General features: G+C 45.8%; 1 protein-coding gene across 1 annotated transcript; it reads right to left on the bottom strand.

The window, feature by feature from the left end:
• Positions 1-12532: 12532 nt before the first annotated feature.
• Positions 12533-62665, bottom strand: CAMKV (CaM kinase like vesicle associated). The gene is made up of 10 exons (XM_040408038.1): positions 62571-62665; positions 61085-61216; positions 60766-60840; positions 51475-51613; positions 35735-35855; positions 35296-35371; positions 35087-35223; positions 34694-34772; positions 33651-33738; positions 12533-12721 (listed from the first exon to the last, which is right to left on the bottom strand). The coding sequence occupies exons 1-10, from the start codon at positions 62663-62665 to the stop codon at positions 12533-12535; spliced, it is 1131 nt and encodes a 376-aa protein (XP_040263972.1).
• Between the last annotated feature and the right edge of the window lie 9424 nt (positions 62666-72089).

The raw sequence follows: 72089 nt of genomic DNA, 5'->3' as shown, positions 1-72089 counted from the left end.
ATAAAAGCCTTTGAAACGTTTCTATTTCACTACATCACAGAAACAACTGGAACAAAGATCTAAAAGCAGTTTAGCAGCAAACTTTGTGAAAACTGATATTTGGGTCATTCTCAAAACTTTTAGCCACGACTGTATGTCACCTGCTGCAGTCAGAGGACCCCTTTAAGCGTTAGCAGTGTTTTCTTTCCTCCTTACATTTCAGTTACATTTTAAATTGGATGCTACAAATGTAGTGTATTCAGAGGTGGAGGTGTGTGTATGGGGAGGGCCCCAGAAAGACTCCTCACACAGGGGCCATGTAACCCTGATCCTACCGGTTATACCTCAGAGATGCTATTAGTGATGACATCATTGCCTTGTTCCCACCCTCCCCAAAATATCAGCTTCTGGTTACTAGTTATACCGGATACTGCCATTTTTCCTTGTTTGCTTTTATTTTCTGATATTAGATTTATTTTGTTTACTGTACATGGAGTCACCATTTCACCTGAGCTGCTGTTAACAGTATTCAGAGATAGGCCTCATGGCAGCCACATGGCCCATAGGAACCTATAGTGTGGAGATGTTACATGACTTCTCTGACAGAGTGTTGTGGGCATGTTCTGTGACCTGTATAGAGGTCACTGTGAAGCAAGGGGAGTAGATAAGCTGTGTGTATCACATATCTGGTAGAGTATTGTAAGCATGCTTTGTGACCTGTATAGCGGTCACTGTGCCTGGAGGGGAGTAGATAAGCTGTGTGTATCACATATCTGGTAGAGTATTGTAAGCATGCTTTGTGACCTGTATAGAGGTCACTGCAGGGAGGGGAGTAGATAAGCTGTGTGTATCACATATCTGGTAGAGTATTGTAAGCATGCTTTGTGACCTGTATAGAGGTCACTGTGCAGGGAGGGGAGTAGATAAGCTGTGTGTATCACATATCTGGTAGAGTATTGTAAGCATGCTTTGTGACCTGTATAGCGGTCACTGTGCCTGGAGGGGAGTAGATAAGCTGTGTGTATCACATATCTGGTAGAGTATTGTAAGCATGCTTTGTGACCTGTATAGAGGTCACTGCAGGGAGGGGAGTAGATAAGCTGTGTGTATCACATATCTGGTAGAGTATTGTAAGCATGCTTTGTGACCTGTATAGAGGTCACTGTGCAGGGAGGGGAGTAGATAAGCTGTGTGTATCACATATCTGGTAGAGTATTGTAAGCATGCTTTGTGACCTGTATAGAGGTCACTGTGCAGGGAGGGGAGTAGATAAGCTGTGTGTATCACATATCTGGTAGAGTATTGTAAGCATACTTTCTGACCTGTATAGAGGTCACTGTGCCTGGAGGGGAGTAGATAAGCTGTGTGTATCACATATCTGGTAGAGTATTGTAAGCATGCTTTGTGACCTGTATAGAGGTCACTGTGCCTGGAGGGGAGTAGATAAGCTGTGACCATCACCTATCTGGTAGAGTATTGTAAGCATGCTTTCTGACCTGTATAGAGGTCACTGTGAAGCAAGGGGAGTAGATAAGCTGTGTGTATCACATATCTGGTAGAGTATTGTAAGCATGCTTTGTGACCTGTATAGCGGTCACTGTGCCTGGAGGGGAGTAGATAAGCTGTGTGTATCACATATCTGGTAGAGTATTGTAAGCATGCTTTGTGACCTGTATAGAGGTCACTGCAGGGAGGGGAGTAGATAAGCTGTGTGTATCACATATCTGGTAGAGTATTGTAAGCATGCTTTGTGACCTGTATAGAGGTCACTGTGCAGGGAGGGGAGTAGATAAGCTGTGTGTATCACATATCTGGTAGAGTATTGTAAGCATACTTTCTGACCTGTATAGAGGTCACTGTGCCTGGAGGGGAGTAGATAAGCTGTGTGTATCACATATCTGGTAGAGTATTGTAAGCATGCTTTGTGACCTGTATAGAGGTCACTGTGCCTGGAGGGGAGTAGATAAGCTGTGTGTATCACATATCTGGTAGAGTATTGTAAGCATGCTTTGTGACCTGTATAGTGGTCACTGTGCCTGGAGGGGAGTAGATAAGCTGTGTGTATCACATATCTGGTAGAGTATTGTAAGCATGCTTTCTGACCTGTATAGAGGTCACTGTGAAGCAAGGGGAGTATATAAGCTGTGTGTATTACATATCTGGTAGAGTATTGTAAGCATGCTTTGTGACCTGTATAGAGGTCACTGTGCATGGAGGGGAGTAGATAAGCTGTGTGTATCACATATCTGGTAGAGTATTGTAAGCATGCTTTGTGACCTGTATAGAGGTCACTGTGCCTGTAGGGGAGTAGATAAGCTGTGACCATCACCTATCTGGTAGAGTATTGTAAGCATGCTTTGTGACCTGTATAGAGGTCACTGTGCCTGGAGGGGAGTAGATAAGCTGTGACCATCACCTATCTGGTAGAGTATTGTAAGCATGCTTTGTGACCTGTATAGAGGTCACTGTGCAGGGAGGGGAGTAGATAAGCTGTGTGTATCACATATCTGGCAGAGTATTGTAAGCATGCTTTGTGACCTGTATAGAGGTCACTGTGCAGGGAGGGGAGTAGATAAGCTGTGTGTATCACATATCTGGTAGAGTATTGTAAGCATGCTTTGTGACCTGTATAGAGGTCACTGTGCCTGGAGGGGAGTAGATAAGCTGTGTGTATCACATATCTGGTAGAGTATTGTAAGCATGCTTTGTGACCTGTATAGAGGTCACTGTGCCTGGAGGGGAGTAGATAAGCTGTGTGTATCACATATCTTGTAGAATATTGTAAGCATGCTTTGTGACCTGTATAGAGGTCACTGTGCAGGGAGGGGAGTAGATAAGCTGTGTGTATCACATATCTGGTAGAGTATTGTAAGCATGCTTTGTGACCTGTATAGAGGTCACTGTGCCTGGAGGGGAGTAGATAAGCTGTGTGTATCACATATCTGGTAGAGTATTGTAAGCATGCTTTGTGACCTGTATAGAGGTCACTGTGCCTGGAGGGGAGTAGATAAGCTGTGTGTATCACATATCTGGTAGAGTATTGTAAGCATGCTTTGTGACCTGTATAGAGGTCACTGTGCCTGGAGGGGAGTAGATAAGCTGTGTGTATCACATATCTGGTAGAGTATTGTAAGCATGCTTTGTGACCTGTATAGAGGTCACTGTGCAGGGAGGGGAGTAGATAAGCTGTGTGTATCACATATCTGGTAGAGTATTGTAAGCATGCTTTGTGACCTGTATAGAGGTCACTGTGCAGGGAGGGGAGTAGATAAGCTGGGTGTATCACATATCTGGTAGAGTATTGTAAGCATGCTTTCTGACCTGTATAGAGGTCACTGTGCCTGGAGGGGAGTAGATAAGCTGTGTGTATCACATATCTGGTAGAGTATTGTAAGCATGCTTTGTGACATGTATAGAGGTCACTGTGCAGGGAGGGGAGTAGATAAGCTGTGTGTATCACATATCTGGTAGAGTATTGTAAGCATGCTTTGTGACCTGTATAGAGGTCACTGTGCAGGGAGGGGAGTAGATAAGCTGTGTGTATCACATATCTGGTAGAGTATTGTATGCATGCTTTGTGACCTGTATAGAGGTCACTGTGCAGGGAGGGGAGTAGATAAGCTGTGTGTATCACATATCTGGTAGAGTATTGTAAGCATGCTTTGTGACCTGTATAGAGGTCACTGTGCAGGGAGGGGAGTAGATAAGCTGTGTGTATCACATATCTGGTAGAGTATTGTAAGCATGCTTTGTGACCTGTATAGAGGTCACTGTGCCTGGAGGGGAGTAGATAAGCTGTGTGTATCACATATCTGGTAGAGTATTGTAAGCATGCTTTGTGACATGTATAGAGGTCACTGTGCAGGGAGGGGAGTAGATAAGCTGTGTGTATCACATATCTGGTAGAGTATTGTAAGCATGCTTTGTGACATGTATAGAGGTCACTGTGCAGGGAGGGGAGTAGATAAGCTGTGTGTATCACATATCTGGTAGAGTATTGTAAGCATGCTTTGTGACCTGTATAGAGGTCACTGTGCAGGGAGGGGAGTAGATAAGCTGTGTGTATCACATATCTGGTAGAGTATTGTAAGCATGCTTTGTGACCTGTATAGAGGTCACTGTGCAGGGAGGGGAGTAGATAAGCTGTGTGTATCACATATCTGGTAGAGTATTGTAAGCATGCTTTGTGACCTGTATAGAGGTCACTGTGCCTGGAGGGGAGTAGATAAGCTGTGACCATCACCTATCTGGTAGAGTATTGTAAGCATGCTTTCTGACCTGTATAGAGGTCACTGTGAAGCAAGGGGAGTAGATAAGCTGTGTGTATCACATATCTGGTAGAGTATTGTAAGCATGCTTTGTGACCTTTATAGAGGTCACTGTGCCTGGAGGGGAGTAGATAAGCTGTGTGTATCACATATCTGGTAGAGTATTGTAAGCATGCTTTGTGACCTGTATAGAGGTCACTGCAGGGAGGGGAGTAGATAAGCTGTGTGTATCACATATCTGGTAGAGTATTGTAAGCATGCTTTGTGACATGTATAGAGGTCACTGTGCAGGGAGGGGAGTAGATAAGCTGTGTGTATCACATATCTGGTAGAGTATTGTAAGCATGCTTTGTGACCTGTATAGAGGTCACTGTGCAGGGAGGGGAGTAGATAAGCTGTGTGTATCACATATCTGGTAGAGTATTGTAAGCATGCTTTGTGACCTGTATAGAGGTCACTGTGCCTGGAGGGGAGTAGATAAGCTGTGTGTATCACATATCTGGTAGAGTATTGTAAGCATGCTTTGTGACATGTATAGAGGTCACTGTGCAAGGAGGGGAGTAGATAAGCTGTGTGTATCACATATCTGGTAGAGTATTGTAAGCATGCTTTGTGACCTGTATAGAGGTCACTGTGCAGGGAGGGGAGTAGATAAGCTGTGTGTATCACATATCTGATAGAGTATTGTAAGCATGCTTTGTGACCTGTATAGAGGTCACTGTGCAGGGAGGGGAGTAGATAAGCTGTGTGTATCACATATCTGATAGAGTATTGTAAGCATGCTTTGTGACCTGTATAGAGGTCACTGTGCAGGAGGGGAGTAGATAAGCTGTGTGTATCACATATCTGGTAGAGTATTGTAAGCATGCTTTGTGACCTGTATAGAGGTCACTGTGCAGGGAGGGGAGTAGATAAGCTGTGTGTATCACATATCTGGTAGACTATTGTAAGCATGCTTTGTGACCTGTATAGAGGTCACTGTGCCTGGAGGGGAGTAGATAAGCTGTGTGTATCACATGTCTGGTAGAGTATTGTAAGCATGCTTTGTGACCTGTATAGTGGTCACTGTGCAGGGAGGGGAGTAGATAAGCTGTGTGTATCACATATCTGGTAGAGTATTGTAAGCATGCTTTGTGACCTGTATAGAGGTCACTGTGCAGGGAGGGGAGTAGATAAGCTGTGTGTATCACATATCTGATAGAGTATTGTAAGCATGCTTTGTGACCTGTATAGAGGTCACTGTGCAGGGAGGGGAGTAGATAAGCTGTGTGTATCACATATCTGGTAGAGTATTGTAAGCATGCTTTGTGACCTGTAAGGGGTCCTCTGACTGCAGCAGGGGACATATATCAGGTAGAGAAAGCTCATAAAAGGCTCTTCCTAATGTACTGTGATTCTCCATGTTGCCTCCTTTGCTGCTTCATTCATTTTTCCATCACATTATACACGGCTCGTTTCCATGGTTACGGCCACCGCTTCAACGCAGGAGCTGCTGTGCATGCGTGCCTATGCGGGCTCCCACAGTCCGGATCTCTGGAGCATTTCCTATAGTGTGGAAGCACAACCACTACTAGTGGCTCACACTGTCATTGTAATCCTGCCTGTAATAATGATGAGGTGACTGCTGAGGTGTCAGCCCATTGTGAGCTCATCGGTCAGGGTGAAAGCTGCAGGGTATCGTATGGATAGTGACATGGAAAACCCTTCAACAGGTCTTTTTATGACACTTCTGAACTGTATTTCCCTGTCTACTTACCTGCTAAATCCGCACCGTTTTGCTGCTTCCTGAGTCCAGCGATGACACGTCGTGCTTAGTGACACCATCGCTGAATTCTTATAAGCCTCTTCTGGATTCACTTTGATGGTGAGGGTGGGTTTAAACGTCAGGGACCAATGACATCTAAAAATCTCAGCAAGGACCTGCTGTAAAGACCGAGGACCGGACCTGCTGTAAAGACCGAGGACCGGACCTGCTGTAAAGACTGAGGACCGGACCTGCTGTAAAGACCGAGGACAGGACCTGCTGTAAAGACCGAGGACCGGACCTGCTGTAAAGACCGAGGACCGGACCTGCTGTAAAGACCGAGGACCGGACCTGCTGTAAAGACTGAGGACCGGACCTGCTGTAAAGACTGAGGACAGGACCTGCTGTAAAGACTGAGGACCGGACCTGCTGTAAAGACTGAGGACAGGACCTGCTGTAATTACTGAGGACCGGACCTGCTGTAAAGACTGAGGACCGGACCTGCTGTAAAGACTGAGGACCGGACCTGCTGTAAAGACTGAGGACCGGACCTGCTGTAAAGACTGAGGACCGGAACTGCTGTAAAGACTGAGGACCGGACCTGCTGTAAAGACTGAGGACAGGACCTGCTGTATAGACCAAGGACAGGACCTGCTGTAAAGACTGAGGACCGGACCTGCTGTATAGACTGAGGACCGGACCTGCTGTATAGACTGAGGACCGGACCTGCTGTAAAGACCGAGGACCGGACCTGCTGTATAGACCGAGGACCGGACCTGCTGTAAAGACCGAGGACCGGACCTGCTGTAAAGACTGAGGACCGGACCTGCTGTAAAGACTGAGGACCGGACCTGCTGTAAAGACTGAGGACCGGACCTGCTGTAAAGACTGAGGACCGGACCTGCTGTAAAGACTGAGGACAGGACCTGCTGTAAAGACTGAGGACCGGACCTGCTGTAAAGACTGAGGACCGGACCTGCTGTAATTACTGAGGACCGGACCTGCCCCTTCTCCGCTGCTCCTACCCGTCTCTTACATCATTTTCTATACCTGTTTTAGGATTAGAAAATGGCCTAATTCTATGCCACAAAGAAAGCTGTAGATTTAGAAAAGTGTAAAGTCCGCTCTCTACACTGCGTGCAGAATTATTAGGCAAATGAGTATTTTGACCACATCATCCTCTTTATGCATGTTGTCTTACTCCAAGCTGTATAGGCTCGAAAGCCTACTACCAATTAAGCATATTAGGTGATGTGCATCTCTGTAATGAGAAGGGGTGTGGTCTAATGACATCAACACCCTATATCAGGTGTGCATAATTATCAGGCAACTTCCTTTCCTTTGGCAAAATGGGTCAAAAGAAGGACTTGACAGGCTCAGAAAAGTAAAAAATAGTGAGATATCTTGCAGAGGGATGCAGCTAGGGTTGTTGCGGGTATCGAAATTTCGATACCCAATCGATACTTTTGACCCGGTATCGATACGATACCGGGATTTCCGTTTTTTCGATACTGGGCTGCGCTTCTGCGCAGTCTAGTATCTCTGAACATGAGCGCGCTGCTATCGGCGCGCTCATGTTCTCTCTCAGCAGCACGGGGAGAAGGAAGCTGTCCTCCCTCCCCCTGTGCTGCTGCCACCAATGAGAAGAGAGGGGCGGAGGAGGGGCGGCAATGAGAAGAGAGGGGCGGAGGAGGGGCGGCAATGAGAAGAGAGGGGGTGGAGGAGGGGCGGCAATGAGAAGAGAGGGGCGGAGGAGGGGCGGGCGCACTGCGCCACCAATGATAGGATTACTATCGGAGCGATGGGAGGAGACATCAGCTTCACTAGTGGGCGTTCCTTTTCCCTGCGCTGCGATTGGACAGCGCTACAGCCAGGGAGAAGGAACGCCCACTAGTGAAGCTGATGTCTCCTCCCATCGCTCCGATAGTAATCAGCAGCATGTGGAGCAGGAGAGGAGACAGTAATGGGGCACTGCAGGCGAACGGAGCGGCGCCCAGGACTAAATGGTGAGTGCTGAGACATCGCTGGGCGCCGCTCTGTGTGGCCTAATAGTGAAAGTCTGGACTCATATACAGTAGTCAGTCTTTAACACATACAGGAGGCGGGTGCCGGCAGCAGAATCGCATTGCCCGCACCCTGCCCCTGACAGGGAGCTGCGATCAGCGGCAGTTAACTGCCGCTGATCTGCTAGTACCCGCCTCCTGTATAAAGGGGTAAAATCATTGGTGGTGCAGTGTGCCCCCCCCCCTCAATCCCCCCATCCCATTAAAATCATTGGTGGCACAGTGCGCCGGCTTCTCTCAACCCTCCAGTATTAAAATCATTGGTGGCAGTGGCCACAGGGACCTCTCCACTCCCCCTCATTGGTGGTGCAGTGGCAGCTTCTGATCGGAGCCCCAGCTGTGTAAGCCTGGGGCTCCGATCGGTTACCATGGCAGCCAGGACGCTACAGAAGCCCTGGTTGCCATGGTAACATCCCTGATGCTGTGTGCACAAAGCACAGAGCAGCAGGGACAGTGTGGAGTCCTATTCACCCTGATAGAGATCTATCAGGGTGAATAGGAAAAGGGATGAAAGATCCCAGGTTCTAGCCCCTAAGGGGGGAAATAGTTATTAAATAAAAAGTGAAAAAAAAAAAAACACTAAAATATGAAGTATAAATCACCCCCCTTTTCCCAATTTCACATATAAAATATATAAATAAACATATTACATCGCCACGTCAGAAAAGTCCAAACTATTAAAATATAAAAAAAAAAATCTAGGTGGTGAATGCCGGAACAGAAAAAATAAAATAAAAACTGCGCGATTCGCCATTTTTAAAAATGAGGAATGCACGTGGCTTTTTTTGTTTATTTTTTTTGCGTGGTATCGAGTATCGCAATACTTTTTCATGGTATCGAAACCGAATCAAAAATTTGGTATCGCAACAACTCTAGATGCAGCACTCTTAAAATTGCAAAGCTTCTGAAGCGTGATCATCGAACAATCAAGCGTTTCATTCAAAATAGTCAACAGGGTCGCAAGAAGCGTGTGGAAAAACCAAGGCGCAAAATAACTGCCCATGAACTGAGAAAAGTCAAGCGTGCAGCTGCCAAGATGCCACTTGCCACCAGTTTGGCCATATTTCAGAGCTGCAACATCACTGGAGTGCCCAAAAGCACAAGGTGTGCAATACTCAGAGACATGGCCAAGGTAAGAAAGGCTGAAAGACGACCACCACTGAACAAGACACACAAGCTGAAACGTCAAGACTGGGCCAAGAAATATCTCAAGACTGATTTTTCTAAGGTTTTATGGACTGATGAAATGAGAGTGAGTCTTGATGGGCCAGATGGATGGGCCCGTGGCTGGATTGGTAAAGGGCAGAGAGCTCCAGTCCGACTCAGACGCCAGCAAGGTGGAGGTGGAGTACTGGTTTGGGCTGGTATCATCAAAGATGAGCTTGTGGGGCCTTTTCGGGTTGAGGATGGAGTCAAGCTCAACTCCCAGTCCTACTGCCAGTTTCTGGAAGACACCTTCTTCAAGCAGTGGTACAGGAAGAAGTCTGCATCCTTCAAGAAAAACATGATTTTCATGCAGGACAATGCTCCATCACACGCGTCCAAGTACTCCACAGCGTGGCTGGCAAGAAAGGGTATAAAAGAAGAAAATCTAATGACATGGCCTCCTTGTTCACCTGATCTGAACCCCATTGAGAACCTGTGGTCCATCATCAAATGTGAGATTTACAAGGAGGGAAAACAGTACACCTCTCTGAACAGTGTCTGGGAGGCTGTGGTTGCTGCTGCACGCAATGTTGATGGTGATCAGATCAAAACACTGACAGAATCCATGGATGGCAGGCTTTTGAGTGTCCTTGCAAAGAAAGGTGGCTATGTTGGTCACTGATTTGTTTTTGTTTTGTTTTTGAATGTCAGAAATGTATATTTGTGAATGTTGAGATGTTATATTGGTTTCACTGGTAAAAATAAATAATTGAAATGGGTATATATTTGTTTTTTGTTAAGTTGCCTAATAATTATGCACAGTAATAGTCACCTGCACACACAGATATCCCCCTAAAATAGCTAAAACTAAAAACAAACTAAAAACTACTTCCAAAAATATTCAGCTTTGATATTAATGAGTTTTTTGGGTTAATTGAGAACATGGTTGTTGTTCAATAATAAAATTAATCCTCAAAAATACAACTTGCCTAATAATTCTGCACTCCCTGTACATAACTTAGGCAGGAGGGACGAAGACCAGCGTCTAAATTGCCACTCTTCGTAAATGTTCTCCTCTGTATTTAGATATTGAGTGGCAGTAGATACCCAGGTTATACCAGCATGCTCCATATCACTATATACAAGAAGATGTATAACTGATACCAGCTGTACATATATAATTATATACAGTAGATACCCAGGTTATACCAGCATGCTCCATATCACTATATACAAGAAGATGTATAACTGATACCAGCTGTACATATATAAGTATATACAGGAGATGCCCAGGTTTTACCAGCTGTACATATATAATTATATACAGGAGATACCCAGGTTTTACCAGCTGTACATATATAATTGTATACAGGAGATGCCCAGGTTATACCAGCTGTACATATATAATTATATACAGGAGATACCCAGGTTATACCAGCTGTACATATATAATTGTATACAGGAGATGCCCAGGTTATACCAGCTGTACATATATAATTGTATACAGGAGATGCCCAGGTTATACCAGCTGTACATATATAATTATATACAGGAGATACCCAGGTTATACCAGCTGTACATATATAACTATATACAGGAGATGCCCAGGTTATACCAGCTGTACATATATCATTATATACAGGAGATACCCAGGTTATACCAGCATGGTCCATATCACTATATACAAGAAGATGTATAACTTATACCAGCTGTACATATATAATTATATGCAGGAGATGCCCAGGTTATACCAGCTGTACATATATAATTATATACAGGAGATACCCAGGTTATACCAGCATGCTCCATATCACTATATACAAGAAGATGTATAACTTATACCGGCTGTACATATATAATTATATATAGGAGATGCCCAGGTTGTTCCAGCTGTACATATATAATTATATATAGGAGATGCCCAGGTTGTTCCAGCATGCTCCATATCACTATGTATAATAAGATGCTCAGGTTGTAGCAGGATGACCTATTTTGCTGTGTCCTCGGAGATTACTGGGTTTTTATGGCCATATTCAGTAGATTATACAGAACATAGATATAATATTATCCTCCGTATACAGTTTACGCCTCCCTCGCCCCCCGCCGGCCGCACTTCTGCCTCCACACGGTGTAACGTCTGTCATCTTCCGTGAGACCTTTCAGCCCCATCTGTCTGACACATCTCTGTGTAGATAGATATGTGATGTAAGAGTATTGAGGGGATCAGGAGGCGGATAATGCTGCGTGCCTCATATATTACAGGAACCAGTCACAGAACGTGTGCTGGAAGACATGGAGGAACGTCTTGAGATTTTCATACATTTCTAACCTTTTCAGATTCCATCCACGTTCAGTGATTACTGCTCTGAAGCATCATTTTCTGGGCAGAGAGGGGTGCGTGCTTTTTCACATGAAACCTTTTAGGAGGTGGTGCTTGGAAATAGTTCAGAAGGGGAGGGATTTTGCTCCCCCTTAGTCTCCGCCCCCGAGGAGTTTCCATGCAGGCTGTGTACATCACACTCACGGTTTGCAGTCAGTCTGGGACCCCTCCCCAATGATGGACACTGTACAACTGGGACAAGCAGCACATTTATTCAAAGAAAGCTTACAAAACACAGGGCAAAGGTCTGTACAAGACGTGTCCCCCAAGTGGGGCACAGAGGGGTTCAGAAACAAGGGGCAGCCTGGAGATAGAAGCTCGCCACCTGGTATAATACAGCCCAGGCTTAAAGTGGACCTGTCAAGCCTGTGACGTCCTGTACCCAAGAGGGGGGTATGGCTCTCATGTTCTAACGCTCCCCCTCCCAGGCACAGGGGCAGAAGCCATATTACATGCTCTTTATAAATACCAAGGTAGTAAGGAAATGCCACAAAGAGGCAGCGAGCTAAAAAGGTACACTTCATCAAAACGCCTCAGTAATAAACTTTTTGTATGTAGATTCACGTTCGTGGCAAGAGGTCCACTGAATGACGGTGCGAGACGCCTTCATTCCTAGCGTCATAGCGAGGAGGGGATGAGGGCAAATAACGTTCCTCTAACAGTGCACAAATCTCTAGCAACTAAGAGGATGCGGAATCAAAATAAAGGCTCTGCTCTAGCAGTGGAGGGGTTAATGGGGCAATGCAATAGGGTTAGTGCTGCGGTTCTGCCTAGCATTCAACGGATCTGACATGGCTCTGCGCTGCAGTCAGGTGCAGTTCTCTCTGACAGCGACAATGTTAATGACATGACTGCAGAGAACCCCTCCTGAGCGGAGGGGAAGGAAGGGTTAATGAGAGTATGCTCTGCGGTGAAGAGGGTTTCGGGTTGGCAGCTCTCCTCTCCAGAACTCTCAGCCGGTTCCATCAGGAGATGGAGTCAGCAGAGTTGGAGTGTCCTCGGCTGGCGTGCTGGCTGGTGACGGGGCCGGGGTTGCCAGGCCTGGTGTCCTCTCGTTCTCCGTGGATGGAGAAGGGGTTTTGGACTCGGTCTGTTCCGGAGCTCTCAACCTTTTCATCATGGTGGTCACTCGTACGGCTTTCTGAAATAGACAAAGGGTTGTAGAAGGGGTGAGCAAGCAGAAGGAAGGAACCCGTATAGCAGAGCTGAGCTTGTCATTTTGTTCTACTGCTTAAATATCAGGCAGCACAGTCTGCCAGCCTAGTCGTAGCACTGATCTCACATCGCCCCCTGCTGGTTCATTGTCTGCGCAGAGCGTATTCTGCTGCGCTCACTACAGCACACGCATTGTATTGCCATGCAGAAGTAGAGCTCAGGCTGTTAGTGGCATGGCCTTCATCACAGAGCTGGTAGATACCTTGGTTCCCAGCAGAATTGTGAATGCAGCTCTTGATTTGACTATGAGACAGGTTAAAACTCAGTACAAATTATTGAAGAACAGAATTCACGAAACTTCTGCATGTAGTGAATATAGAGTATCCCTGAGGGGGACAGATATCCTGTGCCCTGTAAACCACAATATTATTCTGAAAGGAGGGAGTGAGGGCGTGTGATGGGGGTCATCTTATATCATGGCGGTATCTAATTTCAGAGTGCTTTAATTTAATCATCTAACATCAGAGCGCTCTCATCTAACATCAGAGTGCATTCATCTTATATCAGAGTGCATTCATCTTACATCAGAGTGCATTCATCTAACATCAGAGTGCATTCATCTTATATCAGAGTGCATTCATCTAACATCAGAGTGCATTCATCTTATATCAGAGTGCATTCATCTAACATCAGAGTGCCCTCATCTAACATCAGAGTGCCCTCATCTAACATCAGAGTGCATTCATCTTACATCAGAGTGCCCTCATCTAACATCAGAGTGCATTCATCTAACATCAGAGTGCCCTCATCTAACATCAGAGTGCATTCATCTTACATCAGAGTGCATTCATCTAACATCAGAGTGCATTCATCTAACATCAGAGTGCCCTCATCTTACATCAGAGTGCATTCATCTTACATCAGAGTGCTCTCATCTAACATCAGAGCGCTCTCATCTAACATCAGAGTGCATTCATCTTATATCAGAGTGCATTCATCTTACATCAGAGTGCATTCATCTAACATCAGAGTGCCCTCATCTAACATCAGAGTGCATTCATCTTACATCAGAGTGCTCTCATCTAACATCAGAGCGCTCTCATCTAACATCAGAGTGCATTCATCTTACATCAGAGTGCCCTCATCTTACATCAGAGTGCATTCATCTAACATCAGAGTGCATTCATCTAACATCAGAGTGCATTCATCTTACATCAGAGTGCATTCATCTTACATCAGAGAGCATTCATCTAACATCAGAGAGCATTCATCTAACATCAGAGTGCATTCATCTTACATCAGAGTGCATTCATCTTATATCAGAGTGCATTCATCTTACATCAGAGTGCATTCATCTAACATCAGAGTGCCCTCATCTAACATCAGAGTGCATTCATCTTACATCAGAGTGCTCTCATCTAACATCAGAGCGCTCTCATCTAACATCAGAGTGCATTCATCTTACATCAGAGTGCCCTCATCTTACATCAGAGTGCATTCATCTAACATCAGAGTGCATTCATCTAACATCAGAGTGCATTCATCTTACATCAGAGTGCATTCATCTTACATCAGAGAGCATTCATCTTACATCAGAGTGCATTCATCTAACATCAGAGTGCCCTCATCTTATATCAGAGTGCATTCATCTAACATCAGAGTGCATTCATCTAACATCAGAGTGCATTCATCTAACATCAGAGTGCATTCATCTTACATCAGAGAGCATTCATCTAACATCAGAGAGCATTCATCTAACATCAGAGAGCATTCATCTAACATCAGAGTGCATTCATCTTACATCAGAGTGCATTCACCTAATATCAGAGTGCCCTCATCTAACACCAGAGTGCATTCATCTAACATCAGAGAGCATTCATCTAACATCAGAGTGCATTCATCTTACATCAGAGTGCCCTCATCTAACATCAGAGCGCTCTCATCTTACATCAGAGTGCATTCATCTTACATCAGAGTGCATTCACCTAATATCAGAGTGCCCTCATCTAACACCAGAGTGCATTCATCTTACATCAGAGTGCATTCATCTAACATCAGAGTGCCCTCATCTAACATCAGAGTGCATTCATCTTACATCAGAGTGCTCTCATCTAACATCAGAGCGCTCTCATCTAACATCAGAGTGCATTCATCTTACATCAGAGTGCCCTCATCTTACATCAGAGTGCATTCATCTAACATCAGAGTGCATTCATCTAACATCAGAGTGCATTCATCTTACATCAGAGTGCATTCATCTAACATCAGAGTGCATTCATCTAACATCAGAGTGCCCTCATCTAACATCAGAGTGCATTCATCTTACATCAGAGTGCCCTCATCTAACATCAGAGCGCTCTCATCTTACATCAGAGTGCATTCATCTAACATCAGAGTGCATTCATCTAACATCAGAGTGCCCTCATCTAACATCAGAGTGCATTCATCTTACATCAGAGTGCCCTCATCTTACATCAGAGTGCATTCATCTTACATCAGAGTGCATTAATCTAACATCAGAGTGCATTCATCTAACATCAGAGTGCCCTCATCTAACATCAGAGTGCATTCATCTTACATCAGAGTGCCCTCATCTTACATCAGAGTGCATTCATCTAACATCAGAGTGCATTCATCTAACATCAGAGTGCATTCATCTAACATCAGAGTGCATTCATCTAACATCAGAGTGCATTCATCTAACATCAGAGTGCATTCATCTAACATCAGAGTGCATTCATCTAACATCAGAGTGCATTCATCTAACATCAGAGCGCTCTCATCTAACATCAGAGTGCATTCATCTAACATCAGAGAGCTCTCATCTTACATCAGAGTGCATTCATCTAACATCAGAGTGCATTCATCTTACATCAGAGTGCATTCATCTTATATCAGAGTGCATTCATCTAACATCAGAGTGCATTCATCTAACATCAGAGTGCATTCATCTAACATCAGAGCGCTCTCATCTAACATCAGAGTGCATTCATCTTACATCAGAGTGCATTCATCTTACATCAGAGTGCATTCATCTTACATCAGAGTGCATTCATCTAACATCAGAGTGCCCTCATCTTATATCAGAGTGCCCTCATCTTACATCAGAGTGCATTCATCTAACATCAGAGTGCATTCATCTAACATCAGAGTGCATTCATCTAACATCAGAGTGCATTCATCTAACATCAGAGTGCATTCATCTAACATCAGAGTGCATTCATCTAACATCAGAGTGCCCTCATCTTATATCAGAGTGCATTCATCTTACATCAGAGAGCATTCATCTTACATCAGAGTGCATTCATCTAACATCAGAGTGCATTCATCTTATATCAGAGTGCATTCATCTAACATCAGAGTGCATTCATCTAACATCAGAGTGCATTCATCTAACATCAGAGTGCATTCATCTAACATCAGAGCGCTCTCATCTAACATCAGAGTGCATTCATCTAACATCAGAGAGCTCTCATCTTACATCAGAGTGCATTCATCTAACATCAGAGTGCATTCATCTAGCATCAGAGTGCATTCATCTAACATCAGAGCGCTCTCATCTAACATCAGAGTGCATTCATCTTACATCAGAGTGCATTCATCTAACATCAGAGTGCATTCACCTAATATCAGAGTGTATTCATCTAACATCAGAGTGCCCTCATCTTACATCAGAGTGCCCTCATCTTACATCAGAATGCATTCATCTAACATCAGAGTGCATTCATCTTACATCAGAGTGTATTCATCTAACATCAGAGTGCCCTCATCTTACATCAGAGTGCCCTCATCTTACATCAGAGTGCTCTCATCTAACATCAGAGTGCCCTCATCTTACATCAGAGTGCATTCATCTAACATCAGAGTGCCCTCATCTAACATCAGAGTGCATTCATCTAACATCAGAGTGCATTCATCTTACATCAGAGTGCATTAATCTAACATCAGAGTGCCCTCATCTTACATCAGAGTGCATTCATCTAACATCAGAGTGCCCTCATCTTACATCAGAGTGCATTCATCTAACATCAGAGCGCTCTCATCTTACATCAGAGTGCATTCATCTTACATCAGAGTGCATTCATCTAACATCAGAGTGCATTCATCTAACATCAGAGTTCATTCATCTAACATCAGAGCGCTCTCATCTTACATCAGAGTGCATTCATCTAACATCAGAGCGCTCTCATCTTACATCAGAGTGCATTCATCTAACATCAGAGTGCATTCATCTAACATCAGAGTGCATTCACCTAATATCAGAGCGCTCTCATCTTACATCAGAGTGCATTCATCTAACATCAGAGTGCATTCACCTAATATCAGAGTGCCCTCATCTTACATCAGAATGCATTCATCTAACATCAGAGTGCATTCACCTAATATCAGAGTGCCCTCATCTTACATCAGAATGCATTCATCTAACATCAGAGTGCATTCATCTAACATCAGAGTGCATTCATCTTACATCAGAGTGCCCTCATCTTACATCAGAGTGCATTCATCTAACATCAGAGTGCATTCATCTTACATCAGAGTGCATTCATCTTACATCAGAGTGCATTCATCTAACATCAGAGTGCATTCATCTTACATCAGAGCGCTCTCATCTAACATCAGAGTGCATTCATCTTACATCAGAGCGCTCTCATCTAACATCAGAGTGCATTCACCTAATATCAGAGTGCATTCATCTAACATCAGAGCGCATTCATCTTATATCAGAGTGCATTCACCTAATATCAGAGTGCATTCACCTAATATCAGAGTGCATTCACCTAATATCAGAGTGCTCTCATGTTACATCAGAGTGCATTCATCCAATATCAGAGTGCATTCATCTAACATCAGAGCGCTCTCATCTTACATCAGAGTGCATTCATCTTACATCAGAGTGCATTCATCTAACATCAGAGCGCTCTCATCTTACATCAGAGTGCATTCATCTAACATCAGAGCGCTCTCATCTTACATCAGAGTGCATTCATCTAACATCAGAGTGCATTCATCTAACATCAGAGTGCATTCACCTAATATCAGAGCGCTCTCATCTTACATCAGAGTGCATTCATCTAACATCAGAGTGCATTCACCTAATATCAGAGTGCCCTCATCTTACATCAGAATGCATTCATCTAACATCAGAGTGCATTCACCTAATATCAGAGTGCCCTCATCTTACATCAGAATGCATTCATCTAACATCAGAGTGCTCTAATCTGACATCAGAGCGCTCTCATCTTACATCAGAGTGCATTCATCTAACATCAGAGTGCATTCATCTAACATCAGAGTGCATTCACCTAACATCAGAGTGCATTCATCTTACATCAGAGTGCATTCATCTAACATCAGAGTGCCCTCATCTTACATCAGAGTGCATTCATCTAACATCAGAGCGCTCTCATCTTACATCAGAGTGCATTCATCTTACATCAGAGTGCATTCATCTAACATCAGAGTGCATTCATCTAACATCAGAGTTCATTCATCTAACATCAGAGCGCTCTCATCTTACATCAGAGTGCATTCATCTAACATCAGAGCGCTCTCATCTTACATCAGAGTGCATTCATCTAACATCAGAGTGCATTCATCTAACATCAGAGTGCATTCACCTAATATCAGAGCGCTCTCATCTTACATCAGAGTGCATTCATCTAACATCAGAGTGCATTCATCTAATATCAGAGTGCATTCATCTAACATCAGAGCGCTCTCATCTTACATCAGAGTGCATTCATCTTACATCAGAGTGCATTCATCTAACATCAGAGTGCATTCATCTAACATCAGAGTTCATTCATCTAACATCAGAGTGCCCTCATCTTACATCAGAATGCATTCATCTAACATCAGAGTGCATTCACCTAATATCAGAGTGCCCTCATCTTACATCAGAATGCATTCATCTAACATCAGAGTGCTCTAATCTGACATCAGAGCGCTCTCATCTAACATCAGAGTGCATTCATCTAACATCAGAGTGCATTCATCTTACATCAGAGTGCATTCATCTTACATCAGAGTGCATTCATCTAACATCAGAGTGCATTCATCTTACATCAGAGCGCTCTCATCTAACATCAGAGTGCATTCATCTTACATCAGAGCGCTCTCATCTAACATCAGAGTGCATTCACCTAATATCAGAGTGCATTCATCTAACATCAGAGCGCATTCATCTTATATCAGAGTGCATTCACCTAATATCAGAGTGCATTCACCTAATATCAGAGTGCATTCACCTAATATCAGAGTGCATTCACCTAATATCAGAGTGCTCTCATGTTACATCAGAGTGCATTCATCCAATATCAGAGTGCATTCATCTAACATCAGAGCGCTCTCATCTTACATCAGAGTGCATTCATCTAACATCAGAGCGCTCTCATCTTACATCAGAGTGCATTCATCTAACATCAGAGCGCTCTCATCTTACATCAGAGTGCATTCATCTAACATCAGAGTGCATTCATCTAACATCAGAGTGCATTCATCTAACATCAGAGTTCATTCATCTAACATCAGAGCGCTCTCATCTTACATCAGAGTGCATTCATCTAACATCAGAGCGCTCTCATCTTACATCAGAGTGCATTCATCTTACATCAGAGTGCCCTCATCTTACATCAGAGTGCATTCATCTAACATCAGAGTGCATTCATCTTACATCAGAGTGCATTCATCTTACATCAGAGTGCATTCATCTAACATCAGAGTGCATTCATCTTACATCAGAGCGCTCTCATCTAACATCAGAGTGCATTCATCTTACATCAGAGCGCTCTCATCTAACATCAGAGTGCATTCACCTAATATCAGAGTGCATTCATCTAACATCAGAGCGCATTCATCTTATATCAGAGTGCATTCACCTAATATCAGAGTGCATTCACCTAATATCAGAGTGCATTCACCTAATATCAGAGTGCTCTCATGTTACATCAGAGTGCATTCATCCAATATCAGAGTGCATTCATCTAACATCAGAGCGCTCTCATCTTACATCAGAGTGCATTCATCTTACATCAGAGTGCATTCATCTAACATCAGAGCGCTCTCATCTTACATCAGAGTGCATTCATCTAACATCAGAGCGCTCTCATCTTACATCAGAGTGCATTCATCTAACATCAGAGTGCATTCATCTAACATCAGAGTGCATTCACCTAATATCAGAGCGCTCTCATCTTACATCAGAGTGCATTCATCTAACATCAGAGTGCATTCACCTAATATCAGAGTGCCCTCATCTTACATCAGAATGCATTCATCTAACATCAGAGTGCATTCACCTAATATCAGAGTGCCCTCATCTTACATCAGAATGCATTCATCTAACATCAGAGTGCTCTAATCTGACATCAGAGCGCTCTCATCTTACATCAGAGTGCATTCATCTAACATCAGAGTGCATTCATCTAACATCAGAGTGCATTCACCTAACATCAGAGTGCATTCATCTTACATCAGAGTGCATTCATCTAACATCAGAGTGCCCTCATCTTACATCAGAGTGCATTCATCTAACATCAGAGCGCTCTCATCTTACATCAGAGTGCATTCATCTTACATCAGAGTGCATTCATCTAACATCAGAGTGCATTCATCTAACATCAGAGTTCATTCATCTAACATCAGAGCGCTCTCATCTTACATCAGAGTGCATTCATCTAACATCAGAGCGCTCTCATCTTACATCAGAGTGCATTCATCTAACATCAGAGTGCATTCATCTAACATCAGAGTGCATTCACCTAATATCAGAGCGCTCTCATCTTACATCAGAGTGCATTCATCTAACATCAGAGTGCATTCATCTAATATCAGAGTGCATTCATCTAACATCAGAGCGCTCTCATCTTACATCAGAGTGCATTCATCTTACATCAGAGTGCATTCATCTAACATCAGAGTGCATTCATCTAACATCAGAGTTCATTCATCTAACATCAGAGTGCCCTCATCTTACATCAGAATGCATTCATCTAACATCAGAGTGCATTCACCTAATATCAGAGTGCCCTCATCTTACATCAGAATGCATTCATCTAACATCAGAGTGCTCTAATCTGACATCAGAGCGCTCTCATCTAACATCAGAGTGCATTCATCTAACATCAGAGTGCATTCATCTTACATCAGAGTGCATTCATCTTACATCAGAGTGCATTCATCTAACATCAGAGTGCATTCATCTTACATCAGAGCGCTCTCATCTAACATCAGAGTGCATTCATCTTACATCAGAGCGCTCTCATCTAACATCAGAGTGCATTCACCTAATATCAGAGTGCATTCATCTAACATCAGAGCGCATTCATCTTATATCAGAGTGCATTCACCTAATATCAGAGTGCATTCACCTAATATCAGAGTGCATTCACCTAATATCAGAGTGCATTCACCTAATATCAGAGTGCTCTCATGTTACATCAGAGTGCATTCATCCAATATCAGAGTGCATTCATCTAACATCAGAGCGCTCTCATCTTACATCAGAGTGCATTCATCTAACATCAGAGCGCTCTCATCTTACATCAGAGTGCATTCATCTAACATCAGAGCGCTCTCATCTTACATCAGAGTGCATTCATCTAACATCAGAGTGCATTCATCTAACATCAGAGTGCATTCACCTAATATCAGAGCGCTCTCATCTTACATCAGAGTGCATTCATCTAACATCAGAGTGCATTCACCTAATATCAGAGTGCCCTCATCTTACATCAGAATGCATTCATCTAACATCAGAGTGCATTCACCTAATATCAGAGTGCCCTCATCTTACATCAGAATGCATTCATCTAACATCAGAGTGCTCTAATCTGACATCAGAGCGCTCTCATCTTACATCAGAGTGCATTCATCTAACATCAGAGTGCATTCATCTAACATCAGAGTGCATTCATCTTACATCAGAGTGCATTCATCTAACATCAGAGTGCATTCATCTTACATCAGAGCGCTCTCATCTAACATCAGAGTGCATTCATCTTACATCAGAGCGCTCTCATCTAACATCAGAGTGCATTCACCTAATATCAGAGTGCATTCATCTAACATCAGAGCGCATTCATCTTATATCAGAGTGCATTCACCTAATATCAGAGTGCATTCACCTAATATCAGAGTGCTCTCATGTTACATCAGAGTGCATTCATCCAATATCAGATCACTTTCATCTTATATCAGAGCATTTTCATCTAATATTAGAGCCCTTTCAGCACTTTCATCTAATATCAGAGTGCTCTCATCTAATATCAGTGCACTTTCATCTAATATCAGAGTGCTGTCATATCAAAAGGCTCTACCTTAGCGATAGCAAACACTGGATCCTTCTGGAGTCTAGGTTTGGACGCCATAATGGAGACCAGCGAGGACCCTGTCTGCAGCGGCTGGTGGAGCTGGTCACTAGATCTGGGTAGATGAGAGCTCCATGCTAACCGTGTCTGATGGTGAAGTCAGCACTTATTACACCATCATAAAGAACCTGCTCTACAGAGGATGATCCACATTGGGAGTTGTGCTCCACTCAGCCGCCGCCGGTCACTGCGCCTTATAAAGAGAAAGTGTAATTCTGAGACTAAGATGCTGAGAGCAGCGGGATCATGTCATGTGCATGTGAGACGCTGACATGTGCTGAGCACATTACATGCTAATCACACGCTGCAGATGGAAATGAGCACCATTTTATTTACCGCTAAATACATTACAAGCCTCAAATCCACACAAGCAGATTGTAATGAGCGAGCCGAGGTCAACTGCACGAGCACAGCGACGCCATATCAGCAGAGAGAAAAAGCCTCAAGACATCAGTAATGTCACAGAAGATCGAGGAGACGTCCTCATTACAGAGACTGCTGAGAGAGAGGAGCGCAGAGAAACCCAGGAGCAACCATCTGCAGAACACGCTCTATTCTGTATATACTGTCACCATACAGCTTTATGTAACTGTCCGTAGGAGGCCGGTAGATGGTCTGTAGATATATTCTTGTACATAGGAGCAGTATTATAGTAGTTATATTCTTGTACATAGGAGGCAGTATTATAGTAGTTATATTCTTGTACATAGGAGCAGTATTATAGTAGTTATATTCTTGTACAGAGGAGCAGTATTATAGTAGTTATATTCTTGTACATAGGAGCAGTATTATAGTAGTTATATTCTTGTACATAGGAGCAGTATTATAGTAGTTATATTCTTGTACATAGGAGGCAGTATTATAGTAGTTATATACTTGTACATAGGAGCAGTATTATAGTAGTTATATTCTTGTACATAGGAGGCAGTATTATAGTAGTTATATTCTTGTACATAGGAGCAGTATTATAGTAGTTATATTCTTGTACATAGGAGGCAGTATTATAGTAGTTATATTCTTGTACATAGGAGGCAGTATTATAGTAGTTATATTCTTGTACATAGGAGGCAGTATTATAGTAGTTATATTCTTGTACATAGGAGGCAGTATTATAGTAGTTATATTCCTGTACATAGGAGCAGTATTATAGTAGTTATATACTTGTACATAGGAGCAGTATTATAGTAGTTATATTCTTGTACATAGGAGCAGTATTATAGTAGTTATATTCTTGTACATAGGAGGCAGTATTATAGTAGTTATATACTTGTACATAGGAGCAGTATTATAGTAGTTATATTCTTGTACATAGGAGGCAGTATTATAGTAGTTATATTCTTGTACATAGGAGCAGTATTATAGTAGTTATATTCTTGTACATAGGAGGCAGTATTATAGTAGTTATATTCTTGTACATAGGAGGCAGTATTATAGTAGTTATATTCTTGTACATAGGAGGCAGTATTATAGTAGTTATATTCTTGTACATAGGAGCAGTATTATAGTAGTTATATTCTTGTACATAGGAGTAGTATTATAGTAGTTATATTCTTGTACATAGGAGGCAGTATTATAGTAGTTATATTCTTGTACATAGGAGGCAGTATTATAGTAGTTATATTCTTGTATATAGGAGGCAGTATTATAGTAGTTATATTCTTGTACATAGGAGCAGTATTATAGTAGTTATATTCTAGTACATAGGAGCAGTATTATAGTAGTTATATTCTTGTACATAGGAGGTAGTATTATAGTAGTTATATTCTTGTACATAGGAGCAGTATTATAGTAGTTATATTCTTGTACATAGGAGCAGTATTATAGTAGTTATATTCTAGTACATAGGAGCAGTATTATAGTAGTTATATTCTTGTACATAGGAGGTAGTATTATAGTAGTTATATTCTTGTACATAGGAGGCAGTATTATAGTAGTTATATTCTTGTACATAGGAGGCAGTATTATAGTAGTTATATTCTTGTACATAGGAGCAGTATTATAGTAGTTATATTCTTGTACATAGGAGCAGTATTATAGTTTTTATATTCCTGTACATAGGAGCAGTATTATAGTAGTTATATTCTTGTACACAGGAGGCAGTATTATAGTAGTTATATTCTTGTATATAGGAGCAGTATTATAGTAGATATATTCTTGTACATAGGAGCAGTATTATAGTAGTTATATTCCTGTACATAGGAGGCTGTATTATAGTAGTTATATTCTTGTACATAGGAGCAGTATTATAGTAGTTCTATTCTTGTCCATAGGAGCAGTATTATAGTAGTTATATTCTTGTACATAGGAGGCAGTATTATAGTAGTTATATTCTTGTACATAGGGGCAGTATTATAGTAGTTATATTCTTGTACATAGGAGCAGTATTATAGTAGTTATATACTTGTACATAGGAGCAGTATTATAGTAGTTATATTCTTGTACATAGGAGCAGTATTATAGTAGTTATATTCTTGTACATAGGAGGCAGTATTATAGTAGTTATATTCTTGTACATAGGAGCAGTATTATAGTAGTTATATTCTTGTACATAGGAGGCAGTATTATAGTAGTTATATTCTTGTACATAGGAGGCAGTATTATAGTAGTTATATTCTTGTCCATAGGAGCAGTATTATAGTAGTTATATTCTTGTACATAGGAGGCAGTATTATAGTAGTTATAGGGGTGCACCGAAATGAAAATTCTGGTCCGAAACCGAAAATTCAGGATGCCCTTGACCGAAAACCGAAACTGCCTTTTTGCCCAAATACTTTTAAAATACTTTTTTTTTAATGATTTTATTAATAATTTTTTTTCATGAATGAAATTTATCTGTGGGTGGCGCTGTTATGGAGAGGGGGATCTGTGGGTGGCGCTGTTATGGAGAGGGGGATCTGTGGGTGGCGCTGTTAAGGAGAGGGGGATCTGTGGGTGGCGCTGTTATGGAGAGGGGGATCTGTGGGTGGCGCTGTTATGGAGAGGGGGATCTGTGGGTGGCGCTGTTATGGAGAGGGGGATCTGTGGGTGGCGCTGTTATGGAGAGGGGGATCTGTGGGTGGCGCTGTTATGGAGAGGGGGATCTGTGCACTGTTATGGAAAGGGGATATGTGCACTGTTATGGGCATAACAGTGCACAGATCCCTTTCCCCATAACAGTGCACAGATCCCTTTCCCCATAACAGTGCACAGATCCCCCCTCCCCATAGCAGTGCCATAGACCGATCCCCCTACCCATAACAGCCCCGGCCCTGCTGCTCACAGCAGACTAATCACTCACTGCATCTTTATTTTACCTTACAATCTTGACGCTCCAGTAACAACTCTGCAGGCAGAGCGGAGGGCGACGTAACGTCACTTACTCACGTGACGCACCTGCTCCGCCCACTTTATGAATGAAGGAGGCGGAGCAGGCGCGTCACGTGAGTAAGTGACGTTACGCCGGCCTCCGCTCTGCCTGCAGAGTTGTTAGTTACTGGAGCCTCACGATTGTAAGGTAAAATAAAGATGCAGTGACAAAGTAAACCGCCCGCCCGGCGCCCGCCCGCAGATGGTGGGTGACAAATCCCACACCCCATATTTTCGGCCGATATGTAACAATATCAGCCGAAGTGGATTAGGTGCATTTTCGGCCGATATTTTCGGCTGCCGGAATTTCGGTGCACCCCTAGTTATATTCTTGTACATAGGAGCAGTATTATAGTAGTTATATTCTTGTACATAGGAGGTAGTATTATAGTAGTTATATTCTTGTACATAGGAGCAGTATTATAGTAGTTATATTCTTGTACATAGGAGGCAGTATTATAGTAGTTATATTCTTGTACATAGGAGCAGTATTATACTAGTTATATTCTTGTACATAGGAGCAGTATTATACTAGTTATATTCTTGTACATAGGAGCAGTATTATAGTAGTTATATTCTTGTACCTAGGAGCAGTATTATAGTAGTTATATTCTTGTACATAGGAGGCAGTATTACAGTAGTTATATTCCTATACATAGGAGGCAGTATTATAGTAGTTATATTCTTGTACATAGGAGGCAGTATTATAGTAGTTATATTCCTGTACATAGGAGCAGTATTATAGTAGTTATATTCTTGTACATAGGAGGCAGTATTATAGTAGTTATATTCTTGTACATAGGAGCAGTATTATAGTTTTTATATTCCTGTACATAGGAGGTAGTATTATAGTAGTTATATTCTTGTACATAGGAGCAGTATTATAGTAGTTATATTCTTGTATATAGGAGGCAGTATTATAGTAGTTATATTCTTGTACATAGGAGCAGTATTATAGTAGTTATATTCTTGTATATAGAAGCAGTATTATAGTAGTTATATTCTTGTACATAGGAGCAGTATTATAGTAGTTATATTCTTGTACATAGGAGGCAGTATTATAGTAGTTATATTCTTGTATATAGGAGCAGTATTATAGTAGTTATATTCTTGTACATAGGAGCAGTATTATAGTAGTTATATTCTTGTACATAGGAGGCAGTATTATAGTAGTTATATTCTTGTACATAGGAGGCAGTATTATAGTAGTTATATTATTGTACATAGGAGCAGTATTATAGTAGTTATATTCTTGTACATAGGAGCAGTATTATAGTAGTTATATTCTTGTACATAGGAGGCAGTATTATAGTAGTTATATTCTTGTACATAGGAGCAGTATTATAGCAGTTATATTCTTGTACATAGGAGCAGTATTATAGTAGTTATATTCTTGCACATAGGAGGCAGTATTATAGTAGTTATATTCTTGTACATAGGAGCAGTATTATAGTAGATATATTCTTGTACATAGGAGCAGTATTATAGTAGTTATATTCTTGTACATAGGAGCAGTATTATAGTAGTTATATTCTTGTATATAGGAGGCAGTATTATAGTAGTTATATTCTTGTACATAGGAGCAGTATTATAGTAGTTATATTCTTGTATATAGGAGGCAGTATTATAGTAGTTATATTCTTGTACATAGGAGCAGTATTATAGTAGTTATATTCTTGTATACAGGAGCAGTATTATAGTAGTTATATTCTTGTACATAGGAGCAGTATTATAGTAGTTATATTCTTGTACATAGGAGGCAGTATTATAGTAGTTATATTCTTGTACATAGGAGCAGTATTATAGCAGTTATATTCTTGTACATAAGAGGCAGTATTATAGTAGTTATAGTCTTGTACATAGGAGCAGTATTATAGTAGTTATATTCTTGTACATAGGAGGCAGTATTATAGTAGTTATATACTTATACATAGGAGCAGTATTATAGCAGTTATATTCTTGTACATAAGAGGCAGTATTATAGTAGTTATAGTCTTGTACATAGGAGCAGTATTATAGTAGTTATATTCTTGTACATAGGAGGCAGTATTATAGTAGTTATATTCTTGTACATAGGAGCAGTATTATAGTAGTTATATTCTTGTACATAGGAGGCAGTATTATAGTAGTTATATTCTTGTACATAGGAGGCAGTATTATAGTAGTTATATTCTTGTACATAGGAGGCAGTATTATAGTAGTTATATTCTTGTACATAGGAGCAGTATTATAGTAGTTATATTCTTGTACATAGGAGCAGTATTATAGTAGTTATATTCTTGTATATAGGAGCAGTATTATAGTAGTTATATTCTTGTACATAGGAGGCAGTATTATAGTAGTTATATTCTTGTACATAGGAGGCAGTATTATAGTAGTTATATTCTTGTATATAGGAGGCAGTATTATAGTAGTTATATTCTTGTACATAGGAGCAGTATTATAGTAGTTATATTCTAGTACATAGGAGCAGTATTATAGTAGTTATATTCTTGTACATAGGAGGTAGTATTATAGTAGTTATATTCTTGTACATAGGAGCAGTATTATAGTAGTTATATTCTTGTACATAGGAGCAGTATTATAGTAGTTATATTCTAGTACATAGGAGCAGTATTATAGTAGTTATATTCTTGTACATAGGAGGTAGTATTATAGTAGTTATATTCTTGTACATAGGAGGCAGTATTATAGTAGTTATATTCTTGTACATAGGAGGCAGTATTATAGTAGTTATATTCTTGTACATAGGAGCAGTATTATAGTAGTTATATTCTTGTACATAGGAGCAGTATTATAGTTTTTATATTCCTGTACATAGGAGCAGTATTATAGTAGTTATATTCTTGTACACAGGAGGCAGTATTATAGTAGTTATATTCTTGTATATAGGAGCAGTATTATAGTAGATATATTCTTGTACATAGGAGCAGTATTATAGTAGTTATATTCCTGTACATAGGAGGCTGTATTATAGTAGTTATATTCTTGTACATAGGAGCAGTATTATAGTAGTTCTATTCTTGTCCATAGGAGCAGTATTATAGTAGTTATATTCTTGTACATAGGAGGCAGTATTATAGTAGTTATATTCTTGTACATAGGGGCAGTATTATAGTAGTTATATTCTTGTACATAGGAGCAGTATTATAGTAGTTATATACTTGTACATAGGAGCAGTATTATAGTAGTTATATTCTTGTACATAGGAGCAGTATTATAGTAGTTATATTCTTGTACATAGGAGGCAGTATTATAGTAGTTATATTCTTGTACATAGGAGCAGTATTATAGTAGTTATATTCTTGTACATAGGAGGCAGTATTATAGTAGTTATATTCTTGTACATAGGAGGCAGTATTATAGTAGTTATATTCTTGTCCATAGGAGCAGTATTATAGTAGTTATATTCTTGTACATAGGAGGCAGTATTATAGTAGTTATAGGGGTGCACCGAAATGAAAATTCTGGTCCGAAACCGAAACCGAAAATTCAGGATGCCCTTGACCGAAAACCGAAACTGCCTTTTTGCCCAAATACTTTTAAAATACTTTTTTTTTAATGATTTTATTAATAATTTTTTTTCATGAATGAAATTTATCTGTGGGTGGCGCTGTTATGGAGAGGGGGATCTGTGGGTGGCGCTGTTATGGAGAGGGGGATCTGTGGGTGGCGCTGTTATGGAGAGGGGGATCTGTGGGTGGCGCTGTTATGGAGAGGGGGATCTGTGGGTGGCGCTGTTATGGAGAGGGGGATCTGTGGGTGGCGCTGTTATGGAGAGGGGGATCTGTGGGTGGCGCTGTTATGGAGAGGGGGATCTGTGGGTGGCGCTGTTATGGAGAGGGGGATCTGTGCACTGTTATGGAAAGGGGATATGTGCACTGTTATGGGCATAACAGTGCACAGATCCCTTTCCCCATAACAGTGCACAGATCCCTTTCCCCATAACAGTGCACAGATCCCCCCTCCCCATAGCAGTGCCATAGACCGATCCCCCTACCCATAACAGCCCCGGCCCTGCTGCTCACAGCAGACTAATCACTCACTGCATCTTTATTTTACCTTACAATCTTGACGCTCCAGTAACAACTCTGCAGGCAGAGCGGAGGGCGACGTAACGTCACTTACTCACGTGACGCACCTGCTCCGCCCACTTTATGAATGAAGGAGGCGGAGCAGGCGCGTCACGTGAGTAAGTGACGTTACGCCGGCCTCCGCTCTGCCTGCAGAGTTGTTAGTTACTGGAGCCTCACGATTGTAAGGTAAAATAAAGATGCAGTGACAAAGTAAACCGCCCGCCCGGCGCCCGCCCGCAGATGGTGGGTGACAAATCCCACACCCCATATTTTCGGCCGATATGTAACAATATCAGCCGAAGTGGATTAGGTGCATTTTCGGCCGATATTTTCGGCTGCCGGAATTTCGGTGCACCCCTAGTTATATTCTTGTACATAGGAGCAGTATTATAGTAGTTATATTCTTGTACATAGGAGGTAGTATTATAGTAGTTATATTCTTGTACATAGGAGCAGTATTATAGTAGTTATATTCTTGTACATAGGAGGCAGTATTATAGTAGTTATATTCTTGTACATAGGAGCAGTATTATACTAGTTATATTCTTGTACATAGGAGCAGTATTATACTAGTTATATTCTTGTACATAGGAGCAGTATTATAGTAGTTATATTCTTGTACCTAGGAGCAGTATTATAGTAGTTATATTCTTGTACATAGGAGGCAGTATTACAGTAGTTATATTCCTATACATAGGAGGCAGTATTATAGTAGTTATATTCTTGTACATAGGAGGCAGTATTGTAGTAGTTATATTCCTGTACATAGGAGCAGTATTATAGTAGTTATATTCTTGTACATAGGAGGCAGTATTATAGTAGTTATATTCTTGTACATAGGAGCAGTATTATAGTTTTTATATTCCTGTACATAGGAGGTAGTATTATAGTAGTTATATTCTTGTACATAGGAGCAGTATTATAGTAGTTATATTCTTGTACATAGGAGCAGTATTATAGTAGTTATATTCTTGTATATAGAAGCAGTATTATAGTAGTTATATTCTTGTACATAGGAGCAGTATTATAGTAGTTATATTCTTGTACATAGGAGGCAGTATTATAGTAGTTATATTCTTGTATATAGGAGCAGTATTATAGTAGTTATATTCTTGTACATAGGAGCAGTATTATAGTAGTTATATTCTTGTACATAGGAGGCAGTATTATAGTAGTTATATTCTTGTACATAGGAGGCAGTATTATAGTAGTTATATTATTGTACATAGGAGCAGTATTATAGTAGTTATATTCTTGTACATAGGAGCAGTATTATAGTAGTTATATTCTTGTACATAGGAGGCAGTATTATAGTAGTTATATTCTTGTACATAGGAGCAGTATTATAGCAGTTATATTCTTGTACATAGGAGCAGTATTATAGTAGTTATATTCTTGCACATAGGAGGCAGTATTATAGTAGTTATATTCTTGTACATAGGAGCAGTATTATAGTAGATATATTCTTGTACATAGGAGCAGTATTATAGTAGTTATATTCTTGTACATAGGAGCAGTATTATAGTAGTTATATTCTTGTATATAGGAGGCAGTATTATAGTAGTTATATTCTTGTACATAGGAGCAGTATTATAGTAGTTATATTCTTGTATATAGGAGGCAGTATTATAGTAGTTATATTCTTGTACATAGGAGCAGTATTATAGTAGTTATATTCTTGTATACAGGAGCAGTATTATAGTAGTTATATTCTTGTACATAGGAGCAGTATTATAGTAGTTATATTCTTGTACATAGGAGGCAGTATTATAGTAGTTATATTCTTGTACATAGGAGCAGTATTATAGCAGTTATATTCTTGTACATAAGAGGCAGTATTATAGTAGTTATAGTCTTGTACATAGGAGCAGTATTATAGTAGTTATATTCTTGTACATAGGAGGCAGTATTATAGTAGTTATATACTTATACATAGGAGCAGTATTATAGCAGTTATATTCTTGTACATAAGAGGCAGTATTATAGTAGTTATAGTCTTGTACATAGGAGCAGTATTATAGTAGTTATATTCTTGTACATAGGAGGCAGTATTATAGTAGTTATATTCTTGTACATAGGAGCAGTATTATAGTAGTTATATTCTTGTACATAGGAGGCAGTATTATAGTAGTTATATTCTTGTACATAGGAGGCAGTATTATAGTAGTTATATTCTTGTACATAGGAGGCAGTATTATAGTAGTTATATTCTTGTACATAGGAGCAGTATTATAGTAGTTATATTCTTGTACATAGGAGCAGTATTATAGTAGTTATATTCTTGTATATAGGAGCAGTATTATAGTAGTTATATTCTTGTACATAGGAGGCAGTATTATAGTAGTTATATTCTTGTACATAGGAGGCAGTATTATAGTAGTTATATTCTTGTACATAGGAGGCAGTATTATAGTAGTTATATTCTTGTACATAGGAGCAGTATTATAGTAGTTATATTCTTGTACATAGGAGCAGTATTATAGTAGTTATATTCTTGTATATAGGAGCAGTATTATAGTAGTTATATTCTTGTACAGAGGAGCAGTATTATAGTAGTTATATTCTTGTACAGAGGAGCAGTATTATAGTAGTTATATTCTTGTACATAGGAGCAGTATTATAGTAGTTATATTCTTGTATATAGGAGCAGTATTATAGTAGTTATATTCTTGTACATAGGAGGCAGTATTATAGTAGTTATATTCTTGTACATAGGAGCAGTATTATAGTAGTTATATTCTTGTACATAGGAGGCAGTATTATAGTAGTTATATTCTTGTACATAGGAGCAGTATTATAGTAGTTATATTCTTGTACATAGGAGCAGTATTATAGTAGTTATATTCTTGTACATAGGAGCAGTATTATAGTAGTTATATTCTTGTATATAGGAGCAGTATTATAGTAGTTATATTCTTGTACATAGGAGGCAGTATTATAGTAGTTATATTCTTGTACATAGGAGGCAGTATTATAGTAGTTATATTCTTGTACATAGGAGGCAGTATTATAGTAGTTATATTCTTGTACATAGGAGCAGTATTATAGTAGTTATATTCTTGTACATAGGAGCAGTATTATAGTAGTTATATTCTTGTATATAGGAGCAGTATTATAGTAGTTATATTCTTGTACAGAGGAGCAGTATTATAGTAGTTATATTCTTGTACAGAGGAGCAGTATTATAGTAGTTATATTCTTGTACATAGGAGCAGTATTATAGTAGTTATATTCTTGTATATAGGAGCAGTATTATAGTAGTTATATTCTTGTACATAGGAGGCAGTATTATAGTAGTTATATTCTTGTACATAGGAGCAGTATTATAGTAGTTATATTCTTGTATATAGGAGCAGTATTATAGTAGTTATATTCTTGTACATAGGAGGCAGTATTATAGTAGTTATATTCCTGTACATAGGGGCAGTATTATAGTAGTTATATTCTTGTACATAGGAGCAGTATTATAGTAGTTATATTCTTGTATATAGGAGCAGTATTATAGTAGTTATATTTTTGTACATAGGAGCAGTATTATAGTAGTTATAGTCTTGTACATAGGAGCAGTATTATAGTAGTTATATTCCTGTACATAGGAGGCAGTATTATAGTAGTTATATTCCTGTACATAGGAGCAGTATTATAGTAGTTATATTCTTGTACATAGGAGCAGTATTATAGTAGTTATATTCTTGTATATAGGAGCAGTATTATAGTAGTTATATTCTTGTATATAGGAGCAGTATTATAGTAGTTATATTCTTGTACATAGGAGGCAGTATTATAGTAGTTATATTCTTGTACATAAGAGCAGTATTATAGTAGTTATATTCTTGTACATAGGAGCAGTATTATAGTAGTTATATTCTTGTACAGAGGAGCAGTATTATAGTAGTTATATTCTTGTACATAGGAGCAGTATTATAGTAGTTATATTCTTGTATATAGGAGCAGTATTATAGTAGTTATATTCCTGTACATAGGAGCAGTATTATAGTAGTTATATCCCTGTATATAGGAGCAGTATTATAGTAGTTATATTCTTGTATATAGGAGCAGTATTATAGTAGTTATATTCTTGTATATAGGAGCAGTATTATAGAGACAGATACAAGAAACTTCTCACCTTCCATTTGGCTTTAGCAAAGTTTTTCTCGATCTGAGCGCAGACACCATCTTTGATGTTTTTGTCCGATGCTGCGTTCCCAGAAATCCTGTAACAGATGATTACAGGTAATTACTGATGTAGCTTGAGCCGAGTGGGGCTCAGGTCGGGGTCGTGGTCATTGATGATTGTTAGTTATCACAGCGATCACTGAGGCTCAGGTTTTACACTCAGGTCTGTGTACTTTATTACTGACTTCAGTGGTATTCTGCTCCAGGAACGCTGATCTCTAAATCTGTGAGTCTAAGGCTCTATTCACACATCCGCAATTCCATTCCGCATTTTGCAGAACGGAATTGCGGATTCATACATTTCTATGGGGCTGCACGACGTGCGGCCCCGATCCGGAATTGCGGACCCGCACTTCCGGGTCCGCAATTCCGATCCTGAAAAAAATAGAACATGTTCTATTCTTGTCCGCAATAGCGGACAAAAAAAGGCATATTCTCTTAGTGCCGGCAATGTGCGGTCCGCAAAATGCGGAACGCACATTGCCGCTGTCCGTGTTTTGCGGCTCCGTGGATCCGCAAAACACACACGGATGTATAAATGGACCCTCACTGTTTATTGAGATCATCTGCGCTCTGCTCTATCCTCCATGCTTTACCCTGCACAGCTGGGGTGACTACACCCCCTGCCTCATCAGTGGCTCAGGCTGCTGCTCTGTCTCCTGAGCCTTCAGCAGTTTATAAATGATATCATGGAATCTAGAGCAGGTGGCTCCCGAGGGCGCAGCCACGTCCGATGGCGGTCAGGTGGCGGGTCTGTTACTGGTACATGTCACCACTGAAGTAAGTGGTTGTTTGTCTCCCACCTAGCAGCACTCTGGAACATGATGTAAGCCCCCAGTCACTGAGGGTCCTGTCTACGGACCACAGGTGGCTATGCCACCAGATGGGGCCAGGAGTGGGATCTGCTAATGAATGTGTATGGAGTTTACCTCTACATGCTGGGACATGATGGGAATGAATAATGACTGTAGTGGGACAGAAGTGAAACGTCACCATTCATGACTGATGGCATCGGCCGCCGTCACCCGCTGGTCCTGGTCCACCTCCATCAGCCGGGTCACCAGGTCCTTGGCTGCAGAGAATGAAGTGTTAGTTGTAGATGATGAGGATTAATTCATTATTACTGCTCTGTATCAGACTTCAGTCGCTGTTTAAGGATCTCTGCTTGCTGTCAACAAGAGGGAACATAGTGTATATCCAGAGGCTCGTCCTGAGCTGATCCGAGGCCTGGTTACAATGTGAGCTACTCCGCAGGTTTCTGCTGATACATTGTAACGAGCTCCTCAGCTGTAGGACCAGAAAAATGACAGCAGTGATGAAGCCTCATTTACAGCAGGTTGGACGAGCGCTGGCGATGTAAGTAGATGACGCATGGCGGCCACCTACCTGCCGGTGAAATATCATCCCAGTATGGGGAGTCGAACTCGTAGTCTCCGTGCAGGATCTTTCTGAACAAGTTCTTGTCATGGCTTTCATAGTCCTCGTCCTCCGTCTCGTCATAGAACGGGGGGTTCCCGGAGAGCCTGCGGAAGAAGAGGCATCAACCTCGTCTATCTCCCCCCATCCCGGCCGTCATATAACCCCCCGCCACTCACAGTATGTACATGATGACTCCAATCGCCCAGCAGTCCACGGGGCGCCCATATCTCTGCCGTGCCACCACTTCTGGGGCTGCAAGAAGAAAGAAGAGTGGGATTAGGGCGCACACCCTCCCACGCTGCCAGCCTCAGCCACCACTTGTAAGATGTGATCCAAGGACCAGAATCATTTCTGGGGCTAAGTCTGCCTAAAACATTCAGTCCCCCCTTTACTCCATTCACACCCAGAGCTGCAGGTGCATAGATCCTGTCCAAGCTGTAGGCCCTCACATCTCTCTCCTGCCCCCTGCTGGTTGAGATGAATATGTATGTATTTGCAGTGCCTTGTGGGCCAGGCCTATGTATTGTGTCCCCTGAGCCTCCTATGTGGATGTGAGAAATACTGACTGTGGGGCCGGCTGTTAGTCTGCGACCAGTCGCTGGTCCTCGCTCTCACCCAGGTACTCCGGGGTCCCGCACGGCTCTTTAAGAAGACTCGTCTCTACTTTGGCCAAATGGAAATCACTGATGACGATCTTAGAATTCTTCATCCGGTTAAAATACAGCAAATTCTCCAACTACAGGAAAAGAAAAGTGAGGAGAGAGAGAGAGAGACCACCGCCACCCCCGTCCGCAGTGTACACATCAGACCTAATGGCATCTGTGCTCCCCCCACTTGGTGACATCCCTGGCCTGACCCCTCATACCTCCCAGAATCACTCATGGCCTGAACCCCCAGACCCACCGGTAACACCCATGGACTTACCCCTCATACCTCCCAGAATCACTCATGGCCTGAACCCCCAGACCCACCGGTAACACCCATGGTCTTACCCCTCATACCTCCTAGTAACACCCATGGCCTGACCCCTCATACCTCCTAGTAACACCCATGTCTGACCCCTCATACCTCCTAGTAACACCCATGGCCTGACCCCTCCCTCATACCTCCTAGTAACACCCATGGCCTGACCGCTCATACCTCCTAGTAACACCCATGGCCTGACCGCTCATACCTCCTAGTAACACCCATGGTCTTACCCCTCATACCTCCTAGTAACACCCATGGCCTGACCCCTCATACCTCCTAGTAACACCCATGGCCTGACCCCTCATACCTCCTAGTAACACCCATGGCCTGACCCCTCATACCTCCTAGTAACACCCATGGCCTGACCCCTCATACCTCCCAGAATCACTCATGGCCTGACCCCCCAGACGCAGCGGTATCACCCATGGACTTACACTTCATACCTCCTGGTAACATTCATGGCCTGACCCACCGGTAACACCCATGGTCTTACCCCTCATACCTCCTAGTAACACCCATGGCCTGACCCCTCATACCTCCTAGTAACACCCATGTCTGACCCCTCATACCTCCTAGTAACACCCATGGCCTGACCCCTCATACCTCCTAGTAACACCCATGGTCTTACCCCTCATACCTCCTAGTAACACCCATGGCCTGACCCCTCATACCTCCTAGTAACACCCATGGCCTGACCCCTCATACCTCCTTGTAACACCCATGGTCTTACCCCTCATACCTCCTAGTAACACCCATGGCCTGACCCCTCATACCTCCTAATAACACCAATGGCGGACCCCTCATACCTCCTAGTAACACCCATGGCCTGACCCCTCATACCTCCTAGTAACACCCATGGCCTGACCCCTCATACCTCCTAGTAACACTCATGGCCTGACCCCTCATACCTCCCAGAATCACTCATGGCCTGACCCCTCATACCTCCTAGTAACACTCATCGCCTGACCCCTCATACCTCCCAGAATCACTCATGGCCTGACCCCCCAGACGCACCGGTATCACCCATGGACTTACACTTCATACCTCCTGGTAACATTCATGGCCTGACCCCTCATACCTCCTAGTAACACTCATGGCCTGACCCCTCATACCTCCTAGTAACACTCATGGCCTGACCCCTCATACCTCCTGGTAACATTCATGGCCTGACCCCTCATACCTCCTAGTAACACTCATGGCCTGACCCCTCATACCTCCCAGAATCACTCATGGCCTAACCCCCCAGACGCACCGGTAACACCCATGAACTTACACTTCATACCTCCTAGTAACACCCATGGTCTTACCCCCCATACCTCCTAGTAACACCCCTGGCCTGACCCCTCATACCTCCTAGTAACACTCATGGCCTAACCCCTCATACCTCCCAGAATCACTCATGGCCTGACCCCCCAGACGCACCGGTATCACCCATGGACTTACACTTTATTCCTCCTGGTAACACTTATGGCCTGACCCACCGGTAACACCCATGGTCTTACCCCTCATACCTCCTAGTAACACTCATGGTCTTACCCCTCATACCTCCTAGTAACACTCATGGCCTGACCCCTCATACCTCCTAGTAACACTCATGGCCTGACCCCTCATACTTTTCAGTAACACCCATGGCCTGACCCCTCAAACCTGCCGGTAAAACTCGTGGCCTGACCCCTCATACCTCCTGGTAAATACCCATGGCTTTACCACTCATACCTCCCAGTAACACTCATGGTTTGACCACCATACCTCCCGGTAACACCCATGGCCTGACCCCCATACCTCCCAGTAACATCCATGGCCTGACCCCTCATACCTCCTAGTAACACCCATGTCTGACCCCTCATACCTCCTAGTAACACCCATGGCCTGACCCCTCATACCTCCTAGTAACACCCATGGCCTGACCCCTCATACCTCCTAGTAACACTCATGGCCTGACCCCTCATACCTCCTGGTAACATTCATGGCCTGACCCCTCATACCTCCTAGTAACACTCATGGCCTGACCCCTCATACCTCCCAGAATCACTCATGGCCTGACCCCCCAGACGCACCGGTATCACCCATGGACTTACACTTCATACCTCCTGGTAACATTCATGGCCTGACCCCTCATACCTCCTAGTAACACTCATGGCCTGACCCCTCATACCTCCTAGTAACACTCATGGCCTGACCCCTCATACCTCCTGGTAACATTCATGGCCTGACCCCTCATACCTCCTAGTAACACTCATGGCCTGACCCCTCATACCTCCCAGAATCACTCATGGCCTAACCCCCCAGACGCACCGGTAACACCCATGAACTTACACTTCATACCTCCTAGTAACACCCATGGTCTTACCCCCCATACCTCCTAGTAACACCCCTGGCCTGACCCCTCATACCTCCTAGTAACACTCATGGCCTAACCCCTCATACCTCCCAGAATCACTCATGGCCTGACCCCCCAGACGCACCGGTATCACCCATGGACTTACACTTTATTCCTCCTGGTAACACTTATGGCCTGACCCACCGGTAACACCCATGGTCTTACCCCTCATACCTCCTAGTAACACTCATGGTCTTACCCCTCATACCTCCTAGTAACACTCATGGCCTGACCCCTCATACCTCCTAGTAACACTCATGGCCTGACCCCTCATACTTTTCAGTAACACCCATGGCCTGACCCCTCAAACCTGCCGGTAAAACTCGTGGCCTGACCCCTCATACCTCCTGGTAAATACCCATGGCCTGACCCCTCATACCTCCCAGTAACACTCATGGCCTGACCCCTCATACCTCCCAGTAACACCCATGGCCACGGACCCCTCATACGTCCCGGTAAATACTCATGGCCTGACCGCTCATACCTCCCGGTAACACCCATGGCTTGACCCGTCATAACTCCCGGTAAATACCCATGGCCTGACCCCTCATACCTCCTGGTAAATACCCATGGCTTTACCACTCATACCTCCCAGTAACACTCATGGTTTGACCACCATACCTCCCGGTAACACCCATGGCCTGACCCCCATACCTCCCAGTAACATCCATGGCCTGACCCCTCATCCCTCCCAGTAACATCCATGGCCTGACCCCTCATCCCTCCCAGTAACACCCATGGCCTTACACCTCATACCTCCTGGTAACACTCATAGCTTGACCCCTCATACCTCCCGGTAAATACCCGTGGCCTGACCCCTCATTCCTCCCGGTAACACCCATGGCCTGACCCCTCATACCTCCCAGTAACACCCATGGCCTGACCCCTCATACCTCCTAGTAACACCCATGTCTGACCCCTCATACCTCCTAGTAACACCCATGGCCTGACCCCTCATACCTCCTAGTAACACCCATGGTCTTACCCCTCATACCTCCTAGTAACACCCATGGCCTGACCCCTCATACCTCCTAGTAACACCAATGGCCTGACCCCTCATACCTCCTAGTAACACCCATGGCCTGACCCCTCATACCTCCTAGTAACACCCATGGCCTGACCCCTCATACCTCCTAGTAACACCCATGGTCTTACCCCTCATACCTCCTAGTAACAACACCCCTGGCCTGACCCCTCATACCTCCTAGTAACACTCATCGCCTGACCCCTCATACCTCCCAGAATCACTCATGGCCTGACCCCCCAGACGCACCGGTATCACCCATGGACTTACACTTCATACCTCCTGGTAACATTCATGGCCTGACCCCTCATACCTCCTAGTAACACTCATGGCCTGACCCCTCATACCTCCTAGTAACACTCATGGCCTGACCCCTCATACCTCCTGGTAACATTCATGGCCTGACCCCTCATACCTCCTAGTAACACTCATGGCCTGACCCCTCATACCTCCCAGAATCACTCATGGCCTAACCCCCCAGACGCACCGGTAACACCCATGAACTTACACTTCATACCTCCTAGTAACACCCATGGTCTTACCCCCCATACCTCCTAGTAACACCCCTGGCCTGACCCCTCATACCTCCTAGTAACACTCATGGCCTAACCCCTCATACCTCCCAGAATCACTCATGGCCTGACCCCCCAGACGCACCGGTATCACCCATGGACTTACACTTTATTCCTCCTGGTAACACTTATGGCCTGACCCACCGGTAACACCCATGGTCTTACCCCTCATACCTCCTAGTAACACTCATGGTCTTACCCCTCATACCTCCTAGTAACACTCATGGCCTGACCCCTCATACCTCCTAGTAACACTCATGGCCTGACCCCTCATACTTTTCAGTAACACCCATGGCCTGACCCCTCATACCTGCCGGTAAAACTCGTGGCCTGACCCCTCATACCTCCCAGTAACACCCATGGCCACGGACCCCTCATACGTCCCGGTAAATACTCATGGCCTGACCGCTCATACCTCCCGGTAACACCCATGGCTTGACCCGTCATAACTCCCGGTAAATACCCATGGCCTGACCCCTCATACCTCCTGGTAAATACCCATGGCCTGACCCCTCATACCTCCTAGTAACACCCATGTCTGACCCCTCATACCTCCTAGTAACACCCATGGCCTGACCCCTCATACCTCCTAGTAACACCCATGTTTGACTCCTCATACCTCCTAGTAACACCCATGGCCTGACCCCTCATCCCTCCCAGTAACACCCATGGCCTGACCCCTCATCCCTCCCAGTAACACCCATGGCCTGACCCCTCATACCTCCTAGTAACACCCATGGCCTGACCCCTCATACCTCCTAGTAACACCCATGTCTGACCCCTCATACCTCCTAGTAACACCCATGGCCTGACCCCTCATACCTCCTAGTAACACCCATGGTCTTACCCCTCATACCTCCTAGTAACACCCATGGCCTGACCCCTCATACCTCCTAGTAACACCCATGGCCTGACCCCTCATACCTCCTAGTAACACCCATGGTCTTACCCCTCATACCTCCTAGTAACACCCATGGCCTGACCCCTCATACCTCCTAATAACACCAATGGCGGACCCCTCATACCTCCTAGTAACACCCATGGCCTGACCCCTCATACCTCCTAGTAACACCCATGGCCTGACCCCTCATACCTCCTAGTAACACCCATGGTCTTACCCCTCATACCTCCTAGTAACAACACCCCTGGCCTGACCCCTTATACCTCCTAGTAACACTCATCGCCTGACCCCTCATACCTCCCAGAATCACTCATGGCCTGACCCCCCAGACGCACCGGTATCACCCATGGACTTACACTTCATACCTCCTGGTAACATTCATGGCCTGACCCCTCATACCTCCTAGTAACACTCATGGCCTGACCCCTCATACCTCCTAGTAACACTCATGGCCTGACCCCTCATACCTCCTGGTAACATTCATGGCCTGACCCCTCATACCTCCTAGTAACACTCATGGCCTGACCCCTCATACCTCCCAGAATCACTCATGGCCTAACCCCCCAGACGCACCGGTAACACCCATGAACTTACACTTCATACCTCCTAGTAACACCCATGGTCTTACCCCTCATACCTCCTAGTAACAACACCCCTGGCCTGACCCCTTATACCTCCTAGTAACACTCATCGCCTGACCCCTCATACCTCCCAGAATCACTCATGGCCTGACCCCCCAGACGCACCGGTATCACCCATGGACTTACACTTTATTCCTCCTGGTAACACTTATGGCCTGACCCACCGGTAACACCCATGGTCTTACCCCTCATACCTCCTAGTAACACTCATGGTCTTACCCCTCATACCTCCTAGTAACACTCATGGCCTGACCCCTCATACCTCCTAGTAACACTCATGGCCTGACCCCTCATACTTTTCAGTAACACCCATGGCCTGACCCCTCAAACCTGCCGGTAAAACTCGTGGCCTGACCCCTCATACCTCCCGGTAACACTTATAGCCGTACCGCTCATACTTCCTGGTAACACTCATGGCTTGACACATCATACCTCCCAGTAACACCCATGGCCACGGACCCCTCATACGTCCCGGTAAATACTCATGGCCTGACCGCTCATACCTCCCGGTAACACCCATGGCTTGACCCGTCATAACTCCCGGTAAATACCCATGGCCTGACCCCTCATACCTCCTGGTAAATACCCATGGCTTTACCACTCATACCTCCAAGTAACACTCATGGTTTGACCACCATACCTCCCGGTAACACCCATGGCCTGACCCCCATACCTCCCAGTAACATCCATGGCCTGACCCCTCATCCCTCCCAGTAACATCCATGGCCTGACCCCTCATCCCTCCCAGTAACACCCATGGCCTTACACCTCATACCTCCTGGTAACACTCATAGCTTGACCCCTCATACCTCCCGGTAAATACCCGTGGCCTGACCCCTCATTCCTCCCGGTAACACCCATGGCCTGACCCCTCATACCTCCCAGTAACACCCATGGCCTGACCCCTCATACCTCCTAGTAACACCCATGTCTGACCCCTCATACCTCCTAGTAACACCCATGGCCTGACCCCTCATTCCTCCTAGTAACACCCATGGTCTTACCCCTCATACCTCCTAGTAACACCCATGGCCTGACCCCTCATACCTCCTAGTAACACCCATGGCCTGACCCCTCATACCTCCTAGTAACACCCATGGCCTGACCCCTCATACCTCCTAGTAACACCCATGGCCTGACCCCTCATACCTCCTAGTAACACCCATGGTCTTACCTCTCATACCTCCTAGTAATAACACCCCTGGCCTGACCCCTCATACCTCCTAGTAACACTCATCGCCTGACCCCTCATACCTCCCAGAATCACTCATGGCCTGACCCCCCAGACGCACCGGTATCACCCATGGACTTACACTTCATACCTCCTGGTAACATTCATGGCCTGACCCCTCATACCTCCTAGTAACACTCATGGCCTGACCCCTCATACCTCCTAGTAACACTCATGGCCTGACCCCTCATACCTCCTGGTAACATTCATGGCCTGACCCCTCATACCTCCTAGTAACACTCATGGCCTGACCCCTCATACCTCCCAGAATCACTCATGGCCTAACCCCCCAGACGCACCGGTAACACCCATGAACTTACACTTCATACCTCCTAGTAACACCCATGGTCTTACCCCCCATACCTCCTAGTAACACCCCTGGCCTGACCCCTCATACCTCCTAGTAACACTCATGGCCTAACCCCTCATACCTCCCAGAATCACTCATGGCCTGACCCCCCAGACGCACCGGTATCACCCATGGACTTACACTTTATTCCTCCTGGTAACACTTATGGCCTGACCCACCGGTAACACCCATGGTCTTACCCCTCATACCTCCTAGTAACACTCATGGTCTTACCCCTCATACCTCCTAGTAACACTCATGGCCTGACCCCTCATACCTCCTAGTAACACTCATGGCCTGACCCCTCATACTTTTCAGTAACACCCATGGCCTGACCCCTCATACCTGCCGGTAAAACTCGTGGCCTGACCCCTCATACCTCCCAGTAACACCCATGGCCACGGACCCCTCATACGTCCCGGTAAATACTCATGGCCTGACCGCTCATACCTCCCGGTAACACCCATGGCTTGACCCGTCATAACTCCCGGTAAATACCCATGGCCTGACCCCTCATACCTCCTGGTAAATACCCATGGCCTGACCCCTCATACCTCCTAGTAACACCCATGTCTGACCCCTCATACCTCCTAGTAACACCCATGGCCTGACCCCTCATACCTCCTAGTAACACCCATGTTTGACTCCTCATACCTCCTAGTAACACCCATGGCCTGACCCCTCATCCCTCCCAGTAACACCCATGGCCTGACCCCTCATCCCTCCCAGTAACACCCATGGCCTGACCCCTCATACCTCCTAGTAACACCCATGGCCTGACCCCTCATACCTCCTAGTAACACCCATGTCTGACCCCTCATACCTCCTAGTAACACCCATGGCCTGACCCCTCATACCTCCTAGTAACACCCATGGTCTTACCCCTCATACCTCCTAGTAACACCCATGGCCTGACCCCTCATACCTCCTAGTAACACCCATGGCCTGACCCCTCATACCTCCTTGTAACACCCATGGTCTTACCCCTCATACCTCCTAGTAACACCCATGGCCTGACCCCTCATACCTCCTAATAACACCAATGGCGGACCCCTCATACCTCCTAGTAACACCCATGGCCTGACCCCTCATACCTCCTAGTAACACCCATGGCCTGACCCCTCATACCTCCTAGTAACACCCTGGTCTTACCCCTCATACCTCCTAGTAACAACACCCCTGGCCTGACCCCTCATACCTCCTAGTAACACTCATCGCCTGACCCCTCATACCTCCCAGAATCACTCATGGCCTGACCCCCCAGACGCACCGGTATCACCCATGGACTTACACTTCATACCTCCTGGTAACATTCATGGCCTGACCCCTCATACCTCCTAGTAACACTCATGGCCTGACCCCTCATACCTCCTAGTAACACTCATGGCCTGACCCCTCATACCTCCTAGTAACATTCATGGCCTGACCCCTCATACCTCCTAGTAACACTCATGGCCTGACCCCTCATACCTCCCAGAATCACTCATGGCCTAACCCCCCAGACGCACCGGTAACACCCATGAACTTACACTTCATACCTCCTAGTAACACCCATGGTCTTACCCCTCATACCTCCTAGTAACAACACCCCTGGCCTGACCCCTTATACCTCCTAGTAACACTCATCGCCTGACCCCTCATACCTCCCAGAATCACTCATGGCCTGACCCCCCAGACGCACCGGTATCACCCATGGACTTACACTTTATTCCTCCTGGTAACACTTATGGCCTGACCCACCGGTAACACCCATGGTCTTACCCCTCATACCTCCTAGTAACACTCATGGTCTTACCCCTCATACCTCCTAGTAACACTCATGGCCTGACCCCTCATACCTCCTAGTAACACTCATGGCCTGACCCCTCATACTTTTCAGTAACACCCATGGCCTGACCCCTCAAACCTGCCGGTAAAACTCGTGGCCTGACCCCTCATACCTCCCGGTAACACTTATAGCCGTACCGCTCATACTTCCTGGTAACACTCATGGCTTGACACATCATACCTCCCAGTAACACCCATGGCCACGGACCCCTCATACGTCCCGGTAAATACTCATGGCCTGACCGCTCATACCTCCCGGTAACACCCATGGCTTGACCCGTCATAACTCCCGGTAAATACCCATGGCCTGACCCCTCATACCTCCTGGTAAATACCCATGGCTTTACCACTCATACCTCCCAGTAACACTCATGGCTTGACACATCATACCTCCCAGAATCACTCATGGCCTGACCCCCCAGACGCACCGGTAACACCCATGGACTTACCCCTCATACCTCCTGGTAACACTCATGGCCTGACCCCTCATACCTCCTAGTAACACTCATGGCCTGACCCCTCATACCTCCTAGTAACACTCATGGCCTGACCCCTCATACCTCCTGGTAACATTCATGGCCTGACCCCTCATACCTCCTAGTAACACTCATGGCCTGACCCCTCATACCTCCTAGTAACACTAATGGCCTGACCCCTCATACCTCCTAGTAACACTCATGGCCTGACCCCTCATACCTCCTGGTAACATTCATGGCCTGACCCCTCATACCTCCTAGTAACACTCATGGCCTGACCCCTCATACCTCCCAGAATCACTCATGGCCTGACCCCCCAGACGCACCGGTAACACCCATGAACTTACCCCTCATACCTCCTAGTAACAGCCATGGCCTGACCCCTCATACCTCCTAGTAACACCCATGTCTGACCCCTCATACCTCCTAGTAACACCCATGGCCTGACCCCTCATACCTCCTAGTAACACCCATGGTCTTACCCCTCATACCTCCTAGTAACACCCATGGCCTGACCCCTCATACCTCCTAGTAACACCCATGGCCTGACCCCTCATACCTCCTAGTAACACCCATGGCCTGACCCCTCATACCTCCTAGTAACACCCATGGCCTGACCCCTCATACCTCCTAGTAACACCCATGGTCTTACCTGTCATACCTCCTAGTAATAACACCCCTGGCCTGACCCCTCATACCTCCTAGTAACACTCATCGCCTGACCCCTCATACCTCCCAGAATCACTCATGGCCTGACCCCCCAGACGCACCGGTATCACCCATGGACTTACACTTCATACCTCCTGGTAACATTCATGGCCTGACCCCTCATACCTCCTAGTAACACTCATGGCCTGACCCCTCATACCTCCTAGTAACACTCATGGCCTGACCCCTCATACCTCCTGGTAACATTCATGGCCTGACCCCTCATACCTCCTAGTAACACTCATGGCCTGACCCCTCATACCTCCCAGAATCACTCATGGCCTAACCCCCCAGACGCACCGGTAACACCCATGAACTTACACTTCATACCTCCTAGTAACACCCATGGTCTTACCCCCCATACCTCCTAGTAACACCCCTGGCCTGACCCCTCATACCTCCTAGTAACACTCATGGCCTAACCCCTCATACCTCCCAGAATCACTCATGGCCTGACCCCCCAGACGCACCGGTATCACCCATGGACTTACACTTTATTCCTCCTGGTAACACTTATGGCCTGACCCACCGGTAACACCCATGGTCTTACCCCTCATACCTCCTAGTAACTCTCATGGTCTTACCCCTCATACCTCCTAGTAACACTCATGGCCTGACCCCTCATACCTCCTAGTAACACTCATGGCCTGACCCCTCATACTTTTCAGTAACACCCATGGCCTGACCCCTCATACCTGCCGGTAAAACTCGTGGCCTGACCCCTCATACCTCCCAGTAACACCCATGGCCACGGACCCCTCATACGTCCCGGTAAATACTCATGGCCTGACCGCTCATACCTCCCGGTAACACCCATGGCTTGACCCGTCATAACTCCCGGTAAATACCCATGGCCTGACCCCTCATACCTCCTGGTAAATACCCATGGCCTGACCCCTCATACCTCCTAGTAACACCCATGTCTGACCCCTCATACCTCCTAGTAACACCCATGGCCTGACCCCTCATACCTCCTAGTAACACCCATGTTTGACTCCTCATACCTCCTAGTAACACCCATGGCCTGACCCCTCATACCTCCTAGTAACACCCATGTCTGACCCCTCATACCTCCCAGTAACACCCATGGCCTGACCCCTCATACCTCCTAGTAACACCCATGTCTGACCCCTCATACCTCCCAGTAACACCCATGGCCTGACCCCTCATCCCTCCCAGTAACACCCATGGCCTGACCCCTCATCCCTCCCAGTAACACCCATGGCCTGACCCCTCATCCCTCCCAGTAACACCCATGGCCTGACCCCTCATACCTCCCAGTAACACCCATGTCTGACCCTTCATACCTCCCAGTAACACCCATGGCCTGACCCCTCATCCCTCCCAGTAACACCCATGGCCTGACCCCTCATCCCTCCCAGTAACACCCATGGCCTGACCCCTCATACCTCCTAGTAACACCCATGGCCTGACCCCTCATACCTCCTAGTAACACCCATGTCTGACCCCTCATACCTCCTAGTAACACCCATGGCCTGACCCCTCATACCTCCTAGTAACACCCATGGTCTTACCCCTCATACCTCCTAGTAACACCCATGGCCTGACCCCTCATACCTCCTAGTAACACCCATGGCCTGACCCCTCATACCTCCTTGTAACACCCATGGTCTTACCCCTCATACCTCCTAGTAACACCCATGGCCTGACCCCTCATACCTCCTAATAACACCAATGGCGGACCCCTCATACCTCCTAGTAACACCCATGGCCTGACCCCTCATACCTCCTAGTAACACCCATGGCCTGACCCCTCATACCTCCTAGTAACACCCATGGTCTTACCCCTCATACCTCCTAGTAACAACACCCCTGGCCTGACCCCTTATACCTCCTAGTAACACTCATCGCCTGACCCCTCATACCTCCCAGAATCACTCATGGCCTGACCCCCCAGACGCACCGGTATCACCCATGGACTTACACTTCATACCTCCTGGTAACATTCATGGCCTGACCCCTCATACCTCCTAGTAACACTCATGGCCTGACCCCTCATACCTCCTAGTAACACTCATGGCCTGACCCCTCATACCTCCTGGTAACATTCATGGCCTGACCCCTCATACCTCCTAGTAACACTCATGGCCTGACCCCTCATACCTCCCAGAATCACTCATGGCCTAACCCCCCAGACGCACCGGTAACACCCATGAACTTACACTTCATACCTCCTAGTAACACCCATGGTCTTACCCCTCATACCTCCTAGTAACAACACCCCTGGCCTGACCCCTTATACCTCCTAGTAACACTCATCGCCTGACCCCTCATACCTCCCAGAATCACTCATGGCCTGACCCCCCAGACGCACCGGTATCACCCATGGACTTACACTTTATTCCTCCTGGTAACACTTATGGCCTGACCCACCGGTAACACCCATGGTCTTACCCCTCATACCTCCTAGTAACACTCATGGTCTTACCCCTCATACCTCCTAGTAACACTCATGGCCTGACCCCTCATACCTCCTAGTAACACTCATGGCCTGACCCCTCATACTTTTCAGTAACACCCATGGCCTGACCCCTCAAACCTGCCGGTAAAACTCGTGGCCTGACCCCTCATACCTCCCGGTAACACTTATAGCCGTACCGCTCATACTTCCTGGTAACACTCATGGCTTGACACATCATACCTCCCAGTAACACCCATGGCCACGGACCCCTCATACGTCCCGGTAAATACTCATGGCCTGACCGCTCATACCTCCCGGTAACACCCATGGCTTGACCCGTCATAACTCCCGGTAAATACCCATGGCCTGACCCCTCATACCTCCTGGTAAATACCCATGGCTTTACCACTCATACCTCCCAGTAACACTCATGGTTTGACCACCATACCTCCCGGTAACACCCATGGCCTGACCCCCATACCTCCCAGTAACATCCATGGCCTGACCCCTCATACCTCCTAGTAACACCCATGTCTGACCCCTCATACCTCCTAGTAACACCCATGGCCTGACCCCTCATACCTCCTAGTAACACCCATGGTCTTACCCCTCATACCTCCTAGTAACACCCATGGCCTGACCCCTCATACCTCCTAGTAACACTCATGGCCTGACCCCTCATACCTCCTAGTAACACTAATGGCCTGACCCCTCATACCTCCTAGTAACACTCATGGCCTGACCCCTCATACCTCCTGGTAACATTCATGGCCTGACCCCTCATACCTCCTAGTAACACTCATGGCCTGACCCCTCATACCTCCCAGAATCACTCATGGCCTGACCCCCCAGACGCACCGGTAACACCCATGAACTTACCCCTCATACCTCCTAGTAACAGCCATGGCCTGACCCCTCATACCTCCTAGTAACACCCATGTCTGACCCCTCATACCTCCTAGTAACACCCATGGCCTGACCCCTCATACCTCCTAGTAACACCCATGGTCTTACCCCTCATACCTCCTAGTAACACCCATGGCCTGACCCCTCATACCTCCTAGTAACACCAATGGCCTGACCCCTCATACCTCCTAGTAACACCCATGGCCTGACCCCTCATACCTCCTAGTAACACCCATGGCCTGACCCCTCATACCTCCTAGTAACACCCATGGTCTTACCCCTCATACCTCCTAGTAACAACACCCCTGGCCTGACCCCTCATACCTCCTAGTAACACTCATCGCCTGACCCCTCATACCTCCCAGAATCACTCATGGCCTGACCCCCCAGACGCACCGGTATCACCCATGGACTTACACTTCATACCTCCTGGTAACATTCATGGCCTGACCCCTCATACCTCCTAGTAACACTCATGGCCTGACCCCTCATACCTCCTAGTAACACTCATGGCCTGACCCCTCATACCTCCTGGTAACATTCATGGCCTGACCCCTCATACCTCCTAGTAACACTCATGGCCTGACCCCTCATACCTCCCAGAATCACTCATGGCCTAACCCCCCAGACGCACCGGTAACACCCATGAACTTACACTTCATACCTCCTAGTAACACCCATGGTCTTACCCCCCATACCTCCTAGTAACACCCCTGGCCTGACCCCTCATACCTCCTAGTAACACTCATGGCCTAACCCCTCATACCTCCCAGAATCACTCATGGCCTGACCCCCCAGACGCACCGGTATCACCCATGGACTTACACTTTATTCCTCCTGGTAACACTTATGGCCTGACCCACCGGTAACACCCATGGTCTTACCCCTCATACCTCCTAGTAACACTCATGGTCTTACCCCTCATACCTCCTAGTAACACTCATGGCCTGACCCCTCATACCTCCTAGTAACACTCATGGCCTGACCCCTCATACTTTTCAGTAACACCCATGGCCTGACCCCTCAAACCTGCCGGTAAAACTCGTGGCCTGACCCCTCATACCTCCCGGTAACACTTATAGCCGTACCGCTCATACTTCCTGGTAACACTCATGGCTTGACACATCATACCTCCCAGTAACACCCATGGCCACGGACCCCTCATACGTCCCGGTAAATACTCATGGCCTGACCGCTCATACCTCCCGGTAACACCCATGGCTTGACCCGTCATAACTCCCGGTAAATACCCATGGCCTGACCCCTCATCCCTCCCAGTAACACCCATGGCCTGACCCCTCATCCCTCCCAGTAACACCCATGGCCTGACCCCTCATCCCTCCCAGTAACATCCATGGCCTGACCCCTCATCCCTCCCAGTAACACCCATGGCCTGACCCCTCATCCCTCCCAGTAACATCCATGGCCTGACCCCTCATCCCTCCCAGTAACACCCATGGCCTGACCCCTCATACCTCCTAGTAACACCCATGGCCTGACCCCTCATAACTCCCACTAACACCCATGGCCTGACCCCTCATCCCTCCCAGTAACACCCATGGCCTGACCCCTCATCCCTCCCAGTAACACCCATGGCCTGACCCCTCATCCCTCCCAGTAACATCCATGGCCTGACCCCTCATCCCTCCCAGTAACACCCATGGCCTGACCCCTCATCCCTCCCAGTAACACCCATGGCCTGACCCCTCATAACTCCCACTAACACCCATGGCCTGACCCCTCATCCCTCCCAGTAACACCCATGGCCTGACCCCTCATCCCTCCCAGTAACACCCATGGCCTGACCCCTCATCCCTCCCAGTAACATCCATGGCCTGACCCCTCATCCCTCCCAGTAACACCCATGGCCTGACCCCTCATCCCTCCCAGTAACACCCATGGCCTGACCTCTCATACCTCCCAGTAACACCCATGGCCTGACCCCTCACCTTCAGGTTCCTGTGCACAATACAGAGTGAGTGCAGATACGCCACTGCCTCCAGGACCTGCCGGATGACATTACTGGTGTCCTTCTCTGAGTAATATCCCTGATCCAGGATCCAGTCAAAGACTTCACGCCCCGATGCCCTGAACGTAAGTAACAGCCAATCAGAGAGCAGCGTCATCTCCGAATATAAATGTGTATTCAGTCCCTCCACTGGTCCAGCATATCAGTGTAAGGGCTTGTTCACACGACCGTGGCCCAACCACATGGGGATCGCGGACCCATTCACTTGAATGGGTCCGTGATGTGGAATGCACACGGACCGGTGCCCGTGTATTGCGTATCCGCAATACGGCAACGGGCAGCACACGTTCGTGTGAATAAGCCCTAAAGCATATCAGTGTAAATGTGTGGACAATGGCGGCGCTGAGTGGGGGTCACCCAGCTGTATATCTGCAGGATCTCCAGGACAGATGTGGAGACCCCTGATTATTATCTAGACCGTCGTCTTGTGGCTGCGGCACTCGATACGTGACTCCATATTGTCTGGTGACAGCGAGGGACGGGCAGAGGAGCCGCATCACGAGGAGCTTTCTGCTCCCAGAGATTCCTCCAAGAATCAAATGTCTTCAGATTTATTATTCAGCTGCAGTTTTTACATAGGAGGATGGAGCACGCAGAGCATCGCAACAGGCTGCAGGATAGAATAATGATCACAAGCTGTTCTGCAGAACATTCACTAGAGTCCTGCAGAACATCCACCCTGCACCACAGCCCGCAGAACATCCACCCTGCACCAGAGTCCTGCAGAACATCCACCCTGCACCACAGCCCGCAGAACATCCACCCTGCACCAGAGTCCTGCAGAACATCCACCCTGCACCACTGCCCTGCAGAACATCCACCCTGCACCACGGCCCTGCAGAACATCCACCCTGCACCACGTCCCTGCAGAACATCCACCCTGCACCACTGCCCTGCAGAACATCCACCCTCAACTAGAGCCCTGCAGAGCAACCACCCTCAACCAGAGCCCTGCAGAATATCTACCCTGCACCACAGCCCTGCAGAACATCCACACTGCACCACAGCCCCGCAGAACATCCACCATGCACCAGAGCCCTGCAGAACATCCACCCTGCTCCACGGCCCTGCAGAATATCCACCCTTCACCACAGCCCTGCAGAATATCCACCCTGCACCCAAGCCCTGCAGAACATCCATCCTGCACCAGAGCCCCACAGAACATCCCCCCCTGCACCACAGCCCCGCAGAACATCCACCCTCAACCAGAGCCCTGCAGAATATCTACCCTGCACCACAGCCCTGCAGAACATCCACCATTCACCACAGCACTTTCAGAACATCCACCCTGCACCACACCCCTGCAGAACATCCACCCTCAACCAGAGCCCTGCAGAATATCTACCCTTCATCAGAGCCCTGCAGAAAATCCACCCTGCACCACAGGCCCGCAGAACATCCACCCTTCACTAGAGCCCTGCAGAACATCCACCCTGCACCACAGGCCCGCAGAACATCCATCATGCACCGCAGAACATCCACCCTGCACCAGAGCCCTGAAGAGCATCTACCCTTAACCAGAGCCCTGCAGAACATCCACCGTTAACCAGAGCCCTGCAGAACATCTACCCTGAAACAGAGCCCTGCAGAACACCCACCCTTCACCAGAGCCCTGCAGAACATCTACCCTTCACCAGAGCCCTGCAGAACATCCACCCTTCACCAGAGCCCTGCAGAACATCCACCCTTCACCAGAGCCCTGCAGAACATCCACCCTTCACCAGAGCCCTGCAGAACATCCACCCTTCACCAGAGCCCTGCAGAACATCCACCCTTCACCAGAGCCCTGCAGAACATCCACCCTTCACCAGAGCCCTGCAGAACATCCATCCTGCACCACAGCCTTGCAGATCATCACTCCTAAACCAGACATATGCTGCTTCAACCCTGACACGCAATAATTCTTTACAGTGAACACATACATGGCAGACTTGTTGAGGTGCAGGTGGGTACCATTATTTTATCTTAAATGTGTGACTGCGTGTCCAGGTGGGCCAGGCTCTTGAGAGTACACTGCCACATCCCTGACTGCTCAGCAGCTACTGAGAGGGCATGGCCTGTGACCTGCCTGCAGTGCTGCTCTCTTCCCACTAGGTGACAGCACCGCTCCATGTGGCCCCACAGCCTGCTGTACAGCTCAGTGTAGACTGCAATGCGCCGGCAGAGAGGAGCCAGGGCTGTGATGGTGCACAGGAGACTCCCCTCCAGCCACCGCTGCATCTCCTCTCCTCGATGAGGCCGCAGTATTCTCCAGGTATCCGGAGCGAGCTCCATTCCTGCCATACAATAACACATGCAGCTCTGCTTAATTAAAGTGAGATCTGTTCAGCTGAATCCTCACAAAATCGGACATTCTCATCTCATATGGAAGACTCTGTATTTTTATAGCGATGTAATTACTGTGATAAGTCATTGGACTCAGCAAAATGAGATGAAGGCGAGCGTAAATTACAGAACCGCCGCATTATCAGCGATATCAGTGTTATACAACCTGCTGGCACTACATCATACAATATGGAGTCATTTAAAGGGCCGGTGACCCGAAGGACAAGGTTTACAACAGTACTGGAGCGTTATAAGAGGAGCGGCTGATATCAGTCACATGTGATGTAATGTCTCTGGAGGTTATATCAGTACTGGAGCGTTATAAGAGGAGCGGCTGATATCAGTCACATGTGATGTAATGTCTCTGGAGGTTATATCAGTACTGGAGTATTATAAGAGGAGCGGCTGATATCAGTCACATATGATGTAATGTCTCTGGAGGTTATATCAGTGCTGGAGCGTTATAAGAGGAGCGGCTGATATCAGTCACATATGATGTAATGTCTGGAGGTTATATCAGTGCTGGAGCGTTATAAGAGGAGCGGCTGATATCAGTCACATGTGATGTAATGTCTCTGGAGGTTATATCAGTACTGGAGCGTTATAAGAGGAGCGGCTGATATCAGTCACATATGATGTAATGTCTCTGGAGGTTATATCAGTACTGGAGCGTTATAAGAGGAGCGGCCGATATCAGTCACATAGGATGTAATGTCTCTAGAGGTTATATCAGCGCTGCAGCGTTATAAGAGGAGCGGCTGATATCAGTCACATATGATGTAATGTCTCTGGAGGTTATATCAGTGCTGGAGCGTTATAAGAGGAGCGGCTGATATCAGTCACATGTGATGTAATGTCTCTGGAGGTTATATCAGTACTGGAGCGTTATAAGAGGAGCGGCCGATATCAGTCACATGTGATGTAATGTCTCTGGAGGTTATATCAGGACTGGAGCGTTATAAGAGGAGCGCTGATATCAGTCACATGTGATGTAATGTCTCTGGAGGTTATATCAGGACTGGAGCGTTATAAGAGGAGCGCTGATATCAGTCACATATGATGTAATGTTTCTGGAGGTTATATCAGTGCTGGAGCGTTATAAGAGGAGCGGCTGATATCAGTCACATATGATGTAATGTCTCTGGAGGTTATATCAGTATTGGAGCGTTATAAGAGGAGCGGCTGATATCAGTCACATGTGATGTAATGTCTATGGAGGTTATATCAGCGCTGGAGCGTTATAAGAGGAGCGGCTGATATCAGTCACATGATGTAATGTCTCTGGAGGTTATATCAGTACTGGAGCGTTATAAGAGGAGCGGCCGATATCAGTCACATGTGATGTAATGTCTCTGGAGGTTATATCAGTGCTGGAGCGTTATAAGAGGAGCGGCTGATATCAGTCACATATGATGTAATGTCTCTGGAGGTTATATCAGTGCTGGAGCATTATAAGAGGAGCGGCTGATATCAGTCACATATGATGTAATGTCTCTGGAGGTTATATCAGCGCGGGAGCGTTATAAGAGGAGCGCTGATATCAGTCACATATGATGTAATGTTTCTGGAGGTTATATCAGTGCTGGAGCGTTATAAGAGGAGCGGCTGATATCAGTCACATATGATGTAATGTCTCTGGAGGTTATATCAGTATTGGAGCGTTATAAGAGGAGCGGCTGATATCAGTCACATGTGATGTAATGTCTATGGAGGTTATATCAGCGCTGGAGCGTTATAAGAGGAGCGGCTGATATCAGTCACATATGATGTAATGTCTCTGGAGGTTATATCAGTACTGGAGCATTATAAGAGGAGCGGCTGATATCAGTCACATAGGATGTAATGTCTCTGGAGATTATATCAGCGCTGGAGCGTTATAAGAGGAGCCGCTGATATCAGTCACATATGATGTAATGTCTCTGGAGGTTATATCAGTGCTGGAGCATTATAAGAGGAGCGGCTGATATCAGTCACATATGATGTAATGTCTCTGGAGGTTATATCAGCGCGGGAGCGTTATAAGAGGAGCGGCTGATATCAGTCACATATGATGTAATGTCTCTGGAGGTTATATCAGTGCTGGAGCATTATAAGAGGAGCGGCTGATATCAGTCACATATAATGTAATGTCTGGAGGTTATATCAGTACTGGAGCGTTATAAGAGGAGCGGCTGATATCAGTCACATATGATGTAATGTCTCTGGAGGTTATATCAGTGCTGGAGCGTTATAAGAGGAGCCGCTGATATCAGTCACATATGATGTAATGTCTCTGGAGGTTATATCAGTGCTGGAGCGTTATAAGAGGAGCGGCTGATATCAGTCACATATGATGTAATGTCTCTGAAGGTTATATCAGTACTGGAGCGTTATAAGAGGAGCAGATGATATCAGTCACATATAATGTAATGTCTGGAGGTTATATCAGAGCTGGAGCGTTATAAGAGGAGCGGCTGATATCAGTCACATATGATGTAATGTCTCTGGAGGTTATATCAGCGCTGGAGTGTTATAAGAGGAGCGGCTGATATCAGTCACATATAATGTAATGTCTGGAGGTTATATCAGCGCTAGAGCGTTATAAGAGGAGCGGCCGATATCAGTCACATATGATGTAATGTCTGGAGGTTATATCAGTACTGGAGCGTTATAAGAGGAGCGGCTGATATCAGTCACATATGATGTAATGTCTCTGGAGGTTATATCAGTATTGGAGCGTTATAAGAGGAGCGGATGATATCAGTCACATAAGATGTAATGTCTGGAGGTTATATCAGTACTGGAGCGTTATAAGAGGAGCAGATGATATCAGTCACATATAATGTAATGTCTGGAGGTTATATCAGAGCTGGAGCGTTATAAGAGGAGCGGCTGATATCAGTCACATATGATGTAATGTCTCTGGAGGTTATATCAGAGCTGGAGCGTTATAAGAGGAGCGGCCGATATCAGTCACATATGATGTAATGTCTGGAGGTTATATCAGTACTGGAGCGTTATAAGAGGAGCGGCTGATATCAGTCACATATGATGTAATGTCTCTGGAGGTTATATCAGTACTGGAGCGTTATAAGAGGAGCTGCTGATATCAGTCACATATGATGTAATGTCTCTGGAGGTTATATCAGTACTGGAGCATTATAAGAGGAGCGGCTGATATCAGTCACATATGATGTAATGTCTCTGGAGGTTATATCAGTGCTGGAGCGTTATAAGAGGAGCTGCTGATATCAGTCACATATGATGTAATGTCTCTGGAGGTTATATCAGTACTGGAGCATTATAAGAGGAGCGGCTGATATCAGTCACATATGATGTAATGTCTCTGGAGGTTATATCAGTACTGGAGCATTATAAGAGGAGCGGCTGATATCAGTCACATATGATGTAATGTCTCTGGAGGTTATATCAGCGCTGGAGAGTTATAAGAGGAGCGGCTGATATCAGTCACATATGATGTAATGTCTCTGGAGGTTATATCAGCGCTGGAGCGTTATAAGAGGAGCGGCTGATATCAGTCACATGTGATGTAATGTCTCTGGAGGTTATATCAGTACTGGAGCGTTATAAGAGGAGCGGCTGATATCAGTCACATGTGATGTAATGTCTGGAGGTTATATCAGCGCTAGAGCGTTATAAGAGGAGCGGCTGATATCAGTCACATATGATGTAATGTCTGGAGGTTATATCAGAGCTGGAGCGTTATAAGAGGAGCGGCTGATATCAGTCACATATGATGTAATGTCTCTGGAGGTTATATCAGCGCTGGAGCGTTATAAGAGGAGCGGCTGATATCAGTCACATATGATGTAATGTCTCTGGAGGTTATATCAGCGCTGGAGCGTTATAAGAGGAGCGGCTGATATCAGTCACATATAATGTAATGTCTGGAGGTTATATCAGCGCTGGAGCGTTATAAGAGGAGCGGCTGATATCAGTCACATGTGATGTAATGTCTCTGGAGGTTATATCAGTGCTGGAGCGTTATAAGAGGAGCGGCTGATATCAGTCACATATGATGTAATGTCTGGAGGTTATATCAGTACTGGAGCGTTATAAGAGGAGCGGCTGATATCAGTCACATATGATGTAATGTCTGGAGGTTATATCAGAGCTAGAGCGTTATAAGAGGAGCGGCTGATATCAGTCACATGTGATGTAATGTCTGGAGGTTATATCAGAGCTAGAGCGTTACGTCAGGAGATGTGTGATATAAAGTGATGGGGGAGGGGAGTTCCTGAATGACTGATAACAGTGAGCAGCAGATTCTCCCCACTTTTGCAGCTCATGAAGGTAAGTGTTAAGTGCAGGGTCCCTTTAATTGGATGTGGCTTTAAATTCAGTGATATGATGGGTGTCAGATATGTGAAGTGTGAGATATGGGGTGCATCAGTACATTATATATAAGATGGGATCCTGTGGTCAGCCCCTCCCTGGCTGCTCTCCCACTGCCTGGTTTTGGTAATCAAAGCAGCGAGGGAGGTGCCATATATAGGAGGGGAGCTTGGGTGGAAGAGCAACGGTGACGCCCTTATTGCACCAAAGGCCTAAAAAGGTAACAAAAGAAAAACAGTGTTTTACTGGGGAGACGCCGAGCTCTGTGTCTGTGCAGAGACATAGGGAGGCCGCTGGTGGCTCAGGTACAGTGTCTGAGGTGGTCTGAGCTCCCGGCCCTTAGTGGCTCGGGCCCCTCTCGGCCCCCATGCTGTAGACTGACAATCCCGCCACTCGCTGTCTTCATTCAATCTTTTTATTGTTATAACAGGGGCGCGTTTCGGCCCGTCCTGAGCCTTTCTTTGGCAGCAAAACCAAATAAATCACACCATATGTAGATGTGGGCGGCACCTCCGGAAGGCGTAGGACGCCGTCGTCCGGGCAACCTTAATAAACAAGGAAAACGGTTCCACTATCTTCTCATTTCTGCCCGGTCTAAATAGACAATTATTTTATGTTTAAAGATAAATTCTTTTTCAGAAACGTGGCTCGGCAGTGGGAGCGCACGTGGCCCCCCATATGCAAATGTCTATATGGCTAATTTAGAGGAAAAATATATCTCTCCAAACAGTGATTTGCAGGCATCAGTCACATGCTGGAAGACATGCCTCCAACCGTCAGTGGCTGATCCCATAGTCCCAGTACGGGGGAGGTATGTCCCGCTCCACACCGCAGGTTTGTGCAGGGGGCGGGACCGCCAGCAGTCAGCTCCTCCTCCTCCACAGACCAGAGCAGCCGATGTGGATCCTGCTGCTGCTGAAGGAGGTGAGTATGAGGGGGCACAGATGGGTATATATTCTGAGGGGGCTCAGTTGGGCATATTACTGTGAGGGGGCACAGCTGGGCATAATCTGTGAAGAGGGCACAATGCTCACATAAATACTGTGAGGGGGCATAAAGGAGGAATAATTACTACGTGGGGTCATTTAGGTGACTGGGTGTGATCAGGTGTTTAGTTATGTTTTGGGCTGAGTTAAAGCTGTGGCCTAATGCTGAAAAAGTATGCCGTGGCGCGCCGCACATAGTGTCCCTCTTCCTTCTTGGAGGTATGAGAGGAGATTCATAGACGATATATTTTGCACACGGGGGGGGGGGGGGGGGGACACTTAACTCCGTCTGGCCAGGAGGAAGGGAGGGCGACCTATACCGTGAACCAACGGACAGCCTCCTCCACTACCATAGAGGACATGCTGAACCCGCACAAAGAGCTATACCGAAGTGTCCATTACAGAGGGTGCAACGCAACGTATCAGACCGAAAAATGTGCGACATAATGAGGGAAATGGGCAATAAATTCCGACAGAGAGGAGCCCACATATATTTTACAAAAAGCTCTGAGTGATGTGAAAAACACTAATATGGCACAAAAAAATAGAGAGAAAAAGTGAAAATAGAAGAATACCTTTTATACATAAATTCTATCCACCACATTCCCTGATTGACAATGTCATTAAAAAGCATTGGTCCACAAATAGAGGAGTGTGCCAGCCCACGGATCCGTGCGTCCACGCTGATACCGCTAGTACCACAGGGATACCAAGACAAACATTTATAGCCTCCAGGAGACGTGGCACATTCCCTGCTTGTGGTGCATGCCACGCTCCAGTGTAAAGTCTGTGCGGCCCCTGGTATATGGGGGAAACCATACAGCATGAAAGTCCACGGTATCTACCAAAAATGTGACACACGTGGCCAGAATATCTACTGAAATATCAGATAATAGAGCAAATGGAATACCGAAGGAGAGGGGGAAATATTCAAGGATTACTCCAGCGCCGAGAGGTGTACTGGATACACACCCTGCAGACCCCGGAACCCAAGGGGTTAAATAGGGAATACGAGGCTTTAAGTGGAATAATGTGATATTATCTATGATGTTATTTTTCTCTGTAATCCAGATGTTCGTGTTTATTGATGTCTTTCACCTTTCTGGACCGGGCAGAAATGACGAGAGGAATCCTTTCCCTTGTTTATTAAGGTTACCCGGACGACGGCGTCCTACGCCAACCGGAGGTGCCGCCCACATCTATATATTGTGCCATTTATTTTGTTTGTGTTATGGTTGACAAAGGCCCAGGACGGGCTGAAACGCGTCCCTGTTATAACAATACAAAGAGATTCATTGATTGGAGACAGCGAGTGGCGGGATTCTTTTTATACTACATTGGTGCTGCTCCCGCCACGTGCACCGCCAACCTCCCGAGTGCCGACCGGAACCTACTGTTCAGCAGGAGGAGAGTCCGAGATTATTACATAGGACGCAGGCACACAGAACTGCACGGATCTGCGTCACCGGAGACAGGCCAGGAACTGCAGGGGAGGGGCCTGAATTAGGGGGCCGGACCTGAGGAGCTGTGGGTGTGTCTGTACAGATGAACGTTCGGCCACTTACAGCTCCATGAAGATGAAATATTCCTGTTTTGTTTCGAAGACGTCGACCAGCTGCAGGATGTTGTGGTGTTTAACCCTACGAGAGAAATACAGCATAAGCGTCAGACGTCTCTGCACCTCACATTAACCCCTTTCCTGCAGTTATAAGAGAACTGCCTAATATCCACCAATCAGAAAGCAGCATGAAGAGGCACGCCTCTGTCCCCACCCACTGCACACATCTGATACAATGTAACCCCCGCAGTGGATTCCACGTGGAGAAAGGTAAATGTATCACATCAGCCCACTGGGCCCCCCTTTATGTCTCCCCGGTCACTCACATTTTCAGGATGTTGATCTCATTCTTGGCCGCTTTTCTGACCTTTCGGCCGTCTCTCTTCAGGAACCTTTTGCAGGTGTAAAGTTTCCCAGAAGATTTCTCTTTGGCGCGAAATACTTCACAAAACTCCTCCCTAGGGAGACATCACAAGAGGGTGTAGAAAGATGGCTGACGAGTTCCATGGGAGCAGTCACGGCAGCCATATTGGGTGTCACCCAGCTTTTCCAGAAATTGTCTCAGGTTTGTTTCACACTTGGCTTTTTTTTTAAACAGCGCATTTCTTGACCAAAGCCATCACAGCATCCCGCCGAAAGGAAAAGTGGAGGTGCATGAAAAATGTATGAGAGGAGGCCGACACCGCCGATTGTATGAGGGTGACACCGCCGATTGTATGAGGATGACACCGCCGATTGTACGAGGGGAGGCCGACACCGCCGATTGTATGAGGGTGACACCGCCGATTGTACGAGGGGAGGCCGACACTGCCGATTGTATGAGGGTGACACCGCCGATTGTACGAGGGGAGGCCGACACCGCCGATTGTATGAGGGTGACACCGCCGATTGTACGAGGGGAGGCCGACACCGCCGATTGTATGAGGGTGACACCGCCGATTGTACGAGATGAGGGTGACACCGCCGATTGTACGAGGGGAGGCCGACACTGCCGATTGTATGAGGGGATGCCAACACCAACGATTGTATGAGGGGAGGCCGACACCGCCGATTGTATGAGGGTGACACCTCCGATTGTATGAGGCCGACACCGCCGATTGTATGAGGCCGACACCGCCGATTGTATGAGGGTGACACCGCCGATTGTATGAGGATGACACCGCCGATTGTACGAGGGGAGGCCGACACCGCCGATTGTATGAGGGTGACACCGCCGATTGTACGAGGGGAGGCCGACACTGCCGATTGTATGAGGGTGACACCGCCGATTGTACGAGGGGAGGCCGACACCGCCGATTGTATGAGGGTGACACCGCCGATTGTACGAGGGGAGGCCGACACCGCCGATTGTATGAGGGTGACACCGCCGATTGTACGAGATGAGGGTGACACCGCCGATTGTACGAGGGGAGGCCGACACTGCCGATTGTATGAGGGGATGCCAACACCAACGATTGTATGAGGGGAGGCCGACACCGCCGATTGTATGAGGGTGACACCTCCGATTGTATGAGGCCGACACCGCCGATTGTATGAGGCCGACACCGCCGATTGTATGAGGGGAGGCCGACACCGCCAATTGTGTGAGGGGAGGCTGACACCGCCGATTGTATGAGGGGAGGCCGACACCGCCGATTGTATGAGGGGAGGCCGACACCGCCGATTGTATGAGGGGAGGCCGACACCGCCGATTGTATGAGGGGAGGCCGACACCGCCGATTGTATGAGGGGAGGCCGACACCGCCGATTGTATGAGGTTGACACCGCCATTCCCCTTGGAACATGTCAGTAGTATTCTGATCTCACACTTACGTCTTGATGAGTTGACCCAGATCATATCTGTCGCTCACTTCTGTGGGGTGATTATAATCCTTCTTGTCGCCTAGAGTCACACATCCAAACGGCATTGCCCGCCTGCAGCGGAAGACAGAGAGCATTCCATGATTATATAATTCCGTCTCATAGATCACATCACGGCCTAACTGGGTACCTACCTGTCTTTCCATCTATCATAGGTGTCAGGGGTGGGGGCTGGAGCTGTATATCCTCTATATACTGGATATATGTGTGTTTTGCGAGGGGGCTGGAGCTTTATATACTGTATATATCTGTGTTGCGGGGGGGGCTGGAGCTGTATATCCTCTATATACTGTATATTCGTGTGTTGCGGGGGGCTGGAGCTTTATATACTGTATATATCTGTGATGCGGGGGCTGGAGCTTTATATACTGTATACATCTGTGTTGCGGGTGGGCTGGAGTTGTATATCCTCTATATACTGTATGTGTGTTGCGGGTGGGCTGGAGCTCTATATCCTCTATATACTGTATGTGTGTTGCGGGTGGGCTGGAGCTGTATATCCTCTATATACTGTATGTGTGTTGCGGGTGGGCTAGGGCTGTATATCCTCTATATACTGTATGTGTGTTGCTGGTGGGCTGGAGCTGTATATCCTCTATATACTGTATATACATGTGTTGCGGGGGGGCTGGACCTTTTATATACTGTATACATCTGTGTTGCGGGGGGGTCTGGAGCTGTATATCTTCTATATACTGTATGTGTGTTGCGGGTGGGCTGGAGCTGTATATCCTCTATATACTGTATGTGTGTTGCGGGTGGGCTGGAGCTGTATATCCTCTATATACTGTATGTGTGTTGCGGGTGGGCTGGAGCAGTATATCCTCTATATACTGTATGTGTGTTGCGGGTGGGCTGGAGCTGTATATCCTCTATATACTGTATGTGTGTTGCGGGTGGGCTGGAGCTCTATATCCTCTATATACTATATGTGTGTTGCGGGTGGGCTGGAGCTCTATATCCTCTATATACTGTATGTGTGTTGCGGGTGGGCTGGAGCTGTATATCCTCTATATACTGTATGTGTGTTGCGGGTGGGCTGGAGCTCTATATCCTCTATATACTGTCTTGCGCTGGGCGGGAGGGCGTTCTTTCCCCGGAGCGGAGCGATGTGCAGTGACAGGCGCCGGGCTCTTCGCTCACTGACCTGGAATGGGAGCACTTAGGGGAAGAGCCGCTACAAGTCACTACCTCTAGGATTAACGCCGTTAACTCCTGCAGTGCTGGGAGCAGCAGCGCCATCACAGGGGCCACCATCACTCTGCAGATATTCTATAGATTCTGACATTAATACCATGATGCTTTGCAGCAGGTTCTCCTAGGCCAGGCATCAGCTCTGTCCACGCTCAGTATTGGGTGGGGAAGGCTGTGACAACCACCTGGACAGCGGGACAGACGGAACAGAGTCACACGACCTCCATAGAATACTAATAAGGATCTGTATGGGGCCCCTGGGGCCCCAGTAAAGCTAGACGATGCAGTCTTGTAAAATATGGATGTGGCATTTCTAGTGCAAGTATCTAAACGTGGATACAAATGTAGCAATGTTGATGTTACCTGGCCACACACCTTTTAGGGAAAATATTCCGATATTTCAGTAAAATGGCGCGATCCCTCGATGAGTGCGGCACAGCGGCGTTCTGAGGCTCAGGGAGAGGTCGTCGCTTTTTATGATCGTTATCAGATGACACATGGACATAACCCTGACACCGCTGATCACTGACAGAAAGATGGCGTCCTCTCGCCATGGCGCTGTAATAATGACCGCCGGGGCTTTGACTTTCTTCCGCCTCTCATGGTTCTGCTTTTACTTTTCTATCTGAAGCTCCAGTTTTAGTTCATTTGTTTTTCGCGTCTCTGTGTTTCCTTTGAGACGAGCGGCCTGTGGAGACGAGCGCGTCCCAGGAACGTATCATCAGAGACGTCTATACCTCTGGTAGAATGTGAGCGCGCAGTCACGTGGATTTCACCGGGGTCATATTTTATTCATAGTGGTCGTCCTTTAATCCACATGACGCGCTTTGTCTTTGAGTTCTGGAGGGAAAGGCAATTGTGTGTCGGCGGACGCTGCGCTACGCGTGCCGAGTGCATTATCTGTATTTCACTTGTTAAATTGTCAGTAAAATCCCAGAAAAAAAAGAGCAAGAAATCAGTCCCATATACAGAGAGAACAGAATGAACTCTAAGGCCTCTTTCAGACTAGCGAGTTTTCCGCGCAGTGCAATGCGTGATGCGAACGCATTGCGCCCTCACTGAATCCGGGCCTATTCATTTCAATGGGTCTGTTTACATGAGCCTTGTTTTTCACGCATCACTTGTGTGTTGCGAGTAAATTGCAGCATGTTCTATATTCTGCGATTTTTACACAACACAGGCTCCATAGAAGTGAATGAAGCTGCGTGAAAATCGCATCCGCAAGCAAGTTCAGATGCGATGTGTTTTTCACGGATGGTTGCTAAGAGATGTTGTTTGTATGCCTTCAGTTTTGTATCACGCGCATGCAAAACGCATTAAATCGCTTTGCACCCACGCGATAAAAACTGAACAACGCGATCGCAGACAAAACTGAATGACTTTGTTTGTGAAATCGTGCATTTTTCACTGAACGCATTCGAAACGCATCCGGACCCAATCCGCATACGCTCGTCTGCAAGGGGCCTAAAAGTCACTGTACAAACTGCCACAGACTACAAAAGACAATCATCGTAGAATATCAGCATCACATCTGCATTGAGGAGTCACTGATCTACATCTCCAGAGCTGAACTCACTATTCTGCTGGTGTAGTCACTGTGTACATACATTACTTATCCTGTACTGACCCTGAGTTACATCCTGTATTATACTCCAGAGCTGCACTCACTATTCTGCTGGTGCAGTCACTGTGTACATACATTACTTATCCTGTACTGATCCTGAGTTACATCCTGTATTATCCTCCAGAGCTGCACTCACTACTCTGCTGGTGCAGTCACTGTGTACATACATTACTTATCCTGTACTGATCCTGAGTTACATCCTGTATTATACTCCAGAGCTGCACTCACTATTCTGCTGGTGCAGTCACTGTGTACATCCATTACTTATCCTGTACTGATCCTGAGTTACATCCTGTATTATACTCCAGAGCTGCACTCACTATTCTGCTGGTGCAGTCACTGTGTACATACATTACTTATCCTGCACTGATCCTGAGTTACATCCTGTATTATACTCCAGAGCTGCACTCACTATTCTGCTGGTGCAGTCACTGTGTACATACATTACTTATCCTGTACTGATCCTGAGTTACATCCTGTATTATACTCCAGAGCTGCACTCACTGTTCTGCTGGTGCAGTCACTGTGTACATACATTACTTATCCTGTACTTATACTGAGTTACATCCTGTATTATCCTCCAGAGCTGCACTCACTATTCTGCTGGTGCAGTCACTGTGCACATACATTACTTATCCTGTACTGATCCTGAGTTACATCCTGTATTCTACTCCAGAGCTGCACTCACTATTCTGCTGGTGCAGTCACTGTGTACATACATTACTTATCCTGTACTGATCCTGAGTTACATCCTGTATTATACTCCAGAGCTGCACTCACTATTCTGCTGGTGCAGTCACTGTGTACATACATTACTTATCCTGTACTGATCCTGTGTTACATCCTGTATTATTCTCCAGAGCTGCACTCACTATTCTGCTGGTGCAGTCACTGTGTACATACATTACTTATCCTGTACTGATCCTGAGTTACATCCTGTATTATACCCCAGAGCTGCACTCACTATTCTGCTGGTGGAGTCACTGTGTACATACATTACTTATCCTGTACTGATCCTGAGTTACATCCTGTATTCTACTCCAGAGCTGCACTCACTATTCTGCTGGTGCAGTCACTGTGTACATACATTACTTATCCTGTACTGATCCTGAGTTACATCCTGTATTATACTCCAGAGCTGCACTCACTATTCTGCTGGTGCAGTCACTGTGTACATACATTACTTATCCTGTACTGATCCTGAGTTACATCCTGTATTATACTCCAGAGCTGCACTCACTATTCTGCTGGTGCAGTCACTGTGTACATACATTACTTATCCTGTACTGATCCTGAGTTACATCCTGTATTATACTCCAGAGCTGCACTCACTATTCTGCTGGTGCAGTCACTGTGTACATACATTACTTATCCTGTACTGATCCTGAGGTACATCCTGTATTATACTCCAGAGCTGCACTCACTATTCTGCTGGTGCAGTCACTGTGTACATACATTACTTATCCTGTACTGATCCTGAGTTACATCCTGTATTATACCCCAGAGCTGCACTCACTATTCTGCTGGTGCAGTCACTGTGTACATACATTACTTATCCTGCACTGATCCTGAGTTACATCCTGTATTATACTCCAGAGCTGCACTCACTATTCTGCTGGTGCAGTCACTGTGTACATACATTACTTATCCTGTACTGATCCTGAGTTACATCCTGTATTATACTCCAGAGCTGCACTCACTATTCTGCTGGTGCAGTCACTGTGTACATACATTACTTATCCTGTACTGATCCTGAGTTACATCCTGTATTATACTCCAGAGCTGCACTCACTATTCTGCTGGTGCAGTCACTGTGTACATACATTACTTATCCTGTACTGATCCTGAGTTACATCCTGTATTATACTCCAGAGCTGCACTCACTATTCTGCTGGTGCAGTCACTGTGTACATACATTACTTATCCTGTACTGATCCTGAGTTACATCCTGTATTATACCCCAGAGCTGCACTCACTATTCTGCTGGTGCAGTCACTGTGTACATACATTACTTATCCTGTACTGATCCTGAGTTACATCCTGTATTATACTCCAGAGCTGCACTCACTATTCTGCTGGTGCAGTCACTGTGTACATACATTACTTATCCTGTACTGATCCTGAGTTACATCCTGTATTATACTGCAGAGCTGCACTCACTATTCTGCTGGTGCAGTCACTGTGTACATACATTACTTATCCTGTACTGATCCTGAGTTCCATCCTGTATTATACTCCAGAGCTGCACTCACTATTCTGCTGGTGCAGTCACTGTGTACATACATTACTTATCCTGTACTGATCCTGAGTTACATCCTGTATTATACTCCAGAGCTGCACTCACTATTCTGCTGGTGCAGTCACTGTGTACATACATTACTTATCCTGTACTGATCCTGAGTTACATCCTGTATTATACTCCAGAGCTGCACTCACTGTTCTGCTGGTGCAGTCACTGTGTACATGTCGCATATCAGAAGATGGTGGATAGTGTGATTCCCCTTGAGGTGACACATCATGGTGCTGGAGATGGTGAGCAGTGACTCCTCGTGTCAGTAATGAGTAGACCATGTTTGGCCCCATTTGCGTTCTGTCCCTTTTTTCTGGACACAGGTTTTCTTCTGTGGATTTCTATTAGACTTATTGTTTCAATTCATCTCTGCTTGCTGTCAGTGAATGAGAAGATTCTGACCTGGCCCTGCTGTCACAGCTGAGTACTACTGTACAAAATAACATAACCCAAACCATGTATATATTACATGGTTTGGGTTATGGGCATGAGCCCTTGCCCTCCTCATTGCCATCTCTGCTATCAAGGAATTACAAGGAGCAGCCTCTTCCTCGAGATCTACTGGAGAGTGGACAACTGTCACACATACAGGTGTCGGTGCCAGCAAACAGTCACTACGGAGCCGTGCACATGGATCGGCTATATTTACTGCTCTAATGTCAAACATCCCACTGAGGGGATCATCCTGAATACTGCTCACTGCCGCATGTCCCCTTGGCTTTACCATCCCTACAAGTATAAACCTCCATCATCTGCTCCACCATCCCTACATGTATAAACCTTCATCATCTGCTCCACCATCCCTACAAGTACTAACCTCCATCCTCTGCTCTACCATCACTCCAAGTATAAACCTCCATCATCTGCTCCACCGTCCCTACAACTATAAACCTCCATCATTGCTCTACCATCCCTACAAGTATAAACCTCCATCATCTGTTCTACCATCCCTACAAGTACTAACCTCCGTCATCTGTTCCTACCATCACTCCAAGTATAAACTTCCATCATCTGCTCTACCATCCCTACAAGTATAAACCTCCATCATCTGCTCCACCATCCCTACATGTATAAACCTTCATCATCTGCTCTACCATCCCTACAAGTACTAACCTCCATCCTCTGCTCTACCATCACTCCAAGTATAAACTTCCATCATCTGCTCCACCGTCCCTACAACTATAAGCCTCCATCATCTGCTCCTACCATCCCTACAAGTACTAACCTCCGTCATCTGCTCTACCATCCCTCCAAGTATAAACCTCCATCATTTGCTCTACCATCCCTACAAGTAAAAACCTCCGTCATCTGCTCCTACCATCCCTACAAGTATAAGCCTCCGTCATCTGCTCCACCGTCCCTACAAGTATAAACCTCCATCATCTGCTCCTACCATCCCTACAAGTATAAACCTCCATCATCTGCATCTACCTTACTCTGAATAGGTCGTCAGTATCTGATCATTGGGGGTCCGACACCTGTGAGCTCCGCCAATCAGCTGTTTGAGAAAGCACCCGCGCTCCTGTGAGCTCCACTGCCTTCTCACACCAGTCTCACCGCCGTCCATTGTATAGTGGATGTGCTTGGTATCACACTCAGCTCTATACAAGTGAAGGATGGGACATGACACTAATGGGATTATTGACTGTGGGATTGGGGGGAGTGGTGACCCCTCGCCATAAGGTGAGGAGCCTGCCTGATGCCTGATACCACAGAATAAATGTCAACTGCGGGACCATATGTAATTCACTGTAACAATACAGATCTGACAATGGCCACGTGACCCTCCAGTGTATTTATATATCAAAGTTCGATTCCCTTGAGCAGTGGAGGTCATAATGTGAATGCTAGGTGGACACAGGTCTCCAGGACACTACACTTCAGGGGCCCACAGGATCTCAGGGAACTCCTGGGTTTTTGAAGCTGCTTTGCTAATCAGGTTTCTCCATACTGGAATCACACATTTAGTTTTTGCTGCAGTTTTTGAGCCACACACAGAAGTGGACCCAACAGGAAGGAGAATTATCGGTCCATCCACATCAGTCCTCCTTCATCCGACCGCGGTTTGGCTCAAACACTGCACCAAAAAGTGCATGTGTGATACCAGCAGCTACCATGTATATAACCATGGTGCAGCGTATACATCAAGAAGGTAATCTGTACCACTGCCCCTATATAACCACGGACCACATATACAAACAGCAGCCTTATCTGTACCACTGCCCCTATATAACCACTGACCACATATGCAAACAGCAGCCTTATCTGTACCACTGCCCCTATATAACCACAGACCACATATACAAACAGCAGCCTTATCTGTACCACTGCTCCTATATAACCACAGACCACATATACAAACAGCAGCCTTATCTGTACCACTGCCCCTATATAACCATGGACCACATATACAAACAGCAGCCTTATCTGTACCACTGCTCCTATATAACCACGGACCACATATACAAACAGCAGCCTTATCTGTACCACTGCCCCTATATAACCATGGACCACATATACAAACAGCAGCCTTATCTGTACCACTGCCCTTATATAACCATGGACCACATATACAAACAGCAGCCTTATCTGTACCACTGCCCCTATATAACCACGGACCACATATACAAACAGCAGCCTTATCTGTACCACTGCCCCTATATAACCACGGACCACATATACAAACAGCAGCCTTATCTGTACCACTGCCCTTATATAACCACGGACCACATATACAAACAGCAGCCTTATCTGTACCACTGCCCCTATATAACCACGGACCACATATACAAACAGCAGCCTTATCTGTACCACTGCCCCTATATAACCACGGACCACATATACAAACAGCAGCCTTATCTGTACCACTGCCCCTATATAACCACGAACCACATATACTAACAGGAGCCTTATCTGTACCACTGCCCCTATATAACCACGGACCACATATACAAACAGCAGCCTTATCTGTACCACTGCTCCTATATAACCACGGACCACATATACAAACAGCAGCCTTATCTGTACCACTGCCCCTATATAACCACGGACCACATATACAAACAGCAGCCTTATCTGTACCACTGCCCCTATATAACCACATATACAAACAGCAGCCTTATCTGTACCACTGCCCTTACATAACCATGGACCACATATACAAACAGCAGCCTTATCTGCTCCACTGTCCCTATATAATCATGGACCACATATACAAACAGCAGCCTTATCTGTACCACTGCCCTTATATAACCACGGACCACATATACAAATGAGAGCCTTATCTGTACCACTGCCCCTATATAACCACATATACAAACAGCAGCCTTATCTGTACCACTGCCCCTATATAACCACGGACCACATATACACAAATAGGAGCCTTTTCTGTACCACTGCCCCTATATAACCACGGACCACATATACTAACAGGAGCCTTATCTGTACCACTGCCCCTATATAACCACGGACCACGTATACAAACAGCAGCCTTATCTGTACCACTGCCCCTATATAACCACGGACCACATATACAAACAGCAGCCTTATCTGTACCACTGCCCCTATATAACCACGGACCACATATACAAACAGCAGCCTTATCTGTACCACTGCCCCTATATAACCACGGACCACATATATAAACAAGCTTTTTCTTTACCATGTTTAGCAGGTGATCAGACTGTGGTCCTGCGGGCACTGATTCTGTATGGAGGATGTGTAACAAGAAGTAAGCGACATGACACTGACATCTGCCCAGGGGTGAGGATACCCTGAACTCATTATAGACAGTTAATGTAGCTCTGCCACCAGCCGCCTAGTGCATCACATACAGGAACTGTACAGAACATGTCATTGTATATGTGTATATACAGGCCCTGTGTACAGGGTAGTGTGTATATACAGGTCCTTGTACAGTGTAGTGTGTGTATACAGGCCCTGTGTACAGTGTAGTGTGTATATACAGGTCCTGTGTACAGTGTAGTGTGTGTATACAGGTCCTGTGTACAGTAGTGTGTATATACAGGTCCTGTGTACAGTGTAGTGTGTATATACAGGTCCTGTGTACAGTGTAGTGTGTATATACAGGTCCTGTATACAGTGTAGTGTGCGTATACAGGTCCTGTGTAGTGTGCATATACAGGCCCTGTGTACAGTGTAGTGTGTGTATACAGGTCCTGTGTACAGTGTAGTGTGTATATACAGGTCCTGTGTACAGTGTAGTGTGTGTGTATACAGGTCCTGTGTACAGTGTAGTGTGTATATACAGGTCCTGTGTACAGTGTAGTGTGTATATACAGGTCCTGTGTACAGTGTAGTGTGTATACAGGTCCTGTGTACAGGGTAGTGTGTATATACAGGC

Source organism: Bufo bufo, chromosome 9, assembly GCF_905171765.1.
Source record: "Bufo bufo chromosome 9, aBufBuf1.1, whole genome shotgun sequence".
Lineage (NCBI taxonomy): Eukaryota > Metazoa > Chordata > Amphibia > Anura > Bufonidae > Bufo > Bufo bufo.
Note: the sequence above shows the minus strand (reverse complement) of the source record. Positions and strands in the feature narration are given on the sequence as shown.

Bases quoted from the DNA above. Each gene is read 5' to 3' on its own strand.
- CAMKV (XM_040408038.1), bottom strand. From the start codon at position 62,665: ATGCCGTTTGGATGTGTGACTCTAGGCGACAAGAAGGATTATAATCAC. The intron at 33,739-34,693 runs GTGACGTTTCAC...CATCTGTTACAG, and splicing joins GATGCCATCAGTCATGAATG to GATTTCTGGGAACGCAGCAT. The intron at 12,722-33,650 runs GTGAGAAGTTTC...TGTCTATTTCAG, and splicing joins TTGCTAAAGCCAAATGGAAG to AAAGCCGTACGAGTGACCAC.